This window comes from Hylobates moloch, unplaced genomic scaffold (assembly GCF_009828535.3).
Source record: "Hylobates moloch isolate HMO894 unplaced genomic scaffold, HMol_V3 SCAFFOLD_4, whole genome shotgun sequence".
NCBI classification, from domain to species: domain Eukaryota; kingdom Metazoa; phylum Chordata; class Mammalia; order Primates; family Hylobatidae; genus Hylobates; species Hylobates moloch.
The window spans coordinates 67,455,837-67,527,925 of record NW_026652279.1 but is presented as its reverse complement, the minus strand read 5'-3'; the positions used below and the strand labels follow the sequence as shown (position 1 = coordinate 67,527,925).

General features: G+C 37.5%; 1 pseudogene; it reads left to right on the top strand.

Moving 5' to 3' along the window:
- Positions 1 to 47,414: 47,414 nt before the first annotated feature.
- On the top strand, positions 47,415 to 47,514 carry LOC116467650 (U6 spliceosomal RNA; annotated as a pseudogene).
- The last annotated feature ends 24,575 nt before the right edge of the window (positions 47,515 to 72,089 follow it).

Sequence of the window (72,089 nt, the reverse complement as noted above, 5' to 3'; positions counted from 1 at the left end):
AAACACCAGGGGTTTAGCTGCCAATTACTTCATAAAAAGATATGTGCGTATCTTTATTTCTGGCTTCAACTGAGTGGGCTGATTAAATCCATAGGTAATCTGTCAGCTGAGACTAAAGGGGACAGAGAAAATGGGAAGGAATAAAAGAAGGCTGTCAGACTTCTGAAATGCTACAGGATGTGAAAATAAAGCTATCCAGCTTCAAATACACTTGAAATAAAAGGAACAATGACCCTGAAAGTGATTCAAAAATCAGGGCTGCACCTCCCACCACAGGCTAGGCTGTCTCCTCCTGAGTTTCAGAGATTAGGGCAAGGATGCCACTGCCCAGTGTCTCATTGCAAGGCCACTCTGTAGAGCTACAGGGGTAAGGCTGCCTCCTAAGGCTGTGGGGATGACCTGATGCCCAGTGGGACCAGAATGTAGAGTACTGAGCAAAAGAAGACGGTTTTTGAGCCTTGGCTTGCTAGTTTTGGGCTTAATTGGGACCATCACTTCTTTCTTCTTTCTTACTTCCACCTTTTGGGATGGAAATGTCTTTCCTACCACTATGTATTGAAAGCACAGAACTTGTCTGGTTTCACAGTTTCACTGCTGGAGAGGAATTTTGCCCCAGTATGACTCATATCTTGAATTTTACCATTACCTGATTTAGATAATATTTAGATGAGACTTTGGACTTGAAATGTGTGCTGGAATGAGTTAAGACTTTTGGGGATATTGGGATGGGTTGTATATTAGTCAAGGTTCTCCAGAGAAACAGAACCAATAAAATATATATAGATAAGTATAAGAAGAGATTTATTATGAAAACTGGCTCATGCAATTATGTAGCCTGAGAAGTCCCATAAGATGCCATCTGCAAGCTGGAGAACCAGGAAAGCCAGTGGCATAATTCAGCCTAAGTCCAAAGTCCTGAGAAATGGGGAAGTCAGTGTTGTAACTCCCACTCCAAGCCTGAAGGCCTGAGAAACTGGAGGTTTGCTGGTATTGGTCCCACAGTCTGAGGGATGCAGAACCGGGAGCTCCAATATTCAAGAGCAAAAAAAAAAAAAAAAAAAAAAAAGATGGATGTACCAGCTCAAGAAAAGAGAGAATGCACCTTTTATCTGCTTTTGTTTCTACTTGGACCCTCAAAAATTGGATGATCACCCCCCCATTGGTGAGGATAAATCTTCTTTACTCAGTCCACTGATTCAAACGCTAATCTCTTCCAAAACACTCTCACAGACACGCCAGAAATAGTGTTTTACCAGCTATTTCGGCATTCCTTAGCCTAGTCAAACTAGCACATAAAATTAACTTTCACGAGATGACTATATTGCATTAGAGAAGGACATAAATATAGCTGACCAGAGTAGAATGTCAGGGACTAAATTGTATGGTGAAGTCTTAAAGCCCAATGTGACTGGTTTTGGAGATAGAGTCTTTAAGGAGGTAACTAAGGATAAATGGGGTAAAAAATATGGGTTGCTAAATCCATAGGACTGGTACCCTTTATAGGAGAGGAAGAGATTCCAGAAGCATGTGTGCAGAGAGGAAAGGCCACGTGACACCACAGTGAGAAACTGAGGGTGGAGATCTTCAACTATAATTGTAGATGCGTCTATTTATCTTTCCACTTCAGCCAGTTTGGGATTACATATTTTGAAGCTCTATTATTAGGTGTATTTATATTTAAAATTCTTGTGTCTTCTGGATAAAGTGACCCCTTTATTATTATGTGATATTCTTCTTTATCCCTGGTAACATTCTTTGTTCTGAAGTCAATTTTTCTTGATATTAATAGAGTCACACCAACTTCCTTATGTTTAATGTCTGCATTGTTCAACCTTTTCTGTTCTGTAACTTTTAACGGAGCTATGTCTTTATATTCATACTGAGTTTTTTATAGACAACATATAGATGGTTTTGTTCTTTCATCCCAATAGTCTCTGCCTTTAATTAGGGTGCTTATACTTATGTTTACATGTATTATGGATTAAATATTGTTCTAAATGTTGACTTTACAACAAGCAAATGTAACAAATATGAAGTTAATTATAAAGTAAATGTATACAAACAAAACCTCACTTTTATCTGTTGTATCATCAGAGTTCTGAGTAAGGTCATTTTGAAGGCAAAAAAAAGATTATCCTACTAAAATTATTTTTGAGTCATAGATGATCCTGCCTTGATTTGGTCAAAATGGATTAGTTTTGATTGATCCATATCGAGATGTCTTAGCATATCCCCAAATGAACTCTCTTTTCTGATTGTAGATATGAGTCATTCTTTATTACCTACATTAATTGTACCACTATACGTTTTGAGGGTTGATTCCACCATCCTGTGGCAATTCTACCATGATCATGTGCCCTTGAAACTTTAAATTTTGCTCAAGATAAAAAGCAAAAGAAAATAGGAAGTTTTCTCTTAAACTTTGTTTCTCTCCAGAAGTTTGCAGTGGCTTAGCTTCCTTATCAGTACCAAAGCCTCCATTCTACTTCCCAGAATACGGAAATCATTCCCCATAAGGCTTTAAAGAGTACAGTGACATGGGTAAGCATAGGTAAAGAAGAAAAAAAAAAAGGAGTAAAGTCACAAAGAGAAAAGCTGCTATTTGCTAAAGTTTCAATTAATTCTCTTTATCTAAATACAAGTCTTTATCTTACCTCCCTTTCTTGAAAAGCACATTCATGTTGTATGTGAAACAGCTTTCTCTCTTCTCATTCATTTGGTACTTTTATTTGAAGAAATGCAGAGTGCTGATATTATCTAGAGAGTAACCCAATTGCCTTTAAAGAAAAGTATTTAAGAATCAGTTGCTGGGCTTCAAAGGGGAGATTATACAATTACAAAGGATAACAAATTGAAGTAATAAACAATATTAGGTTTTAAGCATTTCACCATACATTTTAAGTAGGTGTTAGCTAGAAAATAACAGAGAGGTTGAGGAAGAATACTCTCTTCATTCTCTCTTAACTGAATGCATGTGACTTCATTTTTGAGATACTGTGTTTGTACCTGGAAAATTCCATTAATTAGTTATTTGTCTGAAAAGTTGAGAACTACAATGGAGAATTTCTGTATACCAAATGCTCTGCTATATAGTTGCAAAGAGAAAAATAATGTAAGAAAATACAGTACAAGGCCAGGTATGGTGGTTCACACATATAATTCCAGAAGTTTGGGCATCCGTGGAGGGAGGATCACTTGAGGCCAGAAGTTGGAGACCAGCCTGGGCAACATAGCAAGTCCTCATCTCTACAAAAACATTTTAAAATAAGCTGGGCATAGTGGCACTCCTCTGTAGTCCCAGCTACTCGAGAGACTGAGGCCAGAAGTTTAAGGCTGCAGTGGGCTGATTATGCCACTGCACTCCAGCCTGGGTGACAGAGACCCTCTCTCAAAAAAAAAAAAAAAAAAGAAAGAGAAAAGGAATGAAAATAAATTTGAGAGGTGAAATCTTCACCATTTTAGAAACTTAATCTCACTTGTTAATAATCACTAAAATTAGAGAATGTAGCTTTTAAAAATGTAGATGGTAAATCACTCACACATCTATACATTAAAGAAAAAGATGAACATGAATAAAGATATCACCTAAATTTACAGAAATTTATAGAACTGAAAATATTTTAACACCTGTTGATTATTTTTTACTGAATGCAGGTCTAGCGTTCTTAATTTGCATAATTAATTATGTGGTTTTTAACTCATCCAAGATGCAACATATTTATTTGGACTTTAATAAATTAACAATTGTTTAATCTGAAGAGACCTTAGATTATCTAGTTTAGGACAAGAGAAGATGAAACACTTGCCCAAGAGCTCACTGCTAATTAGTTTGCTGAACTGGGATTAAAACCCATGTCTAATGATTTACAATAGTGATAATAATAAATTAGAATAGTAGATTGCATTAAAATTAGAACAACACTTTCAAACAAGCATCATTTTATCTACTGCACTTTCTACTACTTCTAACAGTTTTGTTTCTCCTATTCATTATAAGTAAACAGTATGCTGGTGGAGCCAAGATGGCCAAATAGGAACAGCTCGGGTCTACAGCTCCCAGCGTGAGCGACGCAGAACAGGGTGATTTCTGCATTTGCATCTGTGGTACCGGATTCATCTCACTAGGGAGTGCCAAACAGTGGATGCAGGATAGTCGGTTTAGTGCACCATGCGCAAGCCCAGCCGAAGCAGGGCGAGGCGTTGTCTCACTCCTGAAGTGCAAAGGGTCAGGGAGTTCCCTTTCCTAGTCAAAGAAAGGGGTGACAGAGGGCACCTGGAAAATCAGGTCATTCCCATCCTAATACTGCGCTTTTCCAACGGGCTTGGAAAATGGCACACCAGGAGATTGTGTCCCCCACCTGGCTCAGAGGGTCCTATGCCCATGGAGTCTCACTGATTGCTAGCACAGCAGTCTGAGATCAAACTGCAAGGCAGCAGTGAGGCTGGGGGTGGGGCGCCCGCCATTGCCCAGGCTTTCTTTGGTAAACAAAGCAGCCAGGAAGCTCGAATAGGGTGGAGCCCACCACAGCTCAAGGAGGCCTGCCTGCCCCTGTAGGCTCCACCTCTGGGGGCAGGGCACAGACAAACAAAAAGACAGCAGGAACCTCTGCAGACTTAAATGTCCCTGTCTGACAGCTTTGAAGAGAGTAGTGGTTCTCCCAGCAAGCAGCTGGAGATCTGAGAATGGGCAGACTGCCTCCTAAAGTGGGTCCCGGACCCCCGAGCAGCTTAACTGGGAGGCACCCCCCAGTAGGGACAGACTGACACCTCACTCAGCCGGGTACTCCTCTGAGACAAAACTTCCAGAGGAATGATCAGACAGCTGAATTTGCAGTTCACAAAAATCTACTGTTCTACAGCCACCGCTGCTGACACCCAGGCAAACAGGGTCTGGAGTGGACCTCTAGCAAACTCCAACAGACCTGCAGCTGACAGTCCTGTCTGTTAGAAGGAAAACTAACAAACAGAAAAGACACCCACACCAAAAACCCATCTGCATATCACCATCATCAAAGACCAAAAGTAGAAAAAAACTACAAAGATGGGGAGAAAACGGAGCAGAAAAACTGGGAACTCTAAAAAGCAGAGTGCCTCTCCTCCTCCAAAGGAACGCAGTTCCTCACCACCAATGGAACAAAGCGGAATGGAAAATGACTTTGATGAGTTGCGAGAAGAAGGCTTCAGACTATCAAACTACTCCGAGCTATAGGAGGAAATTCAAACCAATGGCAAAGAAGTTAAAAACTTTGAAAAAAAATTAAATGAATGTATAACTAAAATGACCAACGCAGAGAAAAGCTTAAGGGAGCTGATGGAGCTGAAAGACAAGTTTCGAGAACTACGTGAAGAATACAGAAGCCTCAGTAGCCAATGCGATCAACTGGAAGAAAGGGTTTCAGTGATGGAAGATGAAATGAATGAAATGAAGTGAGAAGGAAAGTTTAGAGAAGAAAGAATAAAAAGAAACGAACAAAGCCTCCAAGAAATATGGGACTACGTGAAAAGACCAAACCTACATCTGATTAGTGTACCTGAAAGTGATGAGGAGAATGGAAGCAAGTTGGAAAACACTCTATAAGATATCCAGGAGAACTTCCCCAATTTAGCAAGGCAGGCCAACATTCAGATTCAGGAAATACAGAGAACGCCATAAAGGTATTCCTCGAGAAGAGCAACCCCAAGACACATAATTATCAGATTCACCAAAGTTGAAATGAAGGAAAAAATGTTAAGGACAGCCAGAGAGAAAGGTCGGGTTACCCACAAAGGGAAGCCCATTAGACTAACAGCTGATCTCTTGGCAGAAACTCTACAAGCCAGAAGAGAGTGGGGGCCAATATTCAACATTCTTAAAGAAAAGAATTTTTAACCCAGAATTTCATATCCAGCCAAACTAAGCTTCATAAATGAAGGAGAAATAAAATACTTTACAGACAAGCAAATGCTGAGAGATTTTGTCACCACCAGGCCTGCCCTAAAAGAGCTCCTGAAGGAAGCACTAAACATGGAAAGGAACAACCAATACCAGCCACTGCAAAAACATACCAAATTGTAAAGACCACTGAGGCTAGGAAGAAACTGCATCAACTAACAAGCAAAATAACCAACTAACATCATAATGACAGGACCAAATTCACACATAACAATATTAACCTTAAATGTAAACGGGCTAAATGCTCCAATTAAAGGACAGACTGGCAAATTGGATAAGGAGTCAAGACCCATCAGTGTGCTGTATTCAGGAAACCCATCTCACGTGCAGAGACACACATAGACTCAAAATAAAGGGATGGAGGAAGATCTACCAAGCAAATGGAAAACAAAAAAAGGCAGGCGTTGCAATCCTAGTTTCTGATAAAATAGACTTTAAAACAACAAAGATCAAAAGAGACAAAGAACACCATTACATTATGGTAAAGGGATCAATTCAACAAGAAGAGCTAACTATCCTAAATATATATGCACCCAATACAGAAGCACCCAGATTCATAAAGTCCTGAGTGACCTACAAAGAGACTTAGACTCCCACACAATAATAATGGGAAATTTTAACACCCCACTGTCAACATTAGACAGATCAATGAGACAGAAAGTTAACAAGGATACCCAGGAATTGAACTAAGCTCTGCACCGAGTGGACCTAATAGACATCCACAGAACTCTCCACCCCAGATCAAGAGCATATACATTTTTTTTCAGCACCACACCACACCTATTCCAAAATTGACCACATAGTTGGAAGTAAAGCTCTCCTCAGCAAATGTAAAAGAACAGAAATTATAACAAACTGTCTCTCAGACCACAGTGCAATCAAACTGAAACTCAGGATTAAGAAACTCACTCAAAACCGCTCAACTACATGGAAACTGAACAACCTGCTCCTGAATGATTACTGGGTACATAACAAAATGAAGGCAGAAATAAAGATGTTCTTTGAAACCAATGAGAACAAAGACACAACATACCAGAATCTGTGGGACACATTCAAAGTAGTGTGTAGAGGGAAATTTATAGCACTAAATGCCCACAAGAGAAAGCAGGAAAGATCCAAAATTGACACCCAGTTGAACGAACAAGAAAAGCAAGAGCAAACACATTCAAAAGCTAGCAGAAGCCAAGAAATAACTAAAATCAGAGCAGAACTGAAGGAAATTGAGACACAAAAAACCCTTCAAAAAATTAATGAATCCAGGAGCTGGTTTTTTGAAAAGATCAACAAAATTTATAGACCGCTAGCAAGACTAATAAAGAAGAAAAGAGAGAAGGATCAAATAGATGCAATAAAAAATGAAAAAGGGGATATCACCACTGATCCCACAGAAATACAATCTACCATCAGAGAATACTACAAACACCTCTATGCAAATAAACTAGAAAATCTAGAAGAAATGGATAAATTCCTCGACAAATACACCCTCCCAAGACTAAACCAGGAAGAAGTTGAATCTCTGAATAGACCAATAACAGGCTCTGAAATTGTGGCAATAATCAATAGCTTATCAACCAAAAAGAGTCCAGGACCTGATGGATTCACAGCTGAATTCCACCAGAGGTACAAGGAAGAACTGGTACCATTTCTTCTGAAAATATTCCAATCAATAGAAAAAGAGGGAATCCTCCCTAACACATTTTATGAGGCCAGCATCGTCCTGATACCAAAGCCTGGCAGAGACACAACCAAAAAAGAGAATTTCTGACCAATATCCTTGATGAACATTGATGCAAAAATCCTCAATAAAATACGGCAAAACAAATCCAGCAGCACATTAAAAAGCTTATCCACCATGATCAAGTGGGCTTCATCCCTGGGATGCAAGGCTGGTTCAACATACGCAAATCAATAAATGTAATCCAGCATATAAACAGAACCAAAGACAAAAACCACATGATTATCTCAATAGATGCAGAAAAGGCCTTTGACAAAATTCAACAATGCTTCATGCTAAAAACTCTCAATAAATTAGGTATTGATGGGATGTATCTCAAAATAATAAGAGCTATCTATGACAAACCCACAGCCAATATCATATTGAATGGGCAAAAACTGGAAGCATTCCCTTTGAAGACTGGCACAAGACAGGGATGCCCTCTCTCACCACTCCTATTCAACATAGTGTTGGAAGTTCTGGCCAGGGCAATCAGACAGGAGAAGGAAATAAAGGGTATTCAATTAGGAAAAGAGGAAGTCAAATTGTCCCTGTTTGCAGATGACATGATTGCATATCTAGAAAACCCCATTGTCTCAGCCCAAAATCTTGTTAAGCTGATAGGCAACTTCAGCAAAGTCTCAGGATATAAAATCAATGTACAAAAATCATAAGCATTCTTGTACATCAATAACAGACAAACAGAGAGCCAAATTATGAGTGAACTCCCATTCACAATTGCTTCAAAGAGAATAAAATACCCAGGAATCCAACTTATAAGGGATGTGAAGGACCTCTTCAAGGAGAACTACAAACCACTGCTCACGAAATAGAAGAGGATACAAACAAATGGAAGAACATTCCATGCTCATGGATAGGAAGAATCAATATCGTGAAAATGGCCATATTGCCCAAGGTAATTTTTAGATTCAGTGCCATCCCCATCAAGCTACCAACGACTTTCTTCACAGAATTGGAAAAAACTACTTTAAAGTTCGTATGGAACCAAAAAAGAGCCCGCATCACTAAGTCAATCCTAAGCCAAAAGAACAAAGCCGGAGGCATCATGCTACCTGACTTCAAACTATACTACAAGGCTACAGTAAAACAGCATGGTACTGGTACCAAAGCAGAGATATAGATCAATGGAACAGAACAGAGCCCTCAGAAATAATGCTGCATATCTACAACTATCTGATCTTTGACAAACCTGACAAAAACAAGCAATGAGATAAGGATTCCCTACTTAATAAATGGTGCTGGGAAAACTGGCTAGGCATATGTAGAAAGCTGAAACTGGATCCCTTCCTTATACCTTATAGAAAAATTAACTCAAGATGGATTAAAGACTTACATGTTAGACCTAAAACCATAAAAACCCTAGAATAAAACCTAGGCAATACCATTCAGGACATAGACATGGGCAAGGACTTCATGTCTAAAACACCAAAAGCAATGGCAACAAAAGCCAAAATTGACAAATGGGATCTAATTAAACTAAAGAGCTTCTGCACAGCAAAAGAAAGTACCATCAGAGTGAACAGGCAACCTACAGAATAGGAAAAAATTTTCGCAACCTACTCATCTGACAAAGGGCTAATATCCAGAATCTACAATGAACTCAAACAAATTTACAAGAAAAAAACAAACAATCCCATCAAAAAGTGGGCAAAGGACATAAACAGACACTTCTCAAAAGAACACATTTATGCAGCCAAAAAACACATGCAAAAACGCTCATTATCACTGTCCATCAGAGAAATGCAAATCAAAACTACAATGAGATACCATCTCATACCCGTTAGAATGGCAATCATTAAAAAATCAGGAAACAACAGGTGCTGGAGAGGATATGGAGAAATAGGAACACTTTTACACTGTTGGTGGGACTGTAAACTAGTTCAACCATTGTGGAAGCCAGTGTGGCGATTCCTCAGGGATCTCGAACTAGAAATACCATTTGACCCAGCCATCCCATTACTGGGTATATACCCAAAGGACTATAAATCATGCTGCTATAAAGACACATGCACACGTATTTTTATTTCGGCACTATTCACAATAGCAAAGACTTGGGACCAACCCAAATGTCCAACAATGATAGACTGGATTAAGAAAATGTGGCACATATACACCATGGAATACTATGCAGCCGTAAAAAATGATGAGTTCATGTCCTTTGTAGGCACATGGATGAAACTGGAAACCATCATTCTCAGTAAACTATCGCAAGGACAAAAAACCAAACACCGCATGTTCTCACTCATAGGTGGGAATTGAACAATGAGAACACATGGACACAGGAAGGGGAACATCATGCTCCGAGGACTGTTGTGGGGTGGGGGAAGGGGGCAGGGACAGCATTAGGAGCTATATCTAATGCTAAATGATGAGTTAATGGGTGCAGCACACCAACATGGCACATGGATACATATGTAACAAACCTGCACATTGTGCACATGTACCCTAAAACTTAAAGTATAATAATAATAATAATAAAATACGTTTACCTTATATTATGAGAATGTGAATAAATGAATGATTAACAAACCCATGCTGAACATGAATAAAAAACATCACATTAAAAAAATAAATAAGTAAACCGTATGCTTGTGTGCAAGGTAGAAACTATTTTTCACTCTTCTTTTATCTGGCTGACTTTTTTTTTTTTTTTTTTTTTGAGATGGAGTCTTGCTCTGTCACCCAGGCTGGAGTGCACTGGCGCGATCTCGGCTCACTGCGAGCTCTGCCTCCCGGGTTCACTTACCTGGCTGATTTTTACTGGACCTGGGTAACTTATTTTTTTATGATGTATGTTATTCTTCTACCTTAAGCAAGGTAACTTCCCTATATGACAACCAACAGCATTCAGATTTATTGACCTTGACAAATGAGAACAATAGGGTGCTTTTTTGTAGGTGTCTTTTGTTTTTTGTTTTTGAGACAAGGTCTCACTCTTTTTCCCAGGATGGAGTGCAATCACGCTATCAAGGCTCACTGCCGCTTTGACTTCCCTGGCTCAAACAATTCTTCAGCCTTCTGGATAATTTTTTTTTTTTTTTTTTTTTTTTAGAGATTGGGTTTTTCTGTGTTGCTCAGGCTGGTCTCAAAACTCCAGGGCTCAAGTGATCTGCTTACCTTGGCCTCCCAAAATCCTGGGATTACAGGCCTGAGCCACTGCACCCAACCAAGAAAAATGAGCTTTTAATTCATATATTCTGCAGTTGAAATGCTTCTTGATACATAGCATTGTATCAAGATACATTGATACAATTCATTTGATCTAAGCTGGAATTCAACCACTCAGTGTATAAAATTCCTGTTTGAATAGTTGTGTCTTAATCTACTGTATTTATCAGAAGGGTATGAAATAAGTCTTTGAAATGTGTTCTAATATACTATTATACAATGACTAAAAATATAAAGCTAAATCCCTTTGTTCTATATCATGGTGAATTGGTCACCATTCTGCTTTCTCAAACATTTTCTTTCAAGCCTCTGTTATATAAAAAGTTGATGGTAGTATCTCCAGAGAAAAAAGATACTTGCAAATAGAGTTGAAGGTATAGTCAGAGTGGAAAGTATAATCAGTGGGGATTAGAGTATAAGAAAATGAAGGCGACTGCTGTTTTGAATAACGAATAGATTTGATGACACACAAACCCATCATTTTAATATTTTGGAAGAACTACCAAAGACAAATATCCTGAAAATACAAAAAAAAATGCTACATTGTTAAATAGCACAATATTAAATTGTTTCATACAACATTTGTTTATATTTATAAGGAACAATAAATTGTATCAGACTGTGTCTCAAAATTAGATTAATCTACAAATAAATTCAAGCTTTGCATGTAGATATAAAATGTAAATTTGATTTATAATAATGTTTGTCTTCATTTACTTATTTCTCCTTCATATTAAAATTGTGATTTTTAAAGTTTCTGTATTTACAGGATAAGCAGAATAATTCCATATATCAGGTATGATTTATTTTTCTTCCCCCATTGGGGAAATGAGCTAATTCCCAAGAATTATCAAGCATTATATATGGTTTCATTACCTTTGTTTATTCAGATACTATTCAATTGTCAACTTGATGGTGACTATAAGACACAAGCTAGCAAGAAAGTTTTTCATTTTGATACCAAGAAGTTATTAGGATTAGCAAGTTAATGTTTATCAAATTACTCTGAACACTCAAGTGTATGGTTCTGGATTAGTACAAAGGATTATCTGGTAAGCCAAATTAACAGAAGTGAACAGCATGGTAAAATAGGAATCATCTGCTTTTAGGAATTAAGTAATTATATATAATTAATGGAAAGGAATAATAATTAGTGAACACATAGTACTTACACAATAATCAGTTAACACTTTAAAGATAATTAACTTTCCCAACGATTATTTTTCAACAAAATTAATGTAGTTTGCATGAGTAGCTGGTGACAACAAAAATACTAGTAGCTCCTCGTTACATCACTGCCAGAGGGGGTGGAAAGAGTACATTGAGGGCAAGCCTTCATGTTTTTCATTAGTATACGCTTCATGGTTCTTTTGCTGAACAATAATTCCCCTTCAGGAAATTTGGCTTTGGTTGAATTTCAGTAATAAAAATACATGCATACATATTTATCATACATATATATGACATAAATACATATATATATAATTACCATGTTTAAATGCCATTCATCACAGACTAATTTTTAAACTATTTCAGTATCATCTTTGACACTTTCCTTCTTAAATTCAGTCACCAATTTGTATATTTTTTCCTCTCTAGACCTATTTTAATTTTTCCATTGCACTTGCTCTCATCACTAAGTATCTGCTCTCCTCTAGGTAGCTTGCTTCGATTTTTAACTCCTACATTTCATCTTAAACATAATTAAAAATTTTTTTTTCCTAAAACCTGATTTTGGGACTAGGTCCAAGCCTAGTCAAAAAATAACAAAGTTCCCATGAGCTAAGAGATGAAGACCAAACACATCAGGCTGATATTCCATCTGCTCAAAATCCAACCCACTTCTTTCTGAGATTTTACTTCACTTTCTTCTAGTCATGTGTTTTAAAACTTCCTTGAATGAATGCAGCGGATACCCCATTTTCTCAAAGTTAATAATTCAGAAATCCAATGCTAAGATGGTCAGATTCAAAATACTCTAAAATACAAGTGATTGTAATAATCTTCCAATCTATGCTGAACTTTCCCTTTAAGATTAGTAGTCAGGTAAATAACTAGTTACTAGTTAGCATCAGAAAGAGAACTAAAGTCCTGGTCAAGAAAACAATGAGATGAAACTTCTCCCTGCTGTGACTACACCTGTTTCTAAGTGGTCTACAGTTATTGCCAACTCTGTCTAGGAGAGTGAGAATATCTGTATAAATTTTTCTTTCTTTCATCCTTGACTTTTAAACATTTGCCTCAGGATCACACCAATTGGGTGGCCCTGGACTTGGCCATCTTAGACTCCTGCATATTGTTTTTGGCAGAACATCTGTTGGGAGTTTTTTGCAACAAGACATTTTGCTAGACTATAAAGGGGAAAAAAGATATATGAGAGACTATTTCAGCCCACAATATTGTCTTAAAGGCTACTAGGGGGCATTGCTGTAATAAGAGAGAGATTACATTAAGAAGGGATGGGTCTCCTGAAAAACCTGAAAAGGACAAAGATGAGGAATTCATCTTCATGCAGTGTTAGATCCAGGGGGACCTCAGAGGTATTTAGTCCAAATGCGTTAGCTTACAAACAAGCTCCAAAAATATTGAGTAACTCAACAGAGAGCCAGTGTATGTTCTATAATTAGAAAACAATGAGTATTCTCACTACTAGCTGGTCCATAACTTTTCTACGACTCCATGCTTTCAATCAGGGTTCTCCAAAATGGAGTACATGCATCCCAGGATGTAAGTAAGCCTAGGCACTGTACTGAGTGTAGAAAATGTCAGCATCCCTAATTATCTGTCATTTTTATATTTAAAAAAGGAAAAAGAAGTAATTAAGTTTTATAAGATTGTAATATACAGGTTGACACTAGTTTACCAATTAGGGCAATATATATTTCATGTATTCATATAACCTACAGTATTCAGGATGCCCTGAGGAAAGAGTGGAACATCTCCAATTAGAGGAAATGGGACAGAGGTCACTTCATTTGTGCATTTGCTTTCATCTTGTTGATGTCACAGTCAACATTTGCACCAAAAAATGGCTTTATGGTTTTACAGTTTTAACTAACAAGTGAATTTACAAATTGTATTATCCAGTTTCAACTAAATCTCCATAAAATAGGCAAGTGGCTTACAGCAGCTCTTCCAGTTAAAGTAAGGAATGAAAATAACAAAAATAGTGTAAGTACCAGTAAGCAAAAAGAATGCCAGGGTTTACGTTATTATTAATTCTAGCATGAAAGCCTCCCTGGCCACACTGATTATTTACACACTGGCTACACTGGCCACATTTGATAAAATCAATGAAAGTCTAATAGGATTTGATAAGAAATCAAAAACAAAAAAATGTATCATGAAGACCATTAAAAATATGAGCAGCTTATCCACTGCTAGTAACAAAAAACCTCACCCTAAATGTATATTGTGCCTTGAGATACTGGTTCATAATAATGATATTTGTATATTATTGGCTGGTATAATCAAAAATACTTGGAGACTCCTGCCTAAATTAAGGATCCAGACATCCAGAAAAAAAACTGTAGAAAAAAATGAATATCTCATCAATAGAAGAATGGATAAGCAAATTGGTATTTTATACAATAGAATAATAGTCTGCAATTTAAAAAAAAAGTATTATGAATGCAATAAACATGGATAAACCTCCAAAACACCATTTTGAGAGAAAAAAGCTAAACCAAAAAAGAAAAAAAGATGTGATTTTGTTAGTTTGGATTTCAACTTGAAATGTTATCATAATGGAATTTAGAATAATGGTTCCTAAAGGCAGGAAAACCACAGGAAAGGGGGCCTAAGAGGACTTTGCAGGATGATGAAAATGTCCTATGTCTTGTTTTAGGTATTTGTTACACACGTTCCTGCATTTATCAAAATTTATTAAATTGTATACATTTTAGGTCTGTACATTTCACTGTGTATAAAATTTACCTCAATAAAAAAATGCTAAAAACATATTTAAATAAATAATATGAGGTAGAATTTGTTGTACTTTTATCAGAGGTTCCCATGTTCTAGCTCCTTTTATATGATGTAATTTCCATTCATATCCTCCTCCCAAGCAGTAAACTTCTTGGAGGTGGATACTGTGACTTACTTGTTTCTGTTTTATTCTGCCTCCCACAAAATACCCATGGCACTGGCTCAAGGCAGCTGTTGTTGAACAAATGAAAGACGCACTAAATTTTTATGCACTCGTTGTTTAATATCCTCTTAATTAGTGAGCAGTTCGCCACAATAACTCCAGGAGGAAACTCCTCATTGCTGCTAGAACAATAGTAAATAAATTTTTCCAGGTCTCTGAAAGCACCTTAGGTTTTAAATCAGTCAGTTTGGGATCCCAATTCCAGATGCATGGGCTTGCTCCTACCTGTGGGACCTTAAGTAAATCAGTCAATCTCTCTAGACCCATTTTCTCATCTATGTAAATGGAGATATTAAGACTCCACACAAAAGGTATTGAGGATTATAAGTGATACAGAAAAGTACTATCTCCCAGTATGATGCATGTAACAAGCATACCTGAAATGTTAGCCTTATTCCCACATCCTATAAACATGAGTGCATTTCTGCTGTAGTCATCAGAATAATACAGTTCACTGTTTTTCTCAAAATTTAAACTGTATGCAGATGGCCAGAGAGGTTCAATAATTAACTTCCTGTTCCTGCATAATTTAGAGTTGCCCAGCCACCTCTCCCCAGTCCTCTGTTTTTAATTTAGTGTGACTAGGTAAGTGGAAATGTTAAGCCCCACACCTTTTGTGGCTTGTGTGTCAAAACCCTCTTTTAAACCTGCTAGAAACTTCCTCCCAGAGCATACTGCAATGCTTTCAGGGTGTGACAACTGAATCAGACAGCTCTCTGTAGAATTTTGTTTTATGCAACTGCTGAAATAGCTAAGAAGCTTCTCCCTTTCCACTTACTGTTTTACTGCCTACCTTACCCAAAACTGTAGTGTGTCAGTGTTTCCTGCTAACTGCCTCATAACATATGCCATTAAAACAGCAAAAATTTCTGGGAGGAAAGCCAGCAGTTTACATTTGTTCTGTTCCCTATGAGTATCTTGTTAAAAAAAAAAAGGAAGTGTTTTTATTTATAGTAATAAAACTGAACTCTAAACTCAGAGAAGTTTTCTCTAGACTCACAACCCATGAGCTATCATCTGAAATTCACAAGTCTCTGAGAAGTCCTGGTTTCCATACTTCAGACATTTCACAGCTAAGTCTACAGATCACAGATATAATGAGCCCTGAAATTTTAGCTTTCATAAAACAATACCCATCTACTCCTTTATATAGACAATACAAACAAATTTAATGTGTACGATTTCAAGAAAAAAAAAGGTAGGAAATTGGAAACTAGTGTCTCGATAAGAAAATATTTTGATGTTAATTCTGTAACATAAAACAATTTTCCCTAAATTCTTCCATTCCCACCACCTTTTCTAACTAATTTAAATAAGAAAACTAGTTTAATTAAGTTAACTGATTTAAGAAAGATTAAGAAAGATGATTTTACTTAATGGAAAATTGTATTTTTATTGGATACTAAAGGGAAATCCATGTAATCTCAGATGACTGCCAAGCTCATAGTATCCTCTGAAAGAAAGTGGCCAGAACTGGCCCTTTCCTGTGTATAATGCTTTCAAATGTATACTGAGTGAAACCAACTTCAGTCCTTTCCCCACAACTGAATGCAGTAATTATCAGTGCACGAGTCAAAAACAATCACATTGGAGAAGGAGAAAAGAGAGGCCAGTCATCTCGAAGAACTTTGGCCTGAAATTCTACCCAAAAAAGTTGCTCCATATTGAAAGATGATAAACTAAACCAATCAAATTCTCTTATTACTAAAAAATATAAATGTTAAGTGAAAAGATGTTCTATTAGATCCTAGATAGTAGTTAATGGTTTCAAGTCTCCAAAAGGGATAGTATATCCCGATCTTGGAACTTTCACCCCTCTATTTCTGTATAAACTTAATAAGCTCCCTTTCCACAGGTAATTCTTGTGTGTTTCTTTCCTGCCTTATTAAAAAGCTTGACTAATAACAATACCAGTGCTGGGGATAATGTATTTATTTGTGTGTGTTTGAAATAATAATATTTTAAAATAAAGCCTTATCATTGACATCATAGATCATATTTCTTACTTCCAAATTCCCTTACCATTGGGAACACGTTTAAAGGGAGTACAATTTGAAGGAACAAAAGAAATTAATTTAGCGAACAGTTGTCTATGAACGTTGTATAATTGATAGAATAAAACTAATTGCAAATAAATAAATGACCTAGCTGATTGTACTAAAATTCCATTTCCCTCAGGCTGTGCATAGGTGTAAAGTAGAGCTTTTAAAATAAAAGGTTGGCAAATATCAAGTAGAAAACAAAATTATCCCCAATTCAAACCACAAACCAATTCCAATTATTACTAATGTTCTACCAGCAAAAGCAGATAATGAGAAATAAGAAAAGTACAAATGCTATCCAGGCAAAAATAAATAAACACACCAATTTATAGCCAAACTTTGAAAATAGACTTTTAGACAGCTATATGAACCATAGCACAGATCATTCCAAGGCCTAAAATGGGTAGAATTAGATATAGAGGGGTTTTTATCTTAGCCTGGCTGATCATTATTTCTCTCATAATTTTACTTTCTCAATAATGTAAGCCCTAATGCAGTTTGCACAAATGTCATACTTTTCTATAATATATGCTACCCTTATATAATATAATCCTATCTATAATGAAAAGATTAATGATTTTTTTACCTATAATTGGTTTTAGTAAAAAGTCATGTTATCATTCTATTTCTGTTAAGGGCATATAGCTTCATACATTCCAGTTATTAGTGAACCTAAGCATTTTCTTGTGTTTTGGTCTTGCCTTTCTGATATTAGGCCTCATTTTCTTGCAGTGATTTGAAGACATGGTTCTGCTATGCTACTCCATCCATTAATACTTCACCTTCTGTATACCAGGCCTTGAAATGTTTAATGACATCTCTTTGTCACTGTGTTAGTCCATTCAAACACTAATATAAAGAACTACCTGAGACCGTGAAATGTATGAAGAAAAGAGGTTTAATTGACTCAGAGTTCCACAGGCTTAACAGGAAGCATGACTGGGAGGCCTCAGGAAACTTAAAATCATGGTGGAAGGTGAAAGGGAAGCAAGGACCTTCTTCACATGGTGGCAGGAGAAAGAGAGAAAGAAGGGGGGAGTGCCACATGCTTTTAAACCATTGGTTCTCATAAGAACTGGCTCACTATCGTGAGAACAGTATGGGGGAAACCCTCCCCCATGACCCGTTCACCTCCCACCAGGCCCCTCCTCCAATTTGACATGAGATTTGGGTGGGGACACAAATCCAAACCATATCAGTCCCACAATTTTCTTGCCTGGTGACTCCAAACCAGACTTTTTAGTTAACACTCAGCCCTCCCCTTTTTATCCTACTTCCTTCCCTATATTCAATCACTGCCAGTCTTTTTCTACTTTTGATTATTCTAACCCCTTGTGATATATTTGTTAAGTTTTGGATTGAAGTGGTTGGATTGATTTTGTGGTATTGGTCTATTCAAGTAACTAGCTAAACTTAGGTGTCAGAAAAGATCCAAATTTATCAGAAGAGTAGCAGAAGGCAAGTGTCAAAATCTAACTTCTAAAGAGAATATTGTATTTAAACAGTAGTCAGCTTTACTTGAGGTGAACATTATGAATTAAACTATTCAAAGGCACCAACCTAGAATGTGGCCTACTATTAGATTGCAAATTTAAAAGCAAGTCTGTAGAAAATTCAGCCCACCTCTTCCCAAACTGGCAGAACAAATTTTGGATGATCATAATTATTCTTCAACAACCCACCACCTTTTATCAGAAAGCAATTTAATTCAATTAGACTCATCAAACATTTACTAGTGTTCTATTAGTGCTAGTCATCTGTGCTAAATATTGTGAGAGAGCAATAATTTCAATGTAAATAGTGTTCTTCCCTGCACAAAAGGAGACAACTTGTGCAAGCCTGCAACTTGACCCTAGATACAAAGCAGTCTAGTCACTCTGCAAATGTAAATTACACGATTCTTTCATGAAGCAGCAGACACTAGATTTTAAATCTACATAATGAAAGGTTTTGTACAAATATATCCTGAAAGTTTCCTGAACTCCTTGGTGGTGAGAGATATGAGAAGCCTAACTTCAAAACACTGTATAAAGGAGGAACCTAGTAGTCCTTGTATCTCATACACATCATCTAAGAAAGAGGGTGCCTTTTGTAACACAAAGGCCATGAAACAAGTTAAAACTAAATTTAAAAAGTTTCATCCTGAAATTCAGAGTTAAAGATGCACTGGGCCGGGCACAGTGGCTCATGCCTGTAATCCCAGCACTTTGGGAGGCCGAAACGGGTAGATCACCTGAGGTCAAGAGTTCGAGACCAGCCTGGCCAATGTGGTGAAGCCCCATTTCTACTAAAAATGCAAAAATTAGCCTGGTGTGGGGGTGCACGCCTGTAATCTCAGCGACTCGGGAGGCTGAGGCAAGAGACTTGCTTGAACCCGGGAGGCAGAGGTTACAGTGTGCCAAGATTGCACCATTGCACTCCAGCCTGGGCAATAGAGTGAGACTCCATCTCAAAAAAGAAAAAAATGCACTGGCATTTCATCATCCAAATACAACACTTCAGCATCATCAGTAAGATTCTTTTTATTGTGTATACCTTAAATACACATAATTGTAAAAACGAAAAGGAAAAGCTTCTGTCTATCTGATAGTTTCATTTTCCTTGTATCATTAGGTTCTTAGATCCTTTTATGTAATAACACTGCTTTACATAAAACTCTAGAGCTCTGCAGAAGTGCAATTTTTCAGCATTTTCTGCTGTATCTGCTATTAATCTAAGCAAAAGAATACATTTAGTTGATTCCTTTTGGGCTTGTATCTCATTAGAAAAATGTAAAATTTTTCTGTAAAATGTAAAAAAATAGCCTCTCAAAAAATAAATATTTTTATTTGAACCCAAATTACATTTCTTAAGCATGTTTCAAATATTTTTTTATTTTATTATTACTATACTTTAAGTTTTAGGGTACATGTGCACAATGTGCAGGTTTGTTACATATGTATCCATGTGCCATGTTGGTGTACTGCACCCATTAACTCGTCATTTAGCATTAGGTATATCTCCTAAAGCTATCCCTCTCCCCTCCCCCCACCCCACAACAGTCCCCGGAGTGTGATGTTCCCCTTCCTGTGTCCATGCGTTCTCATTGTTCAATTCTCACCTATGAGTGAGAACATGCGGTGTTTGGTTTTTTGTCCTTGTGACAGTTTACTGAGAATGATGGTTTCCAGTTTCATCCATGTCCCTACAAAGGACACGAACTCATCATTTTTTATGGCTGCATAGTATTCCATGGTGTATATGTGCCACATTTTCTTAATGCACTCTATCGTTATTGGACATTTGGGTTGGTTCCAAGTCTTTGCTATTGTGAATAGTGCCACAATAAACATACGTGTGCATGTGTCTTTATAGCAGCATGATTTCTAGTCCTTTGGGTACATACCCAGTAATGGGATGGCTGGGTCAAATGGTATTTCTAGTTCTAGATCCCTGAGGAATTGCCACACTGACTTCTGCAATGGTTGGACTAGTTTACAGTCCCACCAACAGTGTAAAAGTGTTTCTGTTTCTCCATATCCTCTCCAACACCTGTTGTTTCATGACTTTTTAATGATCGCCATTCTAACTGGTGTGAGATGGTATCTCATTGTGGTTTTGATTTGCATTTCTCTGATGGCCAGTAATGATGTGCATTTTTGCATGTGTTTTTTGGCTGCATAAATGTCTTCTTTTGAGAAGTGTCTGTTCATATACTTTGCCCACTTTTTGATGGAGCTGTTTGTTTTTTTCTTGTAAATTTGTTTGAGTTCACTGTAGATTCTGGATATTAGCCATTTGTCAGATGAGTAGGTTGTGAAAATTTTCTCCCATTTTGTAGGTTGCCTGTTCACTCTGATGGTAGTTTCTTTTGCTGTGCAGAAGCTCTTTAGTTTAATTAGATCCCATTTGTCAATTTGGCTTTTGTTGTCATTGATTTTGGTGTAATTATTTCAAAGCTCCTTCACAACTCAAAATGCCAAAAGGAAATACTTTTCTGTTTGCTATAAGGGCCCCTATCTAAAAAAACAAAGGGCTATCAACTCAGCAACATCTTATACCAAACAATTCTAAATAGTTTGAAAATACGCTGGTACAATTTGAAGTGGAATGCATGACTCTTCTTAATAAATTAATGATTTTATCTACTGTACTGGCAAAAAAAAAAGGGTATATATAAACCAGGATAATATTTCATTCACTGGAATAACTCATTAGAATACAACTGAGAAAAAAAAGAACTAACACAGAAAAAAACAAAGGAAATATAACAGTGAAATTTAAGATTTGTGAAAGAGTTTTATTTCCATTTAGAAGAAAAAAGTGAATACAGACTTCAGGGGTACAACCTCATCCAATACATTAAATTTGACTAAAGCATGAAAAATGAACTAATAAAACATGAAAGGAGGAGATAGTGGATGACAAAAATACTTTTGCCTAAAATTCTTATTTTCCCTTTAATACAAACCCCGTTCCTCCATTGTATGCCTGTTTAGTTTTGTCATTCCTATCTAGGAGTAAGAAGTCAAATGAACCAGGGAAAAAAATGTACCAAAAACCTTCTCCTTAGCCAAAATTTAAGGAGGAAATTTACAAGATCTGGGGAATTGTGGGGAGGAATACATGAACAGAATGGTAGCTGGATTCAAAGAGGCCCAGTCGGCCTTTTTGATCATCTCCAGTAATGACTAATATCAGTTACTGCTGGGCCTGCAAAGCTTCTAGACCTGCTGGGTAGCCATCTGAGTATTAAACTAAATGACCTTCCATGATTTTCAAATACTGTAGTAGATCAATTGTGTTTTAGCATTTTGCACAGCTGGTTATTTGGTTAAATGTGGGCAGTTCCCTAAAGCCCTCATTCCATTTTGGAATGTATCTATTCATTTAAAATACACTGCAATGTGTTGCCTTGGATAGTGTGTTTGTACCAGGGGGATTAGTTCAGCAATGCTGTGCTCCCACAAACAAAACATCCCTCCTGGAGAGATGGTTTCATTGGTCAAGCCATAAGTGCATACTATCTGATAACAGTTATTTTTAAACTGAGAAGCTATTAAGATTAGTCAGAGAATAAAAAGCTTTTGAAAAAGGAAAAAGAAAAAAAAGACCAGATGGCAAAAGTAACCACAAAATAATGTATGATCCAAAATAAAGTCTGTCAATGTTGCCTGAGTTTTAATGCAATTTAAAAACAACTGAGTCACAAAATGCCAGAAAAATTGTCCACCCATTCTAAAATAATTCAGCAGGCCAGATTATAGGACTTGTTACCAATGAGTGTTCATTTGTGGCATTTCATGTTTATCAGAGAGTTTTCACGGTTTTTTTTAGGTTAAAAATGTATATTATTTATTCCTATTATGTAGGAATTGCTTCCTACCATTCAGGGAAGAAAACAGAAACCAATCTGTTCTTCCTCCCTTAGAAAAGAAAAGCAGTGAGATTAAATCTTTTTAATCCAATGAGCCCTCCATTGCTGCTCATAACAATAGGCCTCAAGACTTTTCTGCCGCTGTTGTTTGACAGCTTGCTCCCTGGTCCCAGTTTATAATGTTTCCCCCAAGGTAATGGTTGTAAAGTCTTCTTCCTATCTTGCTTTAGCTTCGGAGCTTTTGTTTGGAGATAAATGACTGAATAGTGCATTTGTTTAGTTATTTTTAAAGATACACTAGATGATGTTCATACTCAATCTGTCAGTGTCTCCCTCTGTGAATGGGAGTAATTTAAGTATCTATTTTTTTTAAGAAATAAGAGCTAATGCAGGTAATGTACATGACACAGCACTTGACAGTTAGAACATGTTCCATGGCTGTTAGCTTATTATCAAATTCTCTCCTAAAATACAAAGAGGCACTTGAAACATCTTCAAAGAAATTTGTAGCTTGATATCTAAAGTCAAGAAGAGAAAAAAGAAAAGAGAAGATAGAAAATCACCAAAGGTAAAAGACACTTTAATTTACTTTACTCTGCTTTAATTCATGGCATCATATCTGCTTCATTTTCTACCCAGGTGTTAAAAGAAGGAAATTTAGTTGCTTCTTCATTCCATCTTTTTTTTTCCTTTCAGAACATTCCATCTATTTCAAATACAGATTACAAAAATATTCAGTTTCTGAACATAATGGTTAACACTATGATATTTTTATTTGTTTGTGTTTTGAAAACCTAACATAAATAGAAAGTACAAAGGATTGGGAGGTGGTAGTCGAGAGTAGGCTTCAAGTAATACAAATCCTTACATAATTGACAAAACTGTCCCTAAAATAACTCCAAAAAGCAATCTAAAAAGGATAAAAACATGTGCATACATGAGTCTTTTATATTTTAGGTGCTTCCGAATTAATTTATTCTTTAAAAAGTGATTTAAAATGAAGATGTATATGGTTGCAAGAGTATGACGTTAAGAAAAATACAAGTCAAAGAAGCTCTCCCTAGAATCGTCTCATTATTATTGTTCTTCCAGTTTCCTAGGAAGGTCTCAAACTTAAAGTTTTGTTTCCTTTGCAAAGAAGCAAGGAAGAAATAAATAGATAGCAGAGAAGCTGGAACCAACCCCAAGGGGTTAATGAGGGTGTAAGAGACAGAAGGTAGACAGGGCTAGGTAGTCGCTACAGCTGGGGATAATTAATAGCAATCAAGGGCCACTATAAACAAATCAGCAGGAAGTATGGAGGATCTGCATTTTCCTGGCTTGGTAGCAGGAGCCATCTGGACAGAGGGAATTTGGCTTAATATCCTCATCAGGGAACTTGGTTTTTTTTGTTTTTTTTTTAACCACTCCAGTATAGTAGGTCACTGAAGTAAACAAATTGAGCATGGTTATGCTATAACAGATTAAATTACTATCACAAATATAAAATCCACAATGGATTATGACTAACACAACAAAATAGGAATAATTTTACAACTAGGAAAAAGTGGCCATAGTTTTAAGAGCAACCAGGGAAAATTAAACAAAGGAGAGAAAAGAGGGAAAAAGTTATTTGTTTATAATATATATATATTATATTCTCCAGAGTTTTTTAAAAAAAGAAATCATTGGTTGTTTAATAGCATTTGAGTCAGCAGAACTGGTGACTGTGACCAAATCTGTATGAAAAGACCATGTAGGCAGTCCTGCGTTCGGGAGCGGCTAACGAAGATGAAAGGCAAAGATAATCTAGGGAAGCAGAGGCTGAAAGGCCAAATGGTGGGTTTTTGCAACACCCTTTCTTCTGACTCTACACTCACAGCTCTCCATCATTTCTACCCTACTTCCAAACATTTACTACACTCACAGCAGACACTAAATCTTTTAGTATTTTTTTTTTTTCCAGCTTGGCATTTGCTTTACTGCTATATGGCTCCCTCTGTTCCTATCTATAGCTGGTAACATCTCGCTGTCAAGGGGACAGATAGGCTGATCTCCAGGATCCAAGGAGATTCTCCATCTATGAATCAGCAGTCTCCCTTAACTTCTTTTCTCCTTTTTCGCATTGTCAATTCTTTAGAAGGGTGACTCTTTCAAACACTGAATCTACTTAAAATGTTGACTTCAGAATTTGGATAAATTAATTCAAGAACTAATGCAAATTCAAGACCCTAACTTTACTATGACTTGAAGTTATCTATTTCTGATGACCATGAAAGACTGGATGTTAAAAAGTTACTATGAGATAACATTCACTCTCAGTATCAGTTGGCTAATTCAATCCTAAGGGACATTCCAAACATGTTGGAATACCTTATGGAGTTGAGCTCAAATCGCCAAAAATGGCTATTAGGTCTAGCATTCAAGTTAAGGCCTCAATGCACAGTAATATGTTGCATACTTAAGAGTTAGGTATAGGTGGAATAAATCTCCGTCCTACCATTTAGCAGCTGCCTAACTAGGAAAGATGCATAACCTCTCTGAGATTCAATTTTCTCACTTGCAAAATAGAAAAAATAGTACCAATCTCACAGTTTGGAGGATTTAGTGTGTTAACATGTGCAAAGTCCTTAGCATGGTGCACAGTTTAAGGAACAAGCTCAAAAAGAAAAAGTCAGTTTGGGCCGGGTGCAGCGGCTCACGCCTGTAATCCCAGCACTTTGGGAGGCTGGGGCAGGTGGATCACCTGAGGTCAGGACTTCGAGACCAACCTGGCTAACATAGTGAAACCTCATCTATACGAAAAATACAAAAAATTAGTCAGGCGTGGTGGCGTGCTCCTATAATCCCAGCTACTCGGGAGGCTGAGGCAGGAGAATCGCTTGAACCTGGAAGGCAGAGATTACGGTGAGCCTGGATCGTGCCACTGCACCCCAGCCTGGGCGACAGAGTGAGACTCCATCTCAAAAAAAAAAAAAAAAAGAAAGAAAAAGACAATTTGTATTATTTCTAGTAACTTCTTTTGAAAAAGTTTATGTCTTCCGTCCATTTTAGGCAGACTCACATTTGACTTGTACCCAATTGTGAAATTATAAATATTTTGCTGTGAATCATTCTACCTCTACTTTGTGATTATTTTTTGTCAAGTGCATTATGTGCACACGATTCCCATCAAATAAAGGTGAAACTAATTTCTGGGTTTTTTCTCTCCTGGGCAGCAATTATAATTTACTTGGAATATGGTTTATTGTAAGTCATCAAATACATTTCCCAGTAGTGCCATTGCATACCACCTATCTAAATATTTTTTCTGCTGATTTATTTATCTATTCCTCAGAACAAAAATAAAGAAAGCCAAAAAAAAGAAAGCCATATGACAAAGAATATAATTTTCTTACCCAAGGTTCTTAAAAGTTAATACATGTACATTTTTAATACATTGACCCTCAATTTACAGTGATGATTTCAAATACCATAGAGGTTCTAACTAATTGTATGCCTTCCAAAACTTCTTAGTTTAGCCTCACACAGGAGAAATTTACATTCAGCATAGACCACACTCAAAGAAGGAAAAATTTAGCCATTTGTTCAGACATGACAATCATTCTTTTTTCAATCATCAAATTAGCCAACATTTACAGAATACTTACATGTGCCAACACACTACTAGGCAGTATGAATATGATAGCACACAATACCTTGCTCTCACGGAGCTTAAATTATGGTGTGGAAGATAGAAAACTAATTACTCAATCATACGTGTGATGTGTTAGATTGTAAACAGCTCTAAGGAGAAAAAGATAAAGTAAGGAGGTAGGACATGAAGTGTGGAAATGGAAGATTGAGATGTTAATGTTGACAGGGGTGGCTCAATGTGAAGGTGAGTTTTGGTGAAAACTCTGAAAACACAAAGGAGCTTACTCTACTGAGAGCCAAGGGAGAGGATGAAGAGAAGTACAAAGAGATGAGAGAAAAGTACCAGGAGACAGAGCATTTAGAGTCTTTTCTTTGTATCTCCTTTGAATCAGAAATAAATATTGTCTACAAAATAATGCATAGTTTAATTGTCCTATAAAATATGGGATCCAGATTAGGATACCCTAAATAGGATATTTCAAAGAAAGAAATAGTCTTTCGGCTAGTCATACCAAAATTCTGTATTTGCATGTACATTCTCTATAGCGGATCTTTTCTAAACATCATCTTTGATTTAATTTAAGGCTGAAGAAACATGTTGAAGAAAATACGATCATTGAATCTTCTTTCCTTAACTCCTAAGACAATTCACAGTGTTAACCATTTTGTAATTCACCTTTAGTTTAAAATTATGGTAGAGGTCAAGAGGATTTGTAACAAAGGACTGGCCTCAAGCGCTGCCAAGGTAAAAGAACAGTTTACACCCCATGGTTAAAGAGTATAAATCTGTAATGCTCAGTGAAAATTCCTTCAGAAACTCCCTGAATTCACTGTAGGTAAAAATCATTAAAAGCAGGGCATAGACAGGTCTATAAAAGAATCTAATACTTTTACAACTTTAAGACCAAAAAAAAAAAAAAAAAAAACTGTTCAACTGAGACATGAGGACTTTTAATGAAGAAAAGGTTTTAGTACTGAACCACCATTTTAAAAGTAGAGAACTAAGAAGATTCCAATTCAACTGACATCAATTAAGCAAAGTGAAGAGACCTATGCTAGACACATAGAAAGGAAGTGATGTTACCATCTAACTGGGAAGACAGGTGTTCCTTTTTTTTTTTTGAGATGGAGTCTCGCTCTGTTGCCCAGGCCGGAGTGCAGTGGCACGATCTCGGCTCACTGCAAGCTCCACCTCCCGGGTTCACGCCATTCTCCTGCCTCAGCCTCCCGCGTAGCTGGGACTACAGGCGCCTGCCACCGCGCCCAGCTAATTTTTTGTATTTTTTAGTAGAGACGGAGTTTCACTGTGTTAGCCAGGATGGTCTCGATCTCCTGACCTTGTGATCCACCCACCTCGGCCTCCCACAGTGCTGGGATTACAGGCGTGAGCCACCGTGCCCGGCCGACAGGTGTTCTTAATAACAACAAAGAAACACTACATTTGATAACCAAAATAAAACCAAAAGTTTCAGGATCATTTTTACGACTTCAAGTATAAATCTACTAGATAAAATAGAAATCTTCAACTAGCGTATGTGAAACATTTACAACTTCTTCATCTAAGCAATATTTTTTTTTTACCATGAAGAAGAAAGCTATTGTTTAGCTATTTCTCTATTTTGTAGCCATTTTGAGATACACTCTTCCCATATCTGATTGCTTTGCACCTCAAAGAAAACTCTACCAGTAAAAATATGGTTATTTTGACTTGAGAATAATTATACTGACCTCTGAAAAGGAAAAAAATGTATAAGAATAGATTGGAAAATTTCTCTTCTTCTGACTAGGAAGACAAATCTTTTAAAGATGGAAGTAGAACACAATGTGATTTCTATTATGCTGACCCTTCCATTTTATATGGATGGTAGGGCCACTTGATACACAAAAAATATCTTGACAACACCCATCACCTCTAATCCTACTCCCTTTTTCCTGATTGACTCCTATCAGGATTAATATCTACCTGAGCTAATCAATCCAGATCAGCTGACAGTTTACTGCAAGCCAAACCGAACAGAAATTTATCAATCTGGTCAATGGTGACAAAATCTAGAAATGTTAGTCTCTTCTTGCAGTTCCTGCCTGTGCTTTAAGTTAAAGAGCCCTACTACTACACCTACTACCACCATCACACCAGAGCCTTCTCACCTATCTCCCATCACTACCAGCCACATGTTGCCAATATTTCATCCAGCTCTCAAGGTTCCTGAGGTTCTTACCATAATTTAAGGTGAGATGGGAAAAAGAGAGAGAAGCAATTAGCAAAATAGCATCATTAGTCCCAGCAGAACCTTAGCTGGGTTCTCTGATGGCTGCCAGTCATCTTCACCTGGTGAGTGAACCATCCTACAACCTTTAACAAGACTCATCTTGAGTAGTTATGCTTGTCAAAACAGCTATAATTTGGCCACATTTCTATTTGGACATCACTTTTTACTGCCAGCCCTTCCTCTATTAGCTAAAGTTCTCTAGATTTTGTGTAACTTACATGTCTTTCCCTTTTGCTCATTTCTTCTCCACTCCACCACACACAGTGCAGAAGCAGTTCTCAATATGTTTCCGCAACTAGGTGCCAAGGTATAATATGTTGGTGCAAAAGCGATTGTGTTTTTTGCCACTTGGCACAAAACACAATCGCTTTTGCACCAGCTAATATATGGAGGTTATGAAATAATCTTTTGCTAAAGTGCCAACTTCTCCCTTCACAATGAAATACTATTGTTTCCCACTATTAAAGTTGTTTGTCCAACTTGATAAGGCTCACCTTAAGCAATTTAGAAAAATGGAAATAAAGTTATATTCATTTGCACTTGCCTCTAAACTTCTGAAACTGGCATACAGTATCAATCAAATGGGGAATCCAGAAGTACAATAGAATCTATGTATCAGTCTTAAAAAGTAGCCTCAAATTTATGACATTGTTAATTTTTGACAGATGGACTTGCTATGCTAAAATCAACGGGGATTTTATACAAAATAAATTATGATTCAATTATTGAAATATATTTCCCCAGAAAAAGCAGACTTTTTATAATTTATCAAATCATGCCACACTTATTAGGAGATTATAACTTGTCTTCAAGTATTCACTCAACAAAACAACAAACATGTAGACAGAGGCCACAAAAATGTTTAGGCCTCACACTATGGAGTATGAGTTTCCTATAGTTAATTTTTGATGAATACTTGTCCTTATCTATCATATGTGTATCATATAATATGCATATGTGTACATATAATATATACCCCTATACATATATAGGCGCTTCCTCCATCACTCAGCACTCATTGTCTCTCCTGCCACCTTGTGAAGAGGTGCCTTCCACTATGATTGTAAGGCCTCCCCAGCCATGCAGAACTGTGAGTCAATTAAACTTATTTTCTTTATAAATGTATATGTGTATATATAATATATATATGCCTATACATACATGATATATATTCATACTCATACATTACATATATATTCTATTGACAAAATCTATTGTTTCTACATACATATTCTACCTCAGTAACTGCTTTGCACAAAACTTCTTCTCACTACCAAAGCCACAGTTAATCCTTTCCCTTCTTTACCCCATGACTCACTTGACTTTGACTCTCTAAGTCTTAAAATAGCTTTCCATAACATTTCTGATTAAGTCTGCAACATCTTTTGTGTATGCCCCATTTGAGTTTACAATGATCTCTCCCTAGGTTTCAATGGCTGTTCCCCTTTTTTCACTCTCTTTTCCAAAAGTTCTCCTCAGCAGCCTACAATATCAACCCCTCCAGTCTTCCTCCTTCCTCCTTGAAGCTTTCCATAGTTAATAGCAAGAATTATTTTCCTCTCTCTACCCCTCCCTCCCAACACAGCATGAAATCCCTTTGTTTCTCTTCTATCCTGTTCTCAAGGTTATGAACTAAATCCAGCCTTTTGCACATGACATCAATTTTAAGTGCTTTTCTAATTTATTATTTTTAAATAGAGTTAAAGCTTGCACATTTTACACGTGTCAACTTATTTAATCTTCACAAACACTCTATAAGGTAAGTGCATTGTGAGTCCCATTTCTCAGAGAAGGAAACTGAGGTGCACATTGATTAATTGCTAAAGGTCACACATTAGTGACTGGAAGAACTAGAATTTGAATAGAGACACTATGACTCCAGAGTTCATGCTCTTAGCCAGTACATTAAACTGCTCTTTTATACTCAATATTTGTCCTTTTATTTACATTTTTAAGGCCTTCACATCTGTGTTGTCTGCTCTAGTATACTAAATATTCTATTGTTACAGAGACAATGCCAGGTTAATTTGAACTATTTTTTAACTTTTATTAATCATTAAAAGTTGATACATTCAGGGACTAACTAAATTGGACAGTGTCATACAAACTGCTAATACATCAGGGAAAAAAGACAAGGAAGAGATGAGAGAAATATGATGAAGCCATATAAATAATATATTTGCTGAGATTTTTCTTTAAGAAATTAATCATCTGCTTTCAAAGTTGCCTTGCCTCATACCATTGCTCAAAGATTAATATTCTAGTACCTTCAAATGGATCACTTGCTTTGTCAGAGGTATTTGTGGGTTTTGGGTGTTTTTAAAAAATCAAAATAGTGCCCCAAATTTAAAAAGTGTGTTGCTGTTTACAGTATGCTTATACAGACATTATTGCGCTAAAGTATATCAGCAATGACTTCTTCCTTCTTCCTGACAGAGTAAGTAAAAGTGACATACACATGAGACTGAATTTCTTAGCAAAACTTTTATTTTTAGAAAATGGAAGCAATTCCTCATGATATATATGCATCATTCTTTTAATAAGAACTAGAATTCTACCTTAACCAGTAAAATTCATGTTACCATTTCAGGAGCATTAATTTTGTGTCAGTTTCTACTAAATAGTAATCAAGATAAAGAAATGAAAAGGTTCGAAAGCCAACATCCATCCCCACACAGAATGGTTAAGTGATATGGTTTGGCTGTGTCTCCAATCAAATCTCACCTTGAATTGTAATAATCCCCACATGTCAAGGGCGGGAGCAGATGGAGATAATGGAATCATGGGGGTGTTTTCCCACATGCTGTTCTGGTGATAGTGAGTGAGTTCTAACAAGATCTGATAGTTTTAAAAAGGACGTCCCCCCTCGCTCAGCACTAATTCTCTCTTTTGCCACCCTGTAAAGAGGTGCCTTCCACCATGATTGTAAGTTTCCTGTTGCCTCCCCAGTCATGTGGAATTGTGAGTCAATTAAACCTCTTTTGTTTATAAATTACTCAGTCTTGAGTATTTCTTCATAGCAGTGTGAGAATGGACTAATATAGTAAGTCATGTGCTATTCTATTTTAACAATGACCTATCTTATGTAAAGATATGTGTGTCCAAATTACCCCAAATTAAGAACTAAAACCATCTCTCTCCTTCTCTGTCTCTTTCTTTCTGCAATACACACACAAAGAGAATAACAAATACAAAAGTGAAATAAGCCAGGAACAAAAAGTTAAACATTGCATGTTCTCACTAATATGTGGAAGCTGAAAAAAAAAAGTTGATTTTGTAGAAGTGAAAACTAGAACAGAAGATACTACAGGCTGGGAAGGGTAGAGGGAAGGGAAGGATATGGAGAGATTTGTTAAAGGATACAAAATTACAGCTAGATAGGAGGAATAAGTTCCAGTGCTCTATGCCAGCAGTCCCCAAATTTTTGGGCACCAGGAACAGGACAATTTTTCCACAGATTGGTGGTGGGGGAGATGGTTTCAGGATGAAACTGGCCCACCTCAGATCATCAGGCATTAGAGTCTCATAAGGAGCATGCAACCTAGATCCCTTGCATGCGTGGTTCAAAATAGGGTTCTCGGGTTCACAATAGGGTTCTCTCTCCTATGAGAATCTAATGCTACCACTAATCTGACAGGAGGCTGAGCTCAAGTGATAATGCTCGCTCAACTGCCGCTCACCTCCTGCTGTGCAGCCCAGTTCCTAACAGGATATGGACCAATACCTTTCTGTGGCCCGGGAGTTGGGGACGCCTGCTCTATGCCACTGTCAGATGACTGTAGTTAACAATAATACATAATTTCAAATAGCTGGAAAGAGGATATTGAACATTCTCAACACAAATAAATGTTTTACATGGGTATGTTAATTACCCTGATCTGATCACTATACATTATATGCATTGAAACATCACTAGGTACCACATGAGTATGTACAATTATTATTTGTCAATTTTAAAAATTAAATTTAAAAAGAATCATTTTATTAATGTATAAAGTTCTGTGAATTTATTGATAAATTAATAGCTAATGAAAATAAGTAGATTGCCTGCATCCATTATTATTTGCTCCTATTTAAGAGAAAATATGTTAGGTTTAACAAATGATTGCAGATAAATTAATTGAGAAAATGAATTTACTTTGTACGTATTGTACCTTCTTGGATTCCTATTATTTGGGGATAAATTTTATTTTTTTCTTTATATTTGATACTTTAAAGTCACTGTTTCACTGAGTTTGGAACAAAAGTAATAACTTAGATTTCTGCTTCTCAGCAAATAAACAGCAGATGAAGTTAAGAGCTTGATTAAGGAAAAGATTACCAGTGCTATTCTTTATTCTGCAACCAATAATTTTACAATTAACAGGAAATAGGCCAGCTGTTTCTCTGGTATAGATGTTTTCATAGGAATTCTTGTGATGTGATTGCCAAGAATAGATTTCTATGTCTGCCTAATGTACACTGAAGAAATGATACATTTTCAAAGTAAACCAATCAATTTCTTCAGAGGCTCTCTTTTATAAGGACCAACAAAATATGCAACCAAGGATTCTAAGGCACTTAAAGAATGTTTCAAAGTGTAAGTTACAAAAACCCATAATGTAAATAAGCACCAAGTGCCATGTCAAAACTGAAAAAATGTTTTGTTTGTTTTTTTTTCTGAGTTTGAGACTAAATCATTAGATAGAATATATACCAAGCTTTATGTTTGTGAGTTTTTCTTTTACAGGATGGGAATTACTCAGCAAATTTTTACCACCCAGCAACACAAATAGCTCACAATTAAGTGTAAGGCAAATCCATATTGTAGAATCAATCATTGCTGTATAGAAAGCTCAAGTAAAACTAAGATCATGTTAATTCAGAATTTCAGTCAGATTGATGTTTGAAGTCTACAATGCTATCGCTGTAGTTGTTCCTCAACTGTTCCTTTGTTTTTGTTTTTGTTTGGTTTGGTTTTGTTTTGTTTTCTTCCCCCAAATCAGACCCTCATACTGGCAAGTTGAATTAAAAACTTGTCATAGAGACATCTGTAAATGATTCTGTACCCAATGGCTATGACCAGACTCCAAATTTAATTATGTGTAAAACAATAAATAAAACATAAAAAGTGCCAAACTTAATTAACATGGTGAACATTAAGTGGATTTAGTCGATATTATATTTTAAAGATTCCAAAATTTAATAGGCGCTTAAAGCAAATGCAGTATTTTCCTTTGCATCACACACACTAGTCATGAACGACAGCATGCAACAATTGATTTAAACCATTTTCAAAACTGTGAGTATGTTTTTCCCCACATAAATTCATCATTGATGACACCACATGGCTCCATTAATGAAGAAGCTAGGCCATGCCAGGCTATTAACATGAATCGAAAAGATAGTTCCTTGTCACCAACCACAGCCTGCTCATTTTTTGTTCCTCTGGGCTTAACACAAAAAACTTTTCTCATCATTCAGATTTTTCTTCTAGTTTGAGATATTTTCTAGGGTTCTATTTTTGTTTAAATGATTGAGGAGTGGTGAGTTATGTCCTGGCCTTTTGGTTAGCAATCTCCTTTCATGCCTGCATAGATCACTGATAGGAAATTAGCAATGATCGCAAATGCCAGTTTTCTTCAAGTTGTGAGTCAATTGCAGGAAAAGCATGCATTCACCCACATCAACTAATATTTGCAAGGTAGTGGTGGGTAATAGCAAAGAGCACAAGCTCTGGAGCAGAGTACCTGAGATCAAGTCAGTCCCTGTTTTGTCACCGTCACTTTTGCCAACTTAACCTTTCTGCATCTCTCTTGCCTCAGTTGCTAAAGGAGGGCAAGTATAAGGTTATTATTAAGATTAAATAAGTTAATATGTATAACTCTTAAAATATATGCTAGCTATGATTATTATATTTCATAATTTATAGTTAGGATATTTTGATCAGTTAACACTGTAACTGTTTCCTCTATTCCCAACGGCAAACATATCTGATTTATCTGTGCTACTGGTTCTTAAAACTGGCTGCACATTGGCATCACCTGGACACATTTTAGAAATACTCATAACTGGTGTAGGCTGCAATGCAGTCATGGGTTTTTCAAAGCTTCTCATATTTTGAATGTGCAGCCAAGCTTAAGAACCACTGATCTATGTCCCTTCTTACCTAGATGGATTACCTCTAGAAAATAGAGTCAGAGTAAGATTGCAGGTAGTTTATGCTAATTTCCAAAGTCCTCTATGACCTATGACTGTTGTCTCAGTTCATTCCTACTGCTAGAAGAAAATACCACGACTGGGTTCTTTATAAACGACAGAAATTTGTTTCTCACAGTTCTCGAGTCTGGGAAGTCCAAGATCAAGACACTAGCAAATTGGATGTCTGGTGAAGGCTAGCTCTCTGCTTCCAAGATGGTGCCTTGTTGCTGTGTCCTCACATGGTGGAAGGCAGAGGGGCAAAAGGAGGGCCTATATAGTCTCCTTCAGCCCTTTTATAAGGGCATTAATCCCATGTATGAAGGTCGACCTCCTCAGGATCTAACCACCACCAAAGACCCCACCTTCTTTGAGGTTTAAGTTCCAACGTATGAATTTTGGAGAGACACAGACATTCAAATCATAGTAACTGTTGTCCTTAGTCTTCAGTGTGCTTAGGAATTAGAGGGAGGACCTGTTAAAACAAAGATTGCAAGCCACAGCCACAGTTTTTGAATTAGTAGGTCTAGGATAAAGCCCAAAGATTGCCATTTCTAACAAGTTCCCATGGAATATTCATATCACTGGTCTGGATGACCAGAAGTGGAGACAGGACAGATGGGCCCACAGTAACCACCATACTGTCCATATGCTTGGTATGGCCTGTATTAGTCAGGGCTCTCCAGAGAAACAGAGTCAACAGAATATATGTAGATTACATAGATAGATAAACAGATCTATTTATAGATAAATCAATACAGACCTATATCGCTCTATAGATATAGCAATATAGATCTATATCTCTATATATTCTGTATATATAATATATAGAAAGATCTATATGTGTGTATATATATTATATACATTTTATATAATATATTATATATATTATATATAATATATATTTTATATATATAGAGAGAGAGAGAGAGAGGAGAGAGATTTGTTTTAAGGAATTGGTTCACATGATTACAGTGGCTTGGTAAGTCCAAAATTTGCAGGGTAGGCCACAGTCTGGAGACCCTTGGAAGAACTGCAGTTCAAGATCAAAGGCAGTCTGCTGGCAGAATACCTTCTTGCTTACAAGAGGTCAATCTTTGTTCTATGAAGGTCTTCAACTGATTGAATGAGTCCCACATGCATTATGGAGGGCAATCTGCTTTACTCAGAGTCTACCAATTTAAATGTTAATCTCTTTCAAAAAACATATTCACAGCAACATCCAGAATAATGTTTAACCAAATATCTAGGCATCATGACCTGGTCAAGTTAACACATAAAATTAGCCATTACATAGCCTCCTCTGTACACAGTGTTGAATCCAATATAAAAAAGAAATAACATTTCTTCTCCAAATCTCTTTGTTATTATAAATTACTATTGAAAAAGTTAAGATTAATTGATGTTGGTAGAAACAATAAGAAAAACTGAATGCTCCAAAGTGGTTGAGTTTGGCCATAGTCAGTGACAAAGTTGTTAGTGTATTTAGTGACCCAACAGGAACAGTTTTCTAAATAAAATTTTGAGATACTGATGAAAAAACAGACGAAGGATTGACTCTAGGTACAATTAATGAAGCTGACACTTCCTTTTTCCAGCAACTCATCTCCATAGGTGATAGGACACCAGTACTATCTTAAGCCTTCTAGGTTTTCCCATTGTCCTCATCAAAACATATCTGTCTTGTATTCTGATTACAAAGGTTCTTCATCTCAGCTGTACATTTAATAACTAATCAAACTAAAGTGTTAATATGTCAAGAGGTGCAGAGATAATTCGCTGACATTGACTGGTGGTTATGGAACTTTATAAACCGACGTCTTCCCAACATGATTTTTCCAAAGAGATGCAAATGGACAACACAACCAAGCACATGAAGAACTTATTTCCTCACACTGGGGTTGCTTGCAGTGCTTAGAATCGGTAGGAGAGCTTTTTCAAAACATATGCTGTGTCACTATGCACACAGGATGTATTAATATTCCCAGTGATGGGATTTTCCAGATAATTTAAATAAAACCCCTTCCCCTCCTACCGGTGATTCTCAGTCCTGATTGCATATTAAAATTGCCTTGTGAGATGTTATTATGTACAGATGCCAGGGCTCCTCCTAATCCAATTAAGTAAGAACCTCCATGATAGCTGGGGAGTCCATGTGTTTTAAATGTTCCCCAGGTCATCCTAATGTGCACCCAAGGTCAAGAACCACTGCCTCATATGGGAAAAAAGCATAAATCATAAGGTCACTGAGTTTGGGAGGAAAATGGAATATACAATTTACCAGAAAATAAATAGAATATTTACTGTATCAGTTTTACAATATGTAGTTAGAAACTTTACACTTTTACCCAACTGAAGTTAGAAACAGCCTAATATAAGAGGAGGCTTTAAGAAAACACAAGTCAGTAGATCCTGCCAAGCACTTTTTAACTTTTCTCAGCTTTACAATTGGCATTCACTGAAATAAGGCTTATTTCTTCAGTGATACTACAAGTATGCAGTATAGCAGGTTCTTAGGCATAACAATAATGTTTTTAAACAAAATAATGATTAAAAACAGAGTCGTTTCTTTTATTGGGCTTTTTGTTTGCTATTCTGGAAAGGTTGAAAGAAAAATGCCCTGCAGCCATTCTGAAGTTTTCTTGTAATATTTAATCAACTAGAGCAGGGACTATGTCCTAAAGTAATTGTGGAATCTGCACAGTTCTAGCCTAGAACGGAGCTCAGTGTTTATTGATTGGCTGATGGAGGATGAATTGCTTTAACCTAAGTGTTTATTTCCATTTCAAAGATATTTAAATTATATATATTTTAAATAAATATATTTAAGATACATATATATTTAAATACTTTGATTTTAGAAAAGCAATATAAATCTTCAGAAAACATTTACTTATAATGCTATGTGTTTGTCAGTCTCAAAGAGGTAAATCTGAAAGAGAACAAAGAGAACATACAGATTTAAAAAATTATGAAACTGTTATTCCCAAAATATTTCAGATTTTAGATTTAAGAAAATTTTACATATCTAGAAAAAAACATTATAGCTGTTACAAATCCTTTTTCAAAAGATAATAAACGAAATAATGCAAGGTTGAAATTGTGAGTAGAGTAGGCATTTATCTACATGGTCAGATTATGGAGGTAACTGCCATAATACCATACCCCCTAATCCCATCAATCATGACCGAAATGCCACCAGTGCTGCTAAGCATGATTTTAACATTGATTACTTGCAGAAAATACTCCTGAGAAAACTAGCAGTTCCAGTGAGTTAAAGGAATTTTAACAGGCTATGGCCTGAAAGCAGTTGGTATGAAGAACAAGACAGGGGACTTCAGGATGCATCAAAGTTCATCTTTGCCCACTTTTCTAAAATTGAAATTGAAATTATGAGACTCATACCCTCTCAGAATCAGTCTATCTGAAAAGATGCAAATAATATTATAGCAATCTGGAAAGTGAACTACTTACAAGTAGATGTAGTTAAACATAACTTTTATAGGTGAAAAGTTCATAATCAAATATATTTTTTAAACAACTTTAAATGTAGAAATGGAAAAGTCAAAGTTTGACTTTTGTCAAACTTTGAAGTGTACTCCATAGAATTTGAAGGGAGACATTGGGGTAATCAACATGTTAACCAAAATAAGAAAATTTTTAAAGACTTTACCAGAATGCTATGGGCTAGTCTATAGTAAACATGAGAATCGCATTTAAAATATTTCAATACACTTTAAGATAACATGGATCCTTAACATGTGACTTCTAAGTTGGTAATATTGATGATGTCTTTAATGGTCTATTTTCTTGTATTCATTTTATTTAACTTTTCAATAATGTTTTATTTTGTTTGTAATTGTGCCATAACTAAAATAATACGCAACCAGATTTGTAAATAGGAAAAACAAATGATATTGTAAACATAATGTAATATTAATATTATGTATATTATAAATATGCCATTTAATTATAAGTATGCATAAGTAATTACATATAATAATAACATTATTGTATTATATAGGTGATTAGATATAATATAAATAATAGTATTCATAATTAAAATGCAAAATTTAAGTATTTAAATGCATAAAATTAAAGCATCTTACCATATTATGTGTATGTATTATTCGTAACGTTTTTATATTAATATTCTAATAATTCTACCCTGAACTTGTAATACAAGTTTTTTTCATGTAAAAAGTGGTTAAGAAGCACTATATTCAAACATTTAAGTTCACATAAATCTCTTTAGAAGTGAAATTAAAGTTTAAATAGAATAGTTCAGATTTTGTATTTTAGAGATATATACCAAAATGGTTTTTGTAGAATATGTAAATTTATTTAAACACAATTAAAACAGATAAATGAAACATAATTTATTATGAGCTTAATGAACACTTTCAATTTTTAAATCTCTGCTACTATATTCACAATTTCAGTCAGTGAAAATACATACAGCCCTCCATCTGGAAATTGTGTATGAAACTGTTTCTCACTTGTTTAATAGCCTTTAATGGGCTGTTCATTTTCTGCCTAGTGTTGGCCTTGTTATCAACAAGTTTCTCAAATCTAAAAGATACCTTTGAAAAGATGAGAAACACCATTACACAGACAAATTTTAGAGTATCAATTTTGTTACACTTTGGAGGCATAAAAGGGGAAGAGAAGTTGTTGAACTAGTATATAATTTAAATGATTAGTTTTATATTAAAATAAATACTGATACCATGGAAATAAGAATAATTCCCCAGAATTTTCATGATTAAACAGGAACATCAAACATATTTAATACAGGTGCTTCCAGCTATACTCCAGCCACTTAGGATACATGTCCACTTTTCTCTGTTTCAAGGGGTACTTGAGAAGTGTAGCTGTATTCCCCTCCTCTTGTTCGTTGAACTGTCATTTACATCTCTTACCGTGCATTATACACTGAAAATGTGCTTCTTATGATTAAATTCACCAGTGACAAGAACTTCTTACAAACCCAGCATTTTAAAATGTATACATTCAAAAGGATACTCAACGACAAGACACTGTCACTGAGAAAAGAAGGCAAACATAGTAATTTTTACAGTTTATGGACTCAGTACACATATAGGACAGATACACATGAAAATAATGCATTTTAATAAACTTCACAATCATTCCCACAGGCAGTAGATAATTGCCAAGTATGTATGGGATGGGACAGAGGCTGGGGCACTAGAGTAAAGAGCGCACACTACCTTAAGGTAGGAGACTAACTTGTGCTCTTAAAAGAATTAGAGAGGAAGGGAACAGCTTCTCCATTTGGAACACCTTGAGTAAAATATTGTTGCCAATCATCAGAGTCTGAGAAACATTATAAGAGCAGAAATTATGGATTATCAAAGATTGGACAAGAGTGAAGATGAAAACAGAAGATTATTTCTAAGTTCTAAAACTGAGAGACCAGGAGACCAAAGGTAAGAAAAGTTGGAGGGGAAATCTCAGGAGGGAAAAGCCTAAGTTTAGGTTTGAATGTGTTGAATATTTTTATTACTTTTGACAGCCAGAAGAAAATGAAGAATGGTCAACATGAGAATAAGGACAGAAGATCACTGCCACCATTTCTGCTACTGGGAAGAACGCAATAGCTAAAATATCTAATCGTTTTGACTATAGCCTCTCTTCTTTCAATACGAAACACAGAGCAATGGATAGTCTCAATGAAAGTTTCGGTAGAATACCCTAGGCCTCCTCAATTTCAGCATCTCCACGGAATGGAGTTGAACTCAGTGGCAGTGAACCAAGCCTCCTTTCAAGATTTTTCTTATAGGCTCATTTTCCCTCACTCACCACAAGGTTTTCTCTTTCAAGAGTCTTGTAATTCAAGAACATAAACTTTACTCCAAAGATGAGAGGCCTAAAACTTCAAAATAAAGAGGAGCATGATCACACTTCTGTCTTTGCACTGCCTGAAAAAATGGCCTGATACAAGCTCCCTACCAAGAGATAGGCAAAATCATAAGAGTTTCCTACATTTGGCAACCTGATGTCTTTCAGAAATGTAGAGTCTTGTGGATAAAAACCATGCCCATGTGATTCAGGCTCAGCTCAGCCTTGTGTGGTCAGAGAAACACAAACAGTAGCCAGAAGTAATTAAGACATTCATATCATTTAAACATGTCCTTTTCAAAATGGCAACAGAATGGAAAAATACTTTAAAAACTATAGATCATCTCACGTTCTATTCTCTCCACCTGCCTTAGTCCATTTTGTGCTGCTATAAAACAATGCCACAGACTGGATAATTTATAAATAGAAATTTATTGGCTCATAGTTCTGAAAATCTGAGAAATCTAAGTTATGTCAATGGCAGGTTCCATGTCTGGTGAGGTCATTCTCTTCTTCCAAGATGGCGTCTTTCATGCCGCATCCTCCAGAGGGAAAAAAGAATGAATCCTCACAAGGCAAAAGTTAGAAGACTCTAGAGCATGAGAGAGAGCAAGATGGCGCCAAACTCGCTCTTTTATAACGGCACCAATGCCACCCATGACAGTGGAGCCATCACATCCTAATACTACCCATGAGAGTGGAGCCCTCACACCCTAATCTCTTCTACAAGCTTCCACCTCTTAATTCTGTCACAATGGCAATTAAATTTTAACATGAATTTCAAATGATAGCACTCTCTGTAACTCATTGATCCCCACATAGATAGCAGCAGCTTCCTCTCTGATACTCTTTTTTTTTTTTTGAGACGGAGTCTTGCTCTGTCGTCCAGGCTGGAGCGCAGTGGCCTCATCTCGGCTCACTGCAAGCTCCACCTGCCGGGTTCACGCCCTTCTCCTGCCTCAGCCTCCCGAGTACATGGGACTACAGGCGCCAGGCACCACGCCCGCCTAATTTTTTTTTTTTTTTTTTTTTTTTTTTTTTGAGTTTTAGTAGAGACGGGGTTTCACCGTGTTAGCCAGGATAGTCTCAATCTCCTGACCGCGTGATCCGCCCACCTCAGCCTCCCAAAGTGCTGGGATTACATGCGTGAGCCACCGCGCCCGGCCCCCTCTCTGCTACTCGTAGCTCCCAACCAGGCACTCTACTCAGCCCGCACACCCCATGTGGGCTTTTGCCTTTCCTTCCTCTCTTATTTTCCTTCAATCCCATTATTTTTCTCTCTTCCCAAAGTAAATACCCGACTTTTTCCTTTTCAGGTTGTTTTTATTCATTGGCCCAAATTAGCATGAATGTAATATAGGAATGGAAAGAATTCTCCTTAGCAGTTAGAGGCAAGCAGAAAAGAAGGGACAAGGGGGTACACATTAAATTTTTTTATTCCCATCGCATGTAAATGCTTAGTTTCAAAACAATTTACTGTCATTATGTTTTCTTTTGTTCTGAAACTCCAAGCTCTTTAAAAGACAATTAGAATTCTTATGATGTCTCAGGATCATTCTTTTTTAGGATCCCTTGGTCTCTTTAATCAGTGGGAAACTGAATAATACTCTCCACAGTTACGTGAAACCACAGAGATCTCAAGAGCTCTCTAAGGTTGGAAGTGCCAAATTCTTTGATACTTCCCCGGCCCCTTAGAAGAAATGCTGGGACACAGTGCAATGCCAGGTTGCCACTCAGAAGGCAAGCATGAAATTCTGTCTGCTTCAAGAACGCATAAGCCGACATTTCCAGATTACCTCTTTTTCTCACACAAACTTTGTTTTTGTACTGTTTTGCTTTTAATGGGTAAGGAGAAGTTTGATTTCATGATTAATCCAAATTTGTAAAATTTGTTAAGTGTTAGAATACCACCAAGAAAGGGCAACCCTAGAAAAATACAGATTACACTTTTTTTTTTCTAAAATGTTCAATAAATTTTAGGTTATTGGTAATTGAACATCAAGCTAACCATAGATTTTCATATCATTTACTAGTTTCAATTATGTGAAGTTTAATAATATGAAAATGACAATGTGTTTTTAAAAAATTCAAGATATCCTTTGGTACATAACGGGACTTTAATAAATATTCATAAATGAATCATTCTTCAAGAGACTACATTATTGGAAGAGGTTGCAGCTAATATTCCCTTTACTGGAAAACTAAAACACTTCCTTTTTGAAAAACAAAGATTTGCTTACAAATTTATTCTTTAGAAAAAGTCCAATTTCAGGTAGTTTATTTGAATAATGTTCCCTATGATAATAGTTGCACACATTTTAATAACTGCTATAAATGTATTAGGGAGTACTACACAGGATAGTGAGTTCAGAGGAATGGGGATTGTAACTATAGTAGAACACATGCTTTCTGTTCAGCCATCAACTTGTCTAGCACGACCTCAATTACGTGATGTGCAACTCTTCGTTTTACCTACTTAACTGTTTATTCAGCTAAGTAAGGAGCTATCCACCTGAGTAGCACACAGTGGCTTCAGATTTTACCCAAGTGCTAGATTGCTTTAAAGACATTATTGAATTCTAACCACATAGTAGATAACACGTGAAATAAATGAAAATCATTCCAAATAAATGAATTCCTATTTAAAGCATACTATATACCACTTAGGAGAAATGCTGCAAACTTGAACTGAGATGAGAGAAAATTTGAAATAAAGTTCCTTAATTCTAGATAGCTGTTTTGTGTATGCATATGTTTAATAGCATTATAAAATATCACTTCTAAGTCACCATTATATTTGCAGACCGCATGTTCTTCGGCCACAAATTTATGATTCATATGTATCAAGTCACTTAACACTGCTGGCAAGTGTTGCCAGCCTGAAATATAAAACAGAGAGGATAATAAAACTTTAACAAGCAGCAATAAAACTAATGAAATATAATCTCAAATATACTACTCTAATTCATCCCGAGAGGAAACACAATCACCCAATCCTAAGGATGAGGAAACGGAGCCAGCTCCATAAAAACACATATTCATCATAGTAACATGGATCATTTTAGAATTAGAGCTAAAAAAAATTCAAGCTGGTTATAGTAGTGTAATTATCATGACCAAATAGATGAGGATGACAGGATGAAGCAACAGTTCACATATGCTTATTTTGGCTCCATATTTAAAGCTATTGAAATGAAAATATTGATATTATTTTTAATGGGGATAATCTTTCATGCTGAGGATAGAGAAATTTCAAGATAGTCAGACTAAGCAGCATTTAAGAAGTGAGGTATGACTTCCAAGACCAATACGTAAGTGGGTCACAAGTTTATTTACATACAGTTTGCATGTGCCTATAATAACCGTGCAATCTATTCCCGAATAACTTCAGATTGATGTTTATTACTGTATCCCTTGAGGTTGTAATTTGATAATAGTGCATTTCCTCCCGTATTTCCTATAATTCTCCACTGTCTTTGAGAAACTAGAATTCCAATTTAAGAAAAAGGAAGCAGAGAGGAGAGAGAAAAGGAAAAGGATGAATGAAGCAGAGAAAGGAAGTAAGAGGAAGAGTACAATCTTCTGTGAATCCTTTCTCTGTAGCTTTTACTTTTTGCACACACAAGTGATTTAAGGGAGCAATATAAACAACAGAGAACAGACTAATCCAAAGATAAAATTCGAATAGACAAGATTTCCATATTTTAATAGACAACCTCTGTGATTCTGCATACGGTATAGTTTACGCATACAAGTGAGTTAGCAAAGGGAAACAGATCGATAGTCCATTCTCAGAAGCATCCACAGGACAACTAGGAGTTCTGTGCTTAGTTTTCAAATGCCAGAAGATTTTTTTAACTACAAGAATTTGTATCAATAACTGATTTTCCCAAAAAGGCTCAACGTAATGTCAAGTAGGGTCAAACAATGAAGACAGTATATGCAACTCGGCTTGGGTATGTTTAAGATAAGCAAAAGTAATGTAGAAGAGCAAGGTGGTGTACTTAGATTATACAGACATTTGGAATTTCTATTATTCAAAGGGCAACCTCAAAAAACTGGTAGAAATATTTTCCCCATAGAATGAATTCTTGGACAGTATGAATACCTGTCACAGGCAGAACTAACTGAAGAAGTATTTTTGAAAACTTGAACAAGCTGCTTGAAAACACAACAATAAAAAGAAATAAGGTGTCATGAAAAATGTACAAATAATAAGAATAAATGTTTTCTGTCCCTACATTTCATGAGTACAATATAGATTACAAGATTTAACTCTTCTATAAATAATCAAATACATCTTGTTTACTTTCTGTTGCCTCGTTTCTCTTTTAAAATATGCGTACTTCTATCTATTGATTTTATTTCACTTTGGTTGATAGGAGTACAACCACTGACCTGAAAACTGTCCCCTTCTAAAAGATAAACTCCCATGAATTTACACTTGTCTTGAAATTTTAATATCTAGGTTACATTTTTCATCATTAAAATAGTTATTTAGTTTATTAGTAACCTCTGAAGGATGTCTTGAGCATTAATAGTAGAGTGGGAAAACACTATAGAAATTATTGTTTTTGCAAGAGCTATAGAAGTTAGTGAGGGGTTAATGCTACTTTATGCCTACTGATTATAATATATGCCTGGCCATTCTTTCAATTAAAATAAAACCGAAGCAATGTCTTTAATATACACCTGCTTTCACTGAATAGTAACAATTCTATCAGTCTGTGGTGAAAGGGAAAATCTCAATATTAAGGACATAAATTGACAATATTTGCAATACGAAAGATGTTTCGTGGAATAGGGACACATTTGTGGGGTTTATTTATTTATTTATTTATTTTTCGAGACGGAATCTTGCTCTGTCACCCAGGCTGGAGTGCAGTGGCAGGATCTCGGCTCACTGCAACCTCCGCCGCAGGCTCCCAAGTAGCTAGGATTACAAGCACCCGCAACCATACTCCGCGCTAATTTTTGTATTTTAAGTAGAGACGGGGTTTCACCATATTGGCCAGGATGATTTCGAACTCCTGGCCTCGTGATTCGCCGGCTTCGGCCTCCCAAAGTGCTGGGATTACAGGCATGAGCCACCGGGCCCGGCCACATTCGTGTTTTAAGAGGATACTTTGGGTCATTGCACAGTCTGAAGAGTCATTTGACTTTGCTTTCATTTATAAGACATTCATGTACTGCCATCGTGTGGTCAATCCAGCACACATCAGCTTATTTGAAATGGTATGAAAAGTCAAGGAAAAAAAAGAAAAAGACTGTGCTATTTGTTTTGGTTCATGCTGACAGCCTTCATTTTGCCAAAAAGAGCTTAGCAAAAGAGTTAGCTGGAATATACCATAGATGTAAACTCAAGCACTTTTACTTACCAGAGGACCCAGGCAGTGTGTGTTTGAAGTCAGAACCAAGTCAATCTAGCTGATAAAACCACAGGGAGCAAATAATATTTCTTGTTTCCTGTTTAATATTCTGGATATTTCATATAGAAGATCTATCAAAAGTCCAAAGTTCTGTTATTTATATAACTTTTTCCAAAATCACAAGTTACAGTTAAAATGATATTTTATAATTGTAGTGCCTTTTTAATGCAACTAAAAAAAACTGTGTGCATAAACGGACAAATATAAGTGCAGATACAGGGAAGTCAAAGCGATTTAAATTGGAAATGTTAAACACACAGCACAAGATCATACTTTTGTCATTTAGATAATTTCATCTGTTTTCAAGAGTACAAAATCAAATGAGGTCCAACTCCCTTCTACTTAATTTTTAGTATAATCTCTAATACTGAGAGTGGGTGTAATCATTCAAATCGTAATCATGATGAAATTATTTAATGGAATCATATCTTATAAATTAAAATCTTTTTTCCAGTCAGAACATGAAAATCAAAAGCTCAATTTGATAAAAGAGTGATTCTGGATTTAAATACAAAAGTTCTTATATTGTAAAGCCCTTAAATTGTTTTCTAGAAATAAAACCTTTCTAACATTTAAATATAGCAAAAACTACAGGAAGCATAATTCTATTAATGACTTCTTTCACCTTAGAAAGTATCAGATGAGCTGATGAATCTTCTGCCTTCAACTGATAGTTTTAGAGAGAGAAATATCATTTCAACTCTCATATCTTTATGTATTGTTTCAAGAAATGCCAAATGCCTTTCAAAATATTATCTCAGAATGTAAGATTTAAATACACCAACAAATTTTAAGAGACAAAATCCTAATTTACTTTCCTTCTTTCTCTTTTTTATTGAACACTCACCACAAATTTCTTATTAGATGAAACATAAAAAATTATCAACAAATATAAAATCAGCCTAAATATAACTGTCAGTCTAAATTTTGGTCTTGTACTGTCACTAATTTTGTAACTTTCTTCCATTTAATACAGTGACTTCCTGCATGTTCATGAGTTTATAATGGTCATATAAAATAACTTTTCTCTCATGACCTTTAGTAGGAAAGAAAGATATTTGTATATGAGAGAAAAAGAAATGAACTAATAAGTAAATATTTTAATGAAAGAAAAAATGTATTGAGTAGAGATGAAGATTATCCAATCTAAAGATTAGATATGCACTGTTTTTTTGGTTATGAGTTTCTATTATGGAAAACAAAACAAACTCAGTAAATAGACATATTAAAACAGGTAGAAGCCTCGCCAAATTTTGACACTCTTGAAAGACTTCATAGTGAAAAGAGATAGGTCCACAATTAAGACCAGACTACACATTATTTAATTGCCTGCCAATCCCAGAAAAATTGAATTTAGTCACCATTATTAGATGTGATTCAACAAGAGTGTCTTGGAAGCTGCTTATGATAGGGCTACAAATGAAAGTGTCTTAAATTTTTAACCCTCATGAAGAGATGATGGACAACCAGAAGATCTAGCTACTGGCAACATCGAGGAAGGAGCACTGGTCAGCTTCATAAATACAAGTCTGTTTTCTAGGGAGAAGGAAGAATGGAAGAAATCTTAGTCAATATTCTTTTGACTGCAAGTAAAGAAACTCATCTGAGACAGTTTATGCAACAAAAGGGTATGTATTCTGTAGATATAAGTGTATAGTGCTACTCAAAGAATGATTTAGTGTTCGCCTTGGCAGTACATATACTAAAGTTAAAATGATACAGAGATTAGCGTGGCCCCTGTGCAAGGATGACACGTTCTAAAAATTTATTAATATTTTAAAAAAAAGGCCGGGCACGGTGGCTCACGCCTGTAATCCCAACACTTTGGGAGGCCGAGCGAGGGGGATCACGAGGTCTAGAGATCGAGACTATCCTGGCTAACAAGGTGAAACCCCGTCTCTACTAAAAAAATACAAAAAATTAGCTGGTGCGGTGGCGGGCGCCTGTAGTCCCAGCTACTAGGGAGGCTGAGGCAGGAAAATGGTGTGAACCCAGGAGGCGGAGCTTGCAGGGAGCCGAGATAGTGCCACTGCACTCTGGCCTGGGTAAAAGAGCGAGATTCTGTCTCAAAAAAAAAATAAAATAAAATAAATTTTAAAAAAAGATTTAAAGATCATGACGGAATTTGGTATAGAAATTGAGATGAAGCATTTAGAAAGTTGTGAGCAATTTGAGAAAGCAGTTTTTTGCCTGCTGATTCTTTAATAAAAAGGCATGGTCGCTGTGTGATTCCTATGGCGACTGTAACACATTACCAAAAACTTCACGGCATAAAAAAAATTTATTCTGCCACAGTTCCAGATGCCACTCCAGCCATCCTCTTTGAAGAAGGGCCTTGAGCTAGTGAAGCATCTTTGCCAGCATAAGCAGAGAAGAGGAAATGCTTGGAATTTGCAACCACCATGCCTCCCAAGATGGTCACAAGCTAATGACTCATTGGTGCGGGAGTATGAAAGTCCAGTTCCCTTGCCTTAAGTCGGGACAAACAGTGCCTTGTAACTTACATTCCAAAATTCCCTGCTGAGTCAGACTGGCATCACCCCTGCTTGAAGTGGTACCCTGGCTTCTTACCTTCCCTCCCCTCCTTCCCTCCTTCCCTTGCCAATTTAGCCTGGAACACTTCTTTAATAAATTACTTGCATATGAATCCCTAAACTAATATCTCCTTATTTTGAAGAAATTGACCTAACACAAAGAGTATCTTTTTTTTTGTTTTTTTTTTGAGGCGGATTTTCGCTCTCTCGCCCAGGCTGGAGTGCAGTGGCGCGATCTTGGCTCACTGCAAGCTCTGCCGTCTGGATTCAGGCCATTCTCCTGCCTCAGCCTCCCGAGTAGCTGGGACTACAGGCGCCTGCCACCACGCCTGGCTAATTTTTTGTATTTTTAGTAGAGACGGGGTTTCACCGTGTTAGCCAGGATGGCCTCGATCTCCTGACCTCGTGATCTGTCCGCCTTGGCCTCCCAAAGTGCTGGGATTACAGGCGTGAGCCACCAAGCCCAGCCAAGAGTATCTTTCAGATGCCTTGTTTAACGTTTCCTTAGATTGGGGAAGCCAACCTAAGACAAAGACTATGTCATACAAACAAAGAGCAATATGAGCAGCCAACTCCCTTGAAGAACTGGAACCAAATCATCTCTCTCTCTCCAGGCCACTGGAGCCTCATGGCTGCTCTGTTTCTTCCTTCATGTCTGTTTTATTTTTGTCTCTGCACACACATCTCTGCTTTATGGCACTTAACCATAGCTTTCAATCTAACTCTTCGGTTTCAATTCATGATTTCCTTTCAGTTAATATAGTAACTTTTCACAAACTTTTTAACAATTTGAAAATAAATTTTCGTGTAAAGGAAACGTATTTCAATAAACTTCAATAGAAAAGAAAGATTACTCCATAACTCTAAAGATTACAAAACTCTTTATAGTGATAAGCCAGATTATTTCTAGTCCCATTTGTGTGGAATAAAAGTAAATATGGTTGACTCATTTTATTGATTGAAAGTGTAAATATACTGATAAAAATTAGTAGAATTATACAGCATACAAATGACTGCCAAGTCCCACCACTTTCGGAAGTTTCCTTCTTCTTTAAAAGAAAAGATGCATGGTTTGGCTCAAGGTACGGCACTCGGTATTGTACATAGCCACCCAAGTTCAGGCTACAGGGAATATCTGCAAAGACAGCCTTATTATTGGACCTTGGAGAAGAAAGTGAGAAAAACTCTAGCTGACACAGAGGCATTTCCTGAGCCAAGAATGTATTTGTCTTTGAGAATAGAAAGAGTTTAAACTGAATGTGACATTTTAAAAAATGATTAACATTTACACCACGTATTGAGGAGTACAATTTTAGCTTGGCCATTGGGAGTTTTATTGGTTAAAATAATTTAAGATAACGTTTTTACTATTATGATTAAATATAACATTATCACTATTTAAAAGGTAACTTTTTTACAGAATACCTATTATATATCAAGCCCTGTATTTAAATCTCTACATGCCATAGCTCATTTACATGTCGCATTGATACTTTGATGTGGATATTATTCCTATTTTAAATATTCCAAAGCTGAAACTTAAAGAATAATAGCTCACTCACAGCTAATCATCTGGAAGGGGAACCTAGATCTTTGTCACCAGAGCCCGGGTCATTTCCACACTGCTATACCATCTTAAGCTGTCTTCTGTGTTAGCTCTTTCTCTCAGTGTGTCAATGAACAATTCTGTTTCTAAGCCAGTGCTCGTTCTACTGCGTCAGCTGCTTCAGCTTTACTTCTTTCTCTCTGAGAAGTTCTTCCCCAGCAAGCCCATGGTGCTAATGAAAGGGATTCATGAAGAGTGAAGGACATATCACATGTACACATTGTCCCATGTCATGCCCTGTCTAGTTTCTCAGAATGTGCACACATGTTCTCTGCAGGAAGTTATGAACCTTCAGCTGGGTCTATGTGATAAATTTCAAACAAGCTTGAGCGTTCTTGTCTCTACAATTAATTAAATGCAATTAGGCAACACACAGCAGAATATACCAAATGACCTGTCACTCCATTGTGATTATTTTATTTAAAAATAATCCTAACTGGTTATAACTTAAGCCACAGATATAAAGTGGAGAAGAGTTCTTGATTGTCCTTGACAAAAATCAGAAATTAAAATGACTCTGTCTCATTGAAGCTTTGAATCAGAGATTACTACTTAAGAATAAACAGTAGAAAAATTACTACCTTATGGAAAATCACAAAAAAATACACATTTTAAACTGTTAAGATGAATTAAGACATCATATAGATTAGTGAAAATAATATAAAATTTAATTATGATCCCTATCACAAAGTAATTATTCCTACTTTAATTGGTGAATTTAGACCACATACACAAATTCCCAAACACCATGCATCTGTCACTGACTTCACGTTCATGACTGTGTTCCCTAATTAAAATCTATTTCAGTTCAGTATGCCAGAATTTGGTGTTTTTGTTTTTATTATTATTATTATTATTATTATTATTATACTTTAAGTTCCAGGGTACATGGGCACAACGTGCGGGTTTGTTACACAGGTATACATGTGCCATGTTTGTTTGCTGCACCCATTAATTTGTCATTTGCATTAGGTATTTCTCCTAATACTATCCCTCCCCCAGCTCCCCACCCCACGACAGGTGCCGGTGTGTGATGTTCCCTGACCTGTCCAAGTGTTCTCATTGTTCAATTTCCACCTATGAGTGAGAACATGCGGTGTTTGGTTTTCTGTCCTTGTGATAGTTTGCTGAGAATGATGGTTTCCAGCTTTATCCATGTCCCTACAAAGGGTATGAACTCATCCTTTTTCATGGCTTCATAGTATTCTATGGTGTATGTATGCCACATTTTCTTAATCCAGTCTATCACTGATGGACATTTGGGTTGGTTCCAAGTATTTGCTATTGTGAATAGTGCCGCAATAAACATACGTGTGCATGTGTCTTTACAGTAGCATGATTTATAATCTTTGGGTATATATCCAGTAATGGGATCGCTGAGTCAAAAGGTATTTCTGGTTTTAGATCCTTGAGGAATCGCCACACTGTCTTCCACAATGGTTGAACTAATTTACATTCTCACCAACAGTGTAAAAGTGTTCCTATTTCTCCACGTCCTCTCCAGCATCTGTTGTTTCTTGACTTTTTAATGATTGCCATTTTATCTAGTATGAGATGGTATCTCATTGTGGATTTGATTTGCATTTCTCTGATGGCCAGTGATGATGAGCATTTTATCATGTGTTTGTTGGCTGCATAAATGTGTTTTTTTTTTTAGAAGTGTCTTTTCATATCCTTTGCCCGCTTTTTGATGGGCTTGTTTGTTTTATCTTGTAAATTTGTTTAAGTTCTTTGTAGATTCTGGATATTAGCCCTTTGTCAAATGGGTAGATTGCAAAATTTTTCTCCCATTCTGTAGGTTACCTGTTCACCCTGATGGTACTTTCATTTGCTGTGCAGAAGCTCTTTAGTTTAATTAGACCTCATTTGTCAATTTTGGCTTTTGTTGTCATTGCTTTTGGTGTTTTAGTCATGAAGTCATAGGCCTTGCCCAGGCCTATGTCCTGAATGGTATCACCTAGGTTTTCTTCTAGGGTTTCTAGGGTTTTAGGTCTAACATTTAAGTCTTTAATCCATCTTGAATTAATTTTCGTGTAAGGTGTAAGGAAGGGATCCAGTTTCAGCTTTCTACATATGGCTAGCCAGTTTTCCCACCACCATTTATTAAATAGGGACTCCTTTCCCCATTTCTTGTTTTTGTCAGGTTTGTCAAAGATCAGATGGTTGTAGATGTGTGGTGTTATTTCTGAGGCCTCTGTTCTGTTCCATTTGTCTACATCTCTGTTTTGCTACCAGTGCCATGCTGTTTTGGTTACTGTAGCCTTGTAGTGTAGTTCGAAGCCAGGTAGGGTGATGCTTCCAGCTTTGTTGTTTTTGCTTAGGATTGTCTTGGCAATGTGGGCTCCTTTCTGGTTTGATATGAACTTTAAAGTAGTTTTTTCTAATTCTGTGAAGAAAGTCATTGGTAGCTTGATGGAGATGGCATTAAATCTATAAATTACCTTGGGCAGTATGGCCGTTTTCACGATATTGATTCTTCCTATCCATGAACATGGAATGTTCTTCCATTTGTTTATGTCCTCTTTGATTTCGTTGAGCAGTGGTTTGTAGTTCTCCTTGAAGAGGTCTTTCACATCCCTTGCAAGTTGGATTCCTAGGTATTTTATTCTCTTTGAAGCAATGGTGAGTGGGAGTTCACTCATGATTTGGCTCTCTGTTTGTCTGTTATTGGTGTATAGGAATGCTTGTGATTTTTGGCACATTGATTTTGTATCCTGAGAGTTTGCTGAAGTTGCTTATCAGCTTAAGGAGATTTTGGGCTAAGATGATGGGGTTTTCTAAATATACAGTCATGTCATCTGCAAACAGGGACAATTTGACTTCCTCTTTTCCTAGTTGAATACCCTTTATTTCTTTATCTCGCCTGATTTCCCTGGCCGGAACTTCCAACGCTATGTTGAATAGGAGTGGTGAGAGAGGGCACCCTTGTCTTGTCCCAGTTTTCAAAGGGAATGCTTCCAGTTTTTGCCCTTTCAGTATGATATTGGCTGTGGGTTTGTCATAAATGGCTGCTATTATTTTGAGATACGTTCCATCAATACCTAGTTTATTGAGAGTTTTTATCATGAAGGGCTGTTGAATTTTGCTGAAGGCTTTTTCTGCATCTATTGAGACAATCATGTGGTTTTTGTCTTTGGTTCTGTTTATGTGATGGATTACGTTTATTGATTTGCATATGTTGAACCAGCCTTGAATTCCAGGGATGAAGCTGACTTGATCATGGTGTATAAGCCTTTTACTGCTGGATTTTGTTTGCCAGTATTTTATTGAGGATTTTTGCATCGATGTTCATCAGGGATGCTGGTCTAAAATTTTCTTTTTTTGCTGTGTCTCTGCCAGGCTTTGGTATCAGGATGATGCTGGCCTTATAAAGTGAGTTAGGGAGGATTCCCTCTTTTTCTATTGATTGGAGTAGTTTCAGAAGAAATAGTACCAGCTCCTCTTTGTACCTATGGTAGAATTTGGCTCTGAATTCATCTGGTTCTGGACTTTTTTTGGTTGCTAGGCTAATAATTATTGCTTCAATTTCAGAGCCTGTTATTGGTCTATTCAGAGATTCAGCTTCTTCCTGATTTACTCTTTGGGGGGTGTATGTGTGCAGGAATTTATCAATTTCTTCTAGATTTTCCAGTTTATTTGCATAGAGGTGTTTATAGTATTCTCTGACAGCAGTTTGTATTTCTGTGGGATTGGTGATGATAACCCCTTTATCATTTTTGATTCTTCTCTCTTTTCTTCGTTTTTAATCTTGCTAGTGGTCTATAAATTTTGTTCATCTTTTCAAAAAACTAGCTCCTGAATTCATTGCTTTTTTGAAGGGTTTTTTGTGTCCCCATATCCTTCAGTTCTGCTCTGATCTTGGTTATTTCTTGCCTTCTGCTCGCTTTTGAATTTCTTTGCTCTTGCTTCTCTAGCTCTTTTAATTGTGACGTTAGGGTGTCAATTTTTTATCTTTCCTGCTTTCTCTTGTGGGCATTTAGTGCTATAAATTTCCCTCTATACACTGCTTTAAATATGTCCCAGAGATTTTGGTATGTTGTGTCTTTGTTCTCGTTGGCTTCAAAGAACATCTTTATTTCTGCCTTCATTTTGTTATTTACCCAGTAGTTATTCAGGAGCAGGTTGTCCAGTTTCCATGTAGCTGTGTGTTTTTGGGTGAATTTCTTAATCTTGAGTTCTAATTTGATTGCACTGTGGTCTGAGAGATAGTGTGTTGTGATTTCGGTTCTTGTACATTTGCTGAGGAGTGCTTTACTTCCAACTATGTGGTCAATTTTGGAATAAGTGCAATGTGGTGCTGAGAAGAATATATATTCTGTTGAATTTGGAGTGGAGAGTTCCATAGATGTCTGTTAGGTCTGCTTGGTGCAGAGTGGAGTACAAGTCCTGGATATCCTTATTAACCTTCTGTCTCATTGATCTGTCTAATGTTGACAGTGGGGTGTTAAAGTCTTCCATTATTATTGTGTGGGAGTCTAAGTCTCTTTGTAGGTCTCTAAGGACTTTCTTTATGAATCTAGGTGCTCCCATATTGGATGCATATATATTTAGGATAGTTAGCTCTTGTTGTTGAATTGATCCCTCTAGCATTACTTAATGGCCTTCTTTGTCTCTTTTCATCTTTGTTGGTTTAAAGTCTGTTTTATCAGAGACTAGGTATGCAACTCATGCTTTTTTTTTTTTTTTTTGGCTTTCCATTTGCTTGGTAGATCTTCCTCCATCCCTTTATTTTTAGCCTATGTGTGTCTTTGCATATGAGTTGGGTCTCCTGAATACAGCACACTGATGGGTCTTGACTCTTTATCCAATTTGCCAGTCTGTGTCTTTTATTGGGGCATTTAGGCCATTTACATTTAAGGTTAATATTGTTATGTGTGAATTTGATCCTGTCATTATGATATTAGCCAGTTGTTTTCTCCATTAGTTGATGCAGTTTATTTCTAGCATTGATGGTCTTTACAATTTGGCATGTTTTTGCAATGGCTGGTTCTGGTTGTTCCTTTCCATGTTTAGCGCTTCTTTCAGGAGCTCTTGTAAGGCAGGTCTGGTGATGACAAAATCTCTTAGCATTTGCTTGTCTGTAAAAGATTTTGTTTCTCCTTCACTTATGAAGCTTAGTTTGGCTGGATATGAAATTCTGGGTTGAAAATTCTTTTCTTTAAGAATGTTGAATATTGGCCCCTACTCTCTTCTGGCTTGTAGGATTTCTGTGGAGAGATCTGCTGTTAGTCTGATGGGCTTCCCTTTGTAGGTAACCCAACCTTTCCCTCTGGCTGCCTTAACATTTTTTCCTTCATTTCATTGTGGTGTGCTCCATATTTCCTGAATTTGAATGTTAGTCTGCCTTGCTAGGTTGGGGAAGATCTCCTGGATAATATCCTGAGGAGTGTTTCCATTCTCCTTGTCACGTTCAGGTAAACCAATCAAATGTAGATTTGGTCTTTCCACATGGTCCTATATTTCTTGGAGGCTTTGTTCATTTCTTTTTACTCTTTTTTCTCTAAACTTGTCTTCTTGCTTTATTTCATTAATTTGATCTTCAGTCATTGATACCCTTTCTTCCACTTGATCGAATCAGTTATTGAAGCTTGTGCATGTGTCTCATAGTTCTCGTGCCATGGTTTTTCAACTCCATCAGATCATTTAAGGTCTTCTCTACACTGTTTATTTTAGTTAGCTATTCATCTAATCATTTTTCAAGGTTTTTCGCTTCCTTGTGATGGGTTTGAACATCCTCCTTTAGCTCAGAGAAGTTTGTTATTACTGATCATCTGAAGCCTTCTTCTTTCAACTTGTCAAAGTCATTCTCCATCCAGCTTTGTTCCATTGCTCACGAGTTGCTGCGATCCTTTAGAGGAGGAGAGGTGCTGTGGATTTTAGAATTTTCAGCTTTTCTGCTCTGGTTTCTCCCAATCTTTGTGGTTTTATCTAACTTTGGTCTTTGATATTGGTGACCTACAGAGGGTGTTTTGGTGTGGATGTCCTTTTTGTTGATGTTGATGCTATTCCTTTCTGTTTGTTAGTTTTCCTTCTAACAGTCAGGTCCCTCAGCTACAGGTCTGTTGGAGTTTGCTGGAGGTCCATTCCAGACCCTGTTTGCCTGGGTATCACCAGTGGAGCCTGCAGAATAGCAAATATTGCAGAACAGTAAGTATTGCTGCCTGATCTTTCCTCTGGAAGCTTCATCCAAGAGGAGCACCCATCTGTATGAGGTGTCAGTTGGCCCCTACTGGGAGATGTCTCCCAGTTAGGCTACATGGGGTTCAGGGACCCACTTGAGGAGGCAGGCTGTCTATTCTCAGAGCTCAAACACCATGCTGGGAGAACAACTGCTCTCTTGAGAGCTGTCGGCCAGGGATGTTTAAGCCTGCAGAAGTTTCTGCTGTCTTTTGTTCAGCTATTCTATTCCCTGCCCCCAGAGGTGGAGTTTACAGAGGCAGCAGGCCTTAGTGAGCTGCAGTGGGCTCTGCCCTGTTTGAGCTTCCTGGAAGCTTTGTTCATCTACTCAAGCCTCAGCAATGGTGGACACCCCTCCCCCTGCCAGGCTGCTGCCTCACAGGTTAATCTCAGACTGCTGAGCTAGCAGTGAGCAAGGCTCTGTGGGCATGAGACCAGCCAAGCCAAGCATGAGATATAATCTCCTGGTGTACCTTTTGCTAAGACAGTTGGCAAAGCACAGTATTTGGGCGGAAGTGTCCCGTTTGTCCAGGTAGTCTGTCACGGCTTCCCTTGGCTAGGAAAGGGAAATTCCCCAACACCTTGCACTTCCCAGGTGAGGCAATGCCCCGCCCTGCTTCAACTCACCCTCAGTGGGCTGCACCCACTCTTCAACCAGTCCCAATGAGATGAATCAGGTACCTCAGTTGGAAATGCAGAAATCACCTGTCTTCTGGGTCAGTCACACTGGGAGCTGCAGACTGGAGCTGTTCCTATTCGGCCATCTTTGAACAAACCCCCCCTGGATTTGACGTTTTATTGCAACTCAGACACTGTGTTAGATTCTGAGGGTATCAGTTTGAGAGATCCATGGGCCCTGATCTCAAGGACAGCACTTACAACCTTGCTGTAACATAATATATTACATTCTATTCATTCAAGATGTATTTATTGAGTGCAGTCTTTCAGGAACTGGAATCCAAGGTGAAAAAAAAGGCTGTTTTAATGGTATACATGATTTTGTAGAGCAGATGGATATTTATAAAGGAATAATACAAATAATCATTAAAATGGGTAAGTCTGTGAAGGAAAGAAATATGGTGTTATGTGAGTGTGTGATAGAGGTGCTCAGTCTATCATGGAGGGCAGCAAAGACCTCCTTGAACAAACGATGATTCAGCTAAGATTTGATGACAGAGGCAGGGTGAGCTAAATAAAATAAAAAGGGGAATGGTGGATTTCTCTACTGAGAAATTAACATATGATAAAGTCCCATGAACAGCTGTTTGAGAAACTGAATAACATCCGAATGAATGGAGAGCAAAGTACAAGGAAGGAAAAAGTATAAGATTAGGCTGCTAATGTAGGCCAGGCCAGGCAGAGAGTAGGATACTAAATTAAGAATGCTAATCCTCATCTAAGAGCCAAGAAAGCCACGGAAGAGATTTTGCTGGAGAGTGGTGATAGATCACTCTGGCTGCAGTAAAGAGAATGGATAGAAGCAAATAAGGATAAAGAACAACCAGATAGATAAAGACTGTAGCAGTAAAGATGGAAGGTGTTGATGGCTTTACCGAGAGTAGTAGTGTTGAAGATGGTCAGAAATAAATATTTTCGTGAAGTATTTAGGAGCTAATACCAACAAAAATGTACAAGAGCATAAAAATATTTGGCCAGAATATAGACAGAATAATTCATTCTTCCTAGAGTAAAAAAGAAAGACTTCACAGAAGTAGTATTCAATGGGTACTTAAATAACAAATAGAAGTTTACCAGGGTGAAACTGAGAGAATTATATTTTACATAGAGAAAACAGTGCAACTGTATTAGTTTGTTTTCTGTTACTTACAACAAAATACCTGAAGCCAGGCGATCTATTTTTTAAAAGGAATTTATTTCTTACAGTTATGGAGGCTGACAAGTACAAGACTGAGTGCACCAAATGTTCAGACATTAAATTTTAAAGCTAGAGAATAATCTCCCATGACTCCATATCCAGCATTCTGTGCATACTGGTACAGGGGTTGGGCCCCCAAGTCCTCAGGCAGCCTTGCTTCCATGACTTTCCATGGCTCAGCCCACACTTCAGCTCTTGCAGGCTGGTGTTGCACCCTAGTAGCTCTACAGTTCCAAGATCTCAGTGGCAATTTCACTCCTGCAGCTCCCCAAGTCATTGCCCTAGTATGGGGTTCTCTATGGTGGCTCCTCCCCTGCAACAAGTCTGTGCCTGGGCACACAGGCTGTTTGATACATTCTTTGAAATTAGGTGGAAGCTGTCATGCCTCCACAGCTCTTGCATTCTGTGGACCTGAAGAATTAACATCATGTGGATGCCCCGAGGATTAAGGTTTGTACCTTTGGAGTGGTGCCTAGTGAAGCCACATCTGGGGCCAACTGAGCCACAGCTGGGTGGTCAAGGAGTGCTGTGCTGAAATATAGAGAGCATATACCTAAGGGATCTCTGTGCAGGAGCCTATGGAGGGCACTCCAGGCCTGTACCCAAAAACCATTCTGCCTTCCTAGACCTCTTAGCCTGTTATGAAAGGAGCAGTTTCAAAGATATCTGAAATGCCTCTGAGGTCTTTCTTCCATTGTCTTGTGGAATAGCATCTGGCTCCCTTCTATCCATGCTAATCTCTTTAGCAAATGGTCCCTGGGCTACATTTTTTGTCTCTTGTCCTGAATACACTTTTTGACTCTTTATGTGGCTTGGCTCAATTTTCTAAATCTTCCCACTCTGTTTTTCTTTCAATTATGAATTGTATCTTTAAATCCTTCCTTTACTCCTGAATTTCAGTGTAAGGAGCCAAAAGTAACCATGCAGCTCCTTCTATACTTTGCTTAGAAATTTATTTTGCCAGATATGCCAGTTAATGACTCTCAAGTTTGGTCTTCCACAAAGCCCTCAGGCATGAACCTGGTTCAGCCAAGTTCTTTTCCAATTTACAACAAGGATGGCTTTTACCCCAGTTTCCAATACCTTGTTCCTCGATTTCACCTGAAACTTCATCAGAATGGCCTTTTTGTTCATAATTCTATATGCATTCTGGTCACCACTACTTAACCAGTTTCTAAGGAGTTCCAAACATTCCCTGGTCTTCTAGGCTCTCCCCAGAATCTAGGCTCCTCCAAATTCTTTCAGCCTTTGCCCATTACCCAATTCCAAAGCTGCTTCCACATTTTCAGTTATTCATTATCAGCAACACCCCATGTATCAGTACCAATTTTGTGTTTTAGTTCATTTTCTGTTGCTTATAACAGATTACTTGAAACTGTGTAATTAATTTTTTTTAAGGAATTTATTTCTTACAGTCTTAAAAGCTGGAAAGTCCAAGGTCAAGGAGCCATTCCTATCTGATGAGAGTCTTCTTGCTAGTGGGGGCTCCATGCCAATTCTCAAGGCAGTGCAGGGCATCACATGGCAAGAGGGCTGAGCATGCTAATGTGCTGGCTCAGGGCTCTCTTCCTCTCCTTATAAAGCCACCAGTCTCACTCCCATGATAACCCATTAATCATTCATCCATTAATCCATGAATGGATTTGTCCATTCACCAGGGCAAAACGTCATGACCCAATCACCTCTTAAAGGCTCCACCTCTCAATCCTGCCACATTGGGGATTAAGTTTCAACATGAGTTTAGAGGGAACAAATCTTCAAACCATAGCAGTGACAAAACCAAAACAGTCTTAAAAGTGAAGCTCTTTGGGAGCAGAAAATTTGGGGTACATTTTTTATTCTCTGCACTTATCACAATATTTGGCATATAGTATCGTTTCACAAACAAATGTGTTCAAAAAATAAGTGCGATCTAGAGTAGCTGAACTATAGAAGGCATAAAAGAAATTGTGTATAAAGAGAAACAAAAAAAACCCATAGACAAAAATAAAATGAGCTTGAACTTCCCCTTTAAGCAGTGAGAAAACAAAGACTTTTTTGCTTTTGTTTTTGTTCTGTTTTTTTTTTTTTGAGATGGAGTCTCGCTCTGATGCTCAGGCTGGAGTACAGTGGTGCAATCTTGGCTCACTGCAAGCTCTGCCTCCTGGGTGTAAGTGATTCCCCTGCCTCAGCCTCCTGAGTAGCTGGGACTATAGGCCCGTGCCACCATGCCTGGCTAATTTTTTGTATTTTTAGTAGAGACCAGGTTTCATCGTGTTAGCTAGGATGGTCTCGATCTCCTGACCCTGTGATCCGCCCACGTTGGCCTCCCAAAGTGCTGGGATTACAGGCATGAGCCACCGCACCTAGCCACACAAAGACAGTTTTAACGTACAAGAAGGACTCAATCTTTGTTTTCAAAAAGTATATAATGGCAAAAAAGGAGAATGAAGACAAGGTGATTAGAAAGTTGAGGCAGAAAGACATTTAAGACACAAATGCAATAAATCAGGTAAGAGTGAATATCAGCCTAAAACAAGGGGTCTACAGTGGTAATTCAGAAAAAGAAATAAATTCCCAAATAATATAGTAATAGTATTGACAAGATTTGATGGCTGAATTATATGTGTGTTTATATATGTGTGTATACATATGAGAGAAGCAAGGGAAGAAGGAAGGATGAAGTTACACATGCATGAGGTTTTTAGAGAAAGTACTCAAGTGAAGTATAATCCTTTTATTTAAAATAGAGAACACAATAGAAAAAACAGACTTGTCAGAATTAATAAAAAGTACAATTTCTGGCTCTGTTAATTTTGTAATGCCAGATAGGCACTGTGGATACTCTAGAGGTACAGATTTAATTTAAAAAAAAAAAAAACACTACAGAAATCAGAACCAGAGATAAATCTTTGGAAGTCATCTCCAAAGAATTTGAACTCTCAAAATGTAGGGCACACTTCAAAGTGAGTATACTCAGTAGTGCGCTGAGATGATGCTACATCTCAGGAGATACAAGAAGTGTCCTCTTGAACCATCCATTTTACTCCATGGTAAGTAATTTCAAGCATTTGCAATAAAAACAGATTAAAAGCTAAATTCAAATTACAGGTTGAGTATCCCTTATCCAAAATGCTTGGGACCAGAAGTGTTTCAGATTTCAAATTTTTCAGAATTTGTAACATTTGCACATATATAAAATGAGATATCTTGGGAATGGAACCCAAATCTAAGCATTTTTTATGGCTTATATACACATGGCCTGAAGGTAAATTTATATAACACTTTTAATAATTTTGTGCATGAAACTAAGTTTTGACAGCATTTTGCCTGTGACCTGTCACATGAGATCAGGTGTGGCATTTTCCACTTGTGGTATCAGGTCAGCACTCAAAAAGTTTTAGGTTTTGGTGCATTTCAGATTTTGGATTTTCAGATGAAGGACTGTCAGCCTATTATTACTAACCTATGTTAAAAGAATTAAGTTTTGGGGTGGAGACAAGATGGCCGAATAGGAACAGCTCCAGTCTACAGCTCCCAGTGTGAGCGATGCAGAAGATGGATGATTTCTGCATTTCCATCTGAGGTAGTGGGTTCATCTCACTAGGGAGTGCCAAACAGTGGCAGCAGGACAGTCGGTGCAGCTCACCATGTGGGAGCCAAAGCAGGGCGAGGCATTGCCTCACTTGGGAAGCACAAGGGGTCAGGGAGTTCCCTGTCCTAGTCAAAGAAAGGGGTAACAGACCGCACCTGGAAAATCGGGTCATTCCCACCCTAATACTGCACTTTTCCAATGGGCTTGGAAAATGGCACACCAGGAGATTGTGTCCCGCACCTGGCTCGGAGGGTCCTACTCCTACAGAGTCTCACTGATTGCTAGCACAGCAGTCTGAGATCAAACTGCAAGGCGGCAGCGAGGCTGGGGGAGGGACACCCACCATTGCCCAGGCTTGCTTAGGTAAACAAAGCAGCCAGGAAGCTCGAATGGGGTGGAGCCCACCACAGCTCAAGGAGGCCTGCCTGCCTCTGTAGGCTCCACCTCTGGGGGCAGGGCACAGACAAACAAAAAGACAGCAGGAACCTCTGCAGACTTAAATGTCCCTGTCTGACAGCTTTGAAGAGAGTAGTGGTTCTCCCAGCAAGCAGCTGGAGATCTGAGGACGGGCAGACTGCCTCCTAAAGTGGGTCCCTGACCCCCAAGAAGCCTAACTGGGAGGCACCCCCCATTAGGGACAGACTGACATCTCACTCAGCCAGGTACTCCTCTGAGACAAAACTTCCAGAGGAGCAATCAGACAGCTGAATTTGCGGTCTCACGAAAATGCGCTGTTCTGCAGCCAGCGCTGTTGACACCAAGCAAAACAGGGTCTGGAGTGTACCTCTAGCAAACTCCAACAGACCTGCAGCTGAGGGTTCTGTCTGTTAGAAGGAAAACTAAGAAACAGAAAGGACACCCACACCAAAAACCCATCTGTACATCACCATCATCAAATACCAAAAGTAGAAAAACCTACAAAGATGGGGAGAAAACAGAGCAGAAAAACTGGAAACTCTAAAAAGCAGAGGACCTCTCCTCCTCCAAAGGAACGCAGTTCTGCACCAGCAACGGAACAAAGCTGGATGGAGAATGACTTTGACAAGTTGAGAGAAGAAGGCTTCAGACGATCGAACTACTCCGAGCTACGGGAGGAAATTCAAACCAATGGCAAAGAAGTTAAAAACTTGAAAAAAAAAATAGATGAATGTATACCTAAGATAACCAATGCAGAGAGGGGCTTAAAGGAGCTGATGGAGCTGAAAGCCAAGTTTCGAGAACTATGTGAAGATTGCAGAAGCCTCGGTAGCCGATGCCATCAACTGGAAGAAAGGGTATCAGTGTTGGAAGATGAAATGAATGAAATGAAGCGAGAAGGGAAGTTTAGAGAAAAAAGAATAAAAAGAAATGAAAAAAGCCTCCAAGAAATGTGGGACTATGTGAAAAGAACAAACCTACATCTGATTGGTGTACCTGAAAGTGACGGGGAGAATGGAACCAAGTTGGAAAACACTCTGCAAGATATTATCCAGGAGAACTTCCCCAATCTAGCAAGGCAGGCCAACATTCAGATTCAGGAAATACAGAGAACGCCACAAAGATACTCCTCGAGAAGAGCAACTTCAAGACACATAATTGTCAGATTCACCAAAGTTGAAATGAAGGAAAAAATGTTAACGGCGGCCAAAGAGAAAGGTCGGGTTACCCACAAAGGGAAGCCCATCAGACTAACAGCTGATCTCTTGGCAGAAACTCTACAAGCCAGAAGAGAGTGGGGGCCGATATTCAACATTCTTAAAGAATTTTGAACCCAGAATTTCTTTTTTTTTTCTTTTTTTTTATTATTATACTTTAAGTTTTAGGGTACATGTGCACAACGTGCAGGTTTGTTACATATGTATCCATGTGCCATGTTGATTTGCTGCACCCATTAACTCGTCATTTAGCATTAGGTATATCTCCTAATGCTGTCCCTCCCCACTCCCACAACCCCACAACAGTCCCCGGAGTGTGATGTTCCCCTTCCTGTGTCCATGAGTTCTCATTGTTCAATTCCCACCTATGAGTGAGAACACGCGGTGTTTGGTTTTTTGTCCTTGCGATAGTTTACTGAGAATGATGTTTTCCAGTTTCATCTATGTCCCTACAAAGGACATGAACTCATCATTTTTTATGGCTGCATAGTATTCCCTGGTGTATGTGTGCCACATTTTCTTAATCCAGTTTATCGTTGTTGGACATATGGGTTGGTTGCAACTCTTTGCTATTGTGAATAGTGCCGCAATAAACATACATGTGCTTGTGTCTTTATGGCAGCATGATTTATAGTCCTTTGGGTATATACCCAGTAATGGGATGGCTGCATATCCAGCCAAACTAAGCTTCATAAGTGAAGGAGAAATAAAATACTTTACAGACAAGCAAATGCTGAATGATTTTGTCACCTACAAACCTGCCGTAAAAGAGCCCCTGAAGGAAGCACTAAACAGGGAAAGGAACAACCGGTACCAACCACTGCAAAAACGTGCCAAATTGTAAAGACCACTGAGGCTAGGAAGAAACTGCATCAACTAACGAGCAAAATAACCAACTAACATCATAATGACAGGATCAAACTCACACATGATAATATTAAATTTAAACCTAAATGGGCTAAATGCTCCAATTAAAAAGACACAGACTGGCAAATTGGATAAGGAGTCAAGACCTATCAGTGTGCTGTATTCAGGAAACCCATCTCACGTGCAGAGACACACATAGACTCAAAATAAAGGGATGGAGGAAGATCTACCAAGAAAATGGACAACAAAAAAAGGCAGGCATTGCAATCCTAATCTCTGACAAAATAGACTTTAAACAAACACAGATCAAAAGAGACAAAGAAGGCCATTACATAATGGTAAAGGGATCAATTCAACAAGAAGAGCTAACTATCTTAAATATATATGCACCCAACACAGGAGCACCAAGATTCATAAAGCAAGTCCTGAGTGACCTACAAAGAGACTTAGACTCCCACACAATAATAATGGGAGATTTTAACACCCCACTGTCAACATTAGATAGATCAATGAGACAGAAAGTTAACAAGGATATCCAGGTATTGAACTCAGCACTGCACCAAGTGGACCTAATAGACATCTACAGAACTCTCCACCCCAAATCAACAGAATATACATTTTTTTCAGCACCACACCCCACCTATTCCAAAACTGACCACATAGTTGGAAGTAAAGCTCTCCTCAGCAAATGTAAAAGAATAGAAATTATAACAAACTGTCTCTCAAACCACAGTGCAATCAAATTAAAACTCAGGATTAAGAAACTCACTCAAAACCGCTCAACTACATGGAAACTGAACAACATGCTCCTGAATGACTACTGGGTACATAACGAAATGAAGGCAGAAAAAAAGATGTTCTTTGAAACCAACATACCAGAATCTGTGGGACACATTCAAAGCAGTGTGTAGAGGGAAATTTATAGCACTATATGCCCACAAGAGAAAGCAGGAGAGATCCAAACTTGACACCCTAACATCACAATTAAAAGAACTAGAAAACCAAGAGCAAACACATTCAAAAGCTAGCAGAAGGCAAGAAATAACTAAAATCAGAGCAGAACTGAAGGAAATGGAGTCACAAAAAACCCTTCAAAAAATTAATGAATCCAGGAGCTGGTTTTTTGAAAAGATCAAGAAAATTGACAGACCACTAGCAAGACTAATGAAGAAGAAAAGAGAGAAGAATCACATAGACACAATAAAAAATGATAAAGGGAATATCACCACCAATCCCACAGAAATACGATCTACCATCAGAGAATACTACAAACACCTCTACGCAAATAAACTAGAAAATCTAGAAGAAATGGATAAATTCCTCGACAAATGCACCCTCCCAAGACCAAACCAAGAAGAAGTTGAATCTCTGAATAGACCAATAACAGGCTCTGAAATTGTGGCAATAATCAATAGCTTACCAACCAGAAAGAGTCCAGGACCTGATGGATTCACAGCCGAATTCTACCAGAGGTACAAAGAGGAATTGGTACCATTCCTTCTGAAACTATTCCAATCAATAGAAAAAGAGGGAATCTTCCCTAACACATTGTATGAGGCCAGGATCATCCTGATACCAAAGCCTGGCACAGACACAACCAAAAAAGAGAATTTCAGACTAATATCCATGATGAACATTGATGCAAAACTCCTCAATAAAATACAGGCAAATCAAATCCAGCAGCAGATCAAAAAGCTTATCCACCATGATCAAGTGGGCTTCATCCCTGGGATGCAAGGCTGGTTCAACATACGTAAATCAATAAATGTAATCCGACATATAAACAGAACCAAAGGCAAAAACCACATGATTATCTCAATAGACGCAGAAAAGGCCTTTGACAAAATTCAACAACACTTCATGCTAAAAACTCTCAATAAATTAGGTATTGATGGGATGTATCTCAAAATAATAAGAGCTATCTATGACAAACCCACAGCCCAAACTGGAAGCATTCCCTTTGAAAACTGGCACAAGACAGGGATGCCCACTCTCACCACTCCTATTCAACATAGTGTTGGAAGTTCTGGCCAGGGCAATCAGGCAGGAGAAGGAAATAAAGGGTATTCAATTAGGAAAAGAGGAAGTCAAATTGTCCCTGTTTGCTGATGACATGATTGTATATCTAGAAAACCCCATTGTCTCAGCCCAAAATCTCCTTAAGCTGATAAGCAACTTCAGCAAAGTCTCAGGATACAAAATCATTGTACAAAAATCACAAGCATTCTTGTACACCAATCACAGACAAACAGAGAGCCAAATCATGAGTGAACTCCTGTTCGCAATTGCTTCAAAGAGAATAAAATACCTAGGAATCCAACTTACAAGGGACGTGAAGGACCTCTTCAAGGAGAACTACAAACCACTGCTCAATGAAATAAAAGAGGATACAAACAAATGGAAGAACATTCCATGCTCATGGGTTGGAAGAATCAATATTGTGAAAATGGCCATACTGCCCAAGGTAATTTATAGACTCAATGCCATCCCCATCAAGCTACCAACGACTTTCTTCAGAGAATTGGAAAAAACTAGTTTAAAGTTCATATGGAACCAAAATGAACTCGCATCGCCAAGTCAATCCTAAGCCAAAAGAACAAAGCTGGAGGCATCACGCTACCTGACTTCAAACTATACTACAAGGCTACAGTAACCAAAACAGCATGGTACTGGTACCACAATAGAGACATAGATCAATGGAACAGAACAGAGCCCTCAGAAATAATGTCACATATCTCCAACTATCTTATCTTTGACAAACCTGACAAAAACAAGCAATGGGATAATGATTCCCTATTTAATAAATGGTGCTGGGAAAACTGGCTAGCCATATGTAGAAAGCTGAAACTGGATCCCTTCCTTGTACCTTATACAAAAACTAATTCAAGATGGATTAAAGACTTACATGTTAGACCTAAAGCCATAAAAACCCTAGAAGAAAACCTAGGCAATACCATTCAGGACATAGGTATGGGCAAGGACTTCATGTCTAAAACACCAAAAGCAATGGCAACAAAAGCCAAAATTGACAAATGAGATCTAATTAAACTAAAGAGCTTCCGCACAGCTGAAGAAACTACCATCAGAGTGAACGGGCAACCTACAAAATGTGAGAAAATTTTTGCAACCTACTCATCTGACAAAGGGCTAATATCCAGAATCTACAATGAATTCAAACAAATTGACAAGAAAAAAACAAACAACCCCATCAAAAAGTGGGCAAAGGACATGAACAGACACTTCTCAAAAGAAGACATTTATGCAGCCAAAAAACACATGCAAAAATGCTCATCATCACTGGCCATCAGAGAAATGCAAATCAAAACCACAATGAGATACCATCTCACACCATTAGAATGACGATCATTAAAAAGTCAGGAAACAGCAGGTGCTGGAGAGGATGTGGAGAAATAGGAACACTTTTACATTGTTGGTGGGGCTGTAAATTAGTTCAACCATTGTGGAAGTCAGTGTGGCGATTCCTCAGGTATCTAGAACTAGAAATACCATTTGACCCAGCGATCCCATTACTGGGTATATACCCAAAGGACTATAAATCATGCTGCTATCAAGACACATGAACATGAATGTTTATTGTGGCACTATTCACAATAGCAAAGACCTGGAACCAACCCAAATGTCCAACAATGATAGACTGGATTAAGAAAATGTGGCACATATACACCATGGAATACTATGCAGCCATAAAAAATGATGAGTTCATGTCCTTTGTAGGGACATGGATGAAGCTGGAAACCATCATTCTCAGTAAACTATCGCAAGGACAAAAACCAAACACTGCATGTTCTCACTCATAGGTGGGAACTGAACAATGAGAACACATGGACACAGGAAGGGGAAAATCACACTCCGGGGACTGTTGTGGGGTGGGGGGAGGGGCGAGGGACAGCATTAGGAAATATACCTAATGCTGCATGACGAGTTAATAGGTGCAGCACGCCAACATGGCACATGGATACATATGTAACAAACCTGCACATTGTGCACATGTACCCTAAAACTTAAAGTATAATAATAATAATAATAATTAAGTTTCTAGGAAGAGGTTAAGGAAGTGGTTCTTATTGTTCATTGTAGATGCAGAAAATCTTCAGGAAGCAAAGATACAGAGGCAAATGGAAAATGATCACATGATGTGAAAACAGAGAAATTTTATAAACAGAAATGGCTAATATAAATTTGTACTTACTTTATTAGGTCCACTCAATTGACAGCAAACCTTTAGTCAGTTTGCTATGCCTACAAATTCGTTGTGTCAGCTATGTTTGGGAAAATTGAAGAATCCATCTTCCACATCTGGAATGATAATATCCTGAAAAGAATGGATGGTACTAAAAGACAGCAAAATAATATATAAAATGAACTGTGTTAGAAGCAGGAACTGAAAATAAGAGGTGAATAAGGAAAAGTTAAACTATACCCCTTCCATGTACACAACAAATCCCCAATTCCTGGAGTGACAGGGTGAGACCCACAGCATACGGGATGATATTTAAGAAAAGAAAATCCCGAAGACAAACTACCTCAACTGATATCTTAGTTACACAGTAACACGTTCTTTTTAAAATTAAACAATGGTGGGTATAACATCAATTAGAATTTAAAATCTACCTGATTTAAGATAAAACTCAAGACCTCAAAGTAATTTTGTGCTGGGGGTGAAAAATATCAGGTTATGGTTCCAAATATTAATACCCAAAACATACAAGTTCACTTCCCAATGCTTTCGATGGTGCTTTTTTAGTTTGCAAAGCAACTAAAACAGAAGATAAGAGATGCAATGAAAGATTATGAAACTAGCCATGGAAGTATATAAAGTAAACAGAAAGTCAAAGTTGAAGTCTGGAAAAACTCACATTTAAAGGATGATTTTCCCAGAGTTGCTCCACCCCGAACCCCAACCCCCCAAAATCCCAGAGGCTGGAAAGGAATCCTCAGAGAGGCAGGGCACAACAACCAAAGACTAAGGGTATTTCAGATCAGATAGGAGGCTTTGGTCAACATGTGTCAAATTTGGTTAAAAGGTCAATGAGAATTATAACTGAGGCCTTCAATTTAGCAAATGGGAAGTTAATGGTGACTTTTACAAGAGCAATTTTAATGGAAGAGCTGAATTGGGAGAAGGGTTAAGTAATAAATAAAATATTTTTTAAATGAGGCAGAGAATATGAATTACTCTTGAGAAGTTTAGCAGTGATGAAGGGAAGGAGAAAAATAGGTATCTGGAAAGAAATAAGAATTGACCAATGGCTGTTTTCAGAATGGAGAAATCTTGGATAAATTTGTAGACCAGGCAAAATAGGCAGAAGAAAAAACTCATTAGGAATGAAAGGAAGGTGCCAAGAAAATTAAGAAAATGAAGTGGGAGAAGAAAGGAAAGGTTGTTCTGGACAGGAGAAAAATTGCTTTTCCTCTTCAATAAAGAAGGGGCTGAGAATGGTAGCCCACACTTGTAATCCCAGCACTTTGGGAGGCAGAGACGGACAGATCAACTGAAGTCAGGAGTTTGAGGCCAGCCTGGCCAACAGGGTGAAAGCCTATCTCTGCTAAAAATACAAAAATTAGCTGGGTGTGGTGGCACACACCTGTAATCCTAGCTACTCAGGAGGCTGAGGCACAAGAATTGCTTGAGCCTGGAGAGTGGAGGCTGGAGTGAGCCAAGATCACACCACTGTACTTTAGCCTTGGTGACAGAGCAAGACCCTGTCTCAAAAAAAAAAAAAAAAAAAAGAGAGAGAGAGAGAGAGAAAGGAGAAGACGTGAAAGAGAGTGAAAAGCTAGGTTGACAGGGAGACAGGGAGAGATTGTGAGGCCTCAGTTTCAGGGAATTTTGACATCAGTTTATCTGCTGAGTTCTGAAGACACAGGGTTGAGCTCAGGCATAAAGAGACAATAAAAGTTTGTTACATTCACAGGAAAAGAAGTGTGATTAGCTTTCTGTGTCAATTTGACTGGACTAAGGGATGCCCAGATAGCTGGTAAAACATGATTCCTGCAAGTGTCTGAGGGAAAATGTTTCCGGAAAAGACAAACATTTGAATCAGCAGACTGAATAAACACGATGTGCCCTCACCAATGTGGGTTGGCCTCATCCAGTCCGTTGTGGACCTGAATAGAACAAAAAAGCAGAGGAAGATCAGACTCTCTCCTGGACCTGAGAAATCCTTCCTCTCCTGCCCTTGGACATCAGAACTTCAGGCACTCTGGGCTTCAAACTTCAGGACTTACACCAGTGCCCCTGTGTTCTCAGTGTGGGAGTTACATCATGGGCTGCCCTGATTCTCAGGCCTTCAGACATGAATGAAGTACACCACAGGCTTCCCTTGTTTTCCACTTTGCAGACAGCATATCATGAGAATTCTCAGCCTCCACGATCCTGTGAACCAGTTTTCAAAATAAATTCCTTTTTATATATCTCTCTAAATATCCTATTGGCTCTGCTTCTCTGGAGAACACTAATATAAGGAATCAACCAGAGAGAAGTGAAAGAATTGGTGAGCACATTGTAAACACACTAAATGCTACTAGATGACTTTAAAATGACTACAATTATATATTATATAAATTTCACCTCAATTATAAAAGGTAATGAGCAAAAACTAAAAAGCATGCAATCAAGGTTCGTGCAAGGAAATAGGAAAGAAGAAAATATTCACAATAAATTAACTATTCACAATAACAAAGACATAGAATCAACCTAGATGCCCATCAATAGTGAGCTGAATAAAGAAAATGTGGTACAATACACCATGGAATACTATGCATCCATTAAAAATAATGAAATCATGTCCTTTGCAGCAACATGGATGCAGCTGGAAACCATTATCCTAAGTTAACTAATACAGGAACAGGAAACCAAATACCATATATTCTCCCTTATAAGTGGGAGCTAAACATTGGGTACACAGGGACACAAAGATAGGAACAATAGACACTGGGGCCCACTACAGCAGGGAAAGGAGAGGGGCTGTGGGCTGAAAAACTACCTAGTGGGTGCTATGCTCACTACCTCGGTAACAAGATCGTTTGTATCCCCAACCTCAGCATCATGCAATATGCCCATGTAACAAGCCTGCACATGTGCCCCTAAATCTAAAATAAACTGAAAACCTAAAATTGTTTTTTAAAGATATTAGGCTTCTCAGTCTAGAGGAAGAAAACAGGTCTGTTAAATGTAAATAATTGTGTTTTTTCCTTTGCAATGAATAAAACTCATTTGAGTTATTCTCAAGGATGTCAAAGTAATGATGAAGCACTTCCTTTGTAAGAGTATTTGAAAAATAATGACATGTCCAGATAGATGTAAAAGTTGAAGATTTCCTTTGGGGCAGTTCTGGCATGATTTGTGAGTGTGGGATGTTCTACAGTAATAGGAGTCATCTGTTTTGCCTGGGACATGAAATTCCAACAATGAGAAGAAAAATAGGATGTATCTCTGCATGTTAATACATTCCATACAGGGTAATATCTCTTTAGGGTACAATATCTTTTACCCTTAATCATTCTGTTACGGTCTTGAGTAGGGGCAGTTCATTCCGGTTTCTTTATAGATGAAACACAAATACAGAAGCCTTTTATATTTCCTTTTATCTTCTGTTAATGCTCTGCTATAAACACTCAGCTCTGAAAAATTTCATTGTTGAAATATTCTACCTTCTAGAGGACATGATAGTGAAGCATATTATAGCTAATCTCAGCATGCTAAAAAAGTGCTTACTGAAACTCACATGATTCATCCTTTTTTACTTTATTCCTCGTTCTCCCGTTGGCCATCACTGATACCTCATGATTTTAATAAACCATGACTTTTTCAGTATCCGTGAAGTCATTGGTATTTCATGAGGCAGTGATATTATCCAGAAGCAGCTATACTTAAATGTTCACAGCCTAGTTAGTAAGGAAGTCAAGCAAGTACTTATAGACAATAGAAATTATGTATTTATTCAACAGATATATTATCGCTTACTAAGTGCCAGGCACTGGGGTCCAGACAATGCCCATCCTTTCATAAAAATTATAATCTATGGAGGGTTTATCTATAAATAAACAGTATCCATGAAATTA